At 40.3% G+C, this 72,089-nt stretch overlaps 1 protein-coding gene across 1 annotated transcript; it reads right to left on the bottom strand.

Moving 5' to 3' along the window:
- Positions 1 to 16,752: 16,752 nt before the first annotated feature.
- Positions 16,753 to 63,447, bottom strand: LOC309555628 (desmoglein-1-gamma-like; the record flags this gene model as incomplete). Its single annotated transcript, XM_082257671.1, has 15 exons — positions 16,753 to 18,731; positions 20,923 to 21,230; positions 21,890 to 21,932; positions 29,932 to 30,059; positions 32,977 to 33,108; positions 35,666 to 35,704; positions 44,644 to 44,789; positions 50,755 to 51,026; positions 51,131 to 51,316; positions 53,843 to 53,977; positions 56,214 to 56,380; positions 57,054 to 57,198; positions 58,394 to 58,555; positions 60,059 to 60,199; positions 63,403 to 63,447. The coding sequence occupies 15 exons, from the start codon at positions 63,445 to 63,447 to the stop codon at positions 17,685 to 17,687; spliced, it is 3,096 nt and encodes a 1,031-aa protein (XP_082113797.1). The 3' UTR covers positions 16,753 to 17,684.
- Between the last annotated feature and the right edge of the window lie 8,642 nt (positions 63,448 to 72,089).

Genomic DNA, 72,089 nt, shown 5'->3' with positions numbered 1-72,089 from the left:
CCGTGTTTACTCTAAATACCTGATAATTGCTTAAAAAAATCCTGTGCTTTTGAATTTCTCTAAGGCTCAGTTTACACTGCTGTGATGGCAAAGTTGTACACGTTTGCCTGCAACTTTGCCCTGCAACTTCCTTCCGACCTGATCTGACTTGGATGCTATTTAGGAGCTTGTACAAGAGCTAAAATTGCACCCAAGTCAGACCAAAGTAGTACAGAGACCTTTTCTAAAATCAAAGCAATTTGTGTAGCATCAGTTAGGATGGCTCTCATAGGGAAACATTGAATTTGACATGGTATCCACTTGCCTACTGGGCACTTATACCCCCTTCCTGACCAGGCCAATTTCATTGCTCTCACAATTTGAATGACAATAACCCAGTCATGCACCCATATTAAATTTTTGTCTTTTTTTCACACAAATAGAGCTTTCTTTTGGTGGTAGTAAATCACCACTGGGTTTTTTTTATTTGTTGTGCTATCAATAAAAAAAGATTGAACATTTTAGAAAAAAATGTATTTTTTCTTGTTTCTGTTATAACATTTTGAAAATTAGTAATTCTTCTTCATAAATGTTGGCTAAATGCTACATATCTTTATATTTTTCTGTATATATATATATTATATATATTATTATAAATATTATATATTTATATATTTTTTTATATCTTTATCTTTATATTTATAGTTATATTTTTTATATACAACTGCTACATATCTTTTGTAAAAATAACCCAAATCAGTGTATGATTTTTGGTGTTTGTGAATAGAGTCTACAAGCTATGGTGCCAATTGAAATATAGTGCCATTGAAAATTGATTACATCTGATGTATTGATGGCCTATCTCAATTCTTGAGGCCCTGAAATGTCAAGACAGTACAAATACCCCCCAAATGACCCCTTTTTGGAAAGTATTTTTTGAATTTGTAAATTTTTCTAACAATTCCTTGCAAAAGGAAGATTTTTTTTTTTTTTTTTAGAAATTGTCATATTAACAGGTTATTTCTCTCCCATGGCATATGCATACTTGCAACTACACCCCAAAACACATTCTGCTACTCCTCCTAAGTATGACGATAACACATGTGTGAGAATTTTTTACACCCTGGCCACATAGAGAGGCCCAACATGCAGGGAGCACCGTCAGGTGTTCTAGGAACATAAATAACACATCTAATTTCCTGAATACCCATTACACTTTTGAAGGCCCTGGAACCCCAGGACAATGGATACACCCACAAAATGACTTCATTTTGGAAAGAAAACTCCCCAACGTATATTCTGTGAGGCATAATGAGTCTTTTGAACATGTCATCTTTCCCCACACATTTTTGGAAAATGTGGAAAGAAAATTAAAACACATTTTTTTTTTTCACAATGTTGTCCATATATAAGATATTTCTAACACATAGCATGTACATAGAAAAATAACACCCCAAAATACATTCTGCTACTCCTCCTGAGTATGGCGATACCACAGGTGTGAGACTTTTACACAGCCTGGCCACATACAGAGGCCCAACATGCAGGGAGCACCGTCAGGTGTTCTAGGGACATAAATTACACATCTAATTTCTTGACTATCTATCAAACTTTTGAAGGCCCTGAAACACCAGTACAATGGAAACACCCACAAAATTACATTTTGGAAAGAAAACACTCTAATGTATATTTTGTGAGGCATAATGAGTCTTTTGAACAGGTACTTTTTCCACAACTTTTTTGAAAATGAGGAAAAAGATTAAAACGCATTTTTTACACATTTTATACACATTTTTACGGCACTGACGGGTGCTGATGAGGATCCACTGATGATGTGCACTATTGGGCACTGATGAGCACTAATAGGGCACTGTAGTGGCACTGATGAGCACTCATAGGGCATTGTAGTTGCACTTATGAGCTATGTAGTGGCACTGATGTGCACTTTAGTGGCACTGATGGGCACTCACTGATGGCTCTGTAGGTCACTATTGAGCACTGATAAGCACTCACTGGTGGCACTGATGTGCACGGATAGCAATGATATGCACTCACTGATGGGCACTGTAGAGCACTGATGAACACTGTAGTGCCCTGATAAGCACTATAGTGGCACCGTAGGACACTGATGAGCAGTGTAGCAGCACTGATGTGCACTGTAGTGGTAATGTAATGGCACTAATGGACACTGTAGTGGCACTGATGGACACTGTAGTGGTACTGTAATCACACTGATGGACACTGTAGTGGCACTGATGGCACTGTAATGGCACTAATGACAGATCAAAGATCACATTGTTCAGATTCAGCCCAACTCAATACAGCTGGCCCTATGTGATCTATGGTCTCCGCTAGTTTCTAAAATGTAGTTGCAAAGATGTAGAATTATATATTGTCTCAGAAATAAGTGTCCTCATTGCCCCCCTTCATCTTGCAGCCTATAAAACAGTGAACAGTGGTATTAAAACCAAAAATGTAATATATTTCAGCTTGCCAATCATTAAATGCAGTGTCTAAATTAGTTTTCTTAGTTTAGACTATTTTTTATTTATTTTTTGCTTTGGTGATACCACCAGTAACAGCAGCATTGTCAACCTGGGGAAGGGTGTTGTTAGATGCACTAGCAAATGTAAGTGGACTTGACTAAAAAATTAAAACCAAACTTCAAGTAACACTTTTTTATTTTTTTATTATTTTTAGGATCAAGGTTTTGTATAAATGAATAAAAAACCTGACCGTTGTAAGCACCCCTGTCAGTATTAAATGGTTTACCTCAACCCTCTAGCTTCCACTTTTACTGGTTAGCTTGGTCTGGTGAAAGATGTCGAAACATAACAGACTTCCTGGTCAGACCAACGGGTAAAAATAAAAAAACCTAATATAAGGAAACAAATGCAGCCATCACATCTAAGGCTTGGTAGGCTGCAATATATTACATTTTTGTTTTTGGGTTTAGTACTGCTTTAAACTAGCCAACGGCCTTTCAGAATTAAAGCGGAGCTCCACCCAAAAGGTGAAGTTCTCTTTAAGGCCTCCTCTTCACTAAATGGCACTTTTATTTGTGGGTTGAGGAGGGAGGAAGAGGGTTCCTGGTACCCGCTCCCATTTCTGCTCCGACCACCTAGGCGATCCAAGCAAAAGTTCTCTCCCCCCCTCCCTGCAGACTTTTGGCACATGTCACAAGTCCTAGAAGACTGTGGGACCATTCACAATGCACAGCGTGGCTCGTGCATGTGCAGTGGCCACCCGGCTGTAAAGCCGCAAGCTGTCACAGCTGGGTGCCCATAGTTAAATGCCAGAACTGGGGACAAAGCAGCAAGGGAAGGAATGGCTCGAGTGAGCACATCGCTGGATCCTGGGATAGGTAGGTGGCTGCCTATTGAAAGTCAGCAGCTACAGTTTTTGTAGCTGCTGACTTTTACTAAACACAAAATTGACTGGAGCTCCTCTTAAGTAGGTTTATCATAACTATGCTTATAGGCGTGTGCCTGGGCACACCCTAATCACCCTGTGCTGTGGAGATTCCCCTTGCTGCCTAGGGAAGTACCTTTCTCTGTCTCAAAAGTGATACATTAGATGTCTGTTTACATCTCTTATATTACACCAAAAGAAAAATTGTAAAAAAATAAATAAAATAATGAAAATAAACAAATGACACCAATCTCTGCCCTACTGACACTGTCCACTGCTCTACTAAAACTGTCCTCTGCCCTACTGCCATGCTATGTACACTGCTCAAAAAAGTAAAGGAAGACTTTGAAAACACATCAGATCTCAATGTGGAAAAATATTATGCTGGATATCTATACTGATATGGGCTGGGTAATGTGGTAGGAAAACAAAAGGATGCCACATCGTTTGATGGAAAGGAAAATGATCAACCTACAGAGGGCTGAGATCAAAGCCTCCCTAAAAATCAAGGTGAAAAAATGATGCAGCATGGTGATGGTCCATTTTGCTGAAATTCTATCTTTTTCTGACTGTTTTTGACTAGTTTTGCATTTGGCTAAGGTCAGTGTTACTACTGTAGCATGAGGCGATAAATGGACCCTACAGAGGTTGCACAGGCAGTCCAACTCCTCTAGGATGGCACATCAATATGTGCCATTGCCAGAAGGTTTGCTGTGTTTTCCAGCACAGTCTCAACAGCATGGTGGAGATTCAAGGGGACAGGCAGTTACTCTAGGAGAAAAACACATTACCAATCCCTGCGCAGATCCCGAAGATCAGTTCTCAAGCTGGGGAACCATATGGCCAGTGGTGAAACACACAAGATGAAGCGTGGCAGCTTTCCCAAATCTCCATGGGATGTGAGGCAGAAAAACTGAGCAGGAAACAAAAAGACAGAGCGCACACCGCTCTAGGAGAGGGGGAGAGCGCTCTACATACATGCGATCGGGGGACAAATTTCCATGCATGACATCATTATTGTTTGTGAGTACCTGTTTTTATGGCTTAAATGCAACCAGTTCCTGGAGAATGAAGGAATTGATACCATTGAATGGCCCCCACGCTCGCCTGACCTAAATCCAATAGAAAACCTCTGGGACAATTATGTTTCGAGCCATCCGATGCCACCAGGTTGCATCTCAGTCTGTTCAGGAGCTCAGTAAGGCCCTGTTCCAGATCTGGGAGGAAATACCCCAGGACACCATCTGTCGTCTCATTAAGAGCATGCCCCGACGTTGTCAGGCATGCATACAAGTGCGTGGGGGCCATATCCACTACTGAGTACCATTTTGAGTTGCTGCAATGAAATTTCAGCAAAATGGACTAGCCTGCTGCATAATTTTTTCGCTTTGATTTTTAGAGGTGTCTTTGAACTCAGCCCTCTGTAGGTTAATAATTTTCATTTCCATCAAACATGGCAATGTGGCATCATTTCATTCCTAACACATTACCCAGTCAAAAGCAGTATAGATATCCAGCATGAGATTTTTCCACATTGAGATCTGATGTGTTTTCAAAGTGTTCCTTTAATTTTTTTGAGCAGTGTATATGTATATATATATATATATATATATATATATATATATATATATATTCTGTACATACACACACTTTCACTTTCACACATATGTGTGTTTGAGCTTTGGGCTGCACACCCCAATGCAATAGGCTGCGTACTATGATTATGCTAAGTTGGAAATGGATTGAATTACTTTAGAACAAAAAATGTAAGTGAGCAAAAGGCTTTCCCTTTTTCTAAAAATGCTGGATTCAAACAACATACAAACCAAGTAGTGAACATTTTAATCACTGAACATTTTGTCTTCAGAAACATAGTTTTGCTGACAGTGTCCTATAGGATGTTCAGAAATTAGCAATTATCTATACATTTTTTAAACTTGGCTGGAGTCCAACATTTTGAATAGAAAATATGTCAACTGACAAACAAGAGCTTCAGGTATAGGGTGGGGTCTTAATCTGTGATGCTATGTTGCACGCATTTTAGAATTGAATATTGTTCTAAAATTGAATCCACACCTCTAAAAGTAAAACATATCTGTGTCTTAACATGTTATCCTAGAATGTACTTTTAGGATCTTATTCATCTTTTCTTCTTTTCAAAGAAGTGACTAGTACTACCACACACTTTAAATCAACAACCCAATCCTGGTTGGATCTCGGCTTCCTGATCTTAGTATTTCTGGTCTACAGTATATTGGAGCTATATAGAACCTTTTTTTTATGTATCCTAGCGTGCATTTGTTACCGCAACCTATAGCTTTACTAAAACATGCAATGTACTGGAGGTAATACTGTATGAAAACTGACTTACAAAGGTCAGAAGTGCTTCATCTACTTGAGAAAAACAAAAATGTTATTAGACTGATGCTTCAGTAGTCAAAACACTATGATGCATTTAAAGGGTATACAAATCAAAAACTTACGTGCTGCTCCATAGATGTGGTGGCCTCATTAGTTTTCTGTTTTTAATGTTTTTTGTTCTTTATTTTCACTGGTGATCCTGCCAGTAACACACTTCATGTTTTAGGGTGGCTCCTCTATTCATGGACAGGAACATCCTTAGACAGCAGCATTTTCTGCAGAGGTTAGTATTAGGGTAACTAGTAGATGTAGAGTAAATGTACATACTGTAAGTGACTAATAAATTAAAGTGGAATTCCACTCAAGTACGAACTAAGCCTAGATCTACTAAAAAAATCTAAGCCTATTCTACCTACCCTCTAACAGGAAAGATCCCTATACTCGCTTATTCTGAAGTCACACCGGCCGGTCACACGATTGGGTTGCAGTGCCGGCTTCAATGTCTTCAGCCCAGGCTCTGCAGCCATTGTCAGCGATCTCTCCTCTTCACTGAAGTCGGCCACTGAAAAGACTGGAGCACCCTCAGCATTGGTAACTATAGACTTCTTTCCTTTACGGGATAGTTAGAATAAGTTTAAAATGCAGATAAGAGCAGTCTAAAGGCGTACACACAATAAGAAAATCGGAAGTAAAATTTAGTCCGAAGAAGGATGTGCTGATTTTCGGATTGTTAGTATAGTGCTTTCGACAGCCGATTACGAATTTTCAGATGACAAAAATTGAATGTGAAGGCTATAAAATGTTATCGTATGTGAACACAACGTCCGATTTTCATTTAATTAGTACAGTTTTCATCCAAAAAAAAATCGTAAGACCAAGACTATGCATGCTCGGAAACAAAAGAATACATACAACACATCAGCACATGACATCACTTCTGAAGTTGAATTCTGTCGTACGAGAATTTTCGTATGAAAGTCACCTCTTCACTTTCCATATAAGACCAGCATACAACAAAAAACGGACAAAAATTTGTCCGATAATCTGATCGCATGTACAAGGCTTTAGGTTTAGTTTGTTTTTGACTCTACTCCACTTTAAAGCCTAGTTCCATGTAAAACTTTTTAGGCAGTTGCAGAAACAGTTATTTCCCTTTTGTGAATAAGGTTAAATGGTATGTCTCTACACTCTAACTTCCACGGCTTGGTCTATTACAGGAAGTTGAAAATTAACAGACTTCATATCAGGATGAACAGGTAATATAACTATGTTATGGGGGACTCAGAAAAACAAAGACTACCTTGTTATTGATACTGATATTCTGCATCACATATGTCATTTCAGCCTTAATACCACTTTAAGGATAATGGTATTTACATACCTTTATGCGGTGCTCACTTGTAGTGGTAGAAGCAAGGTACAAGCAGGTTTCTTTTGTAACGTAATAATGTAACAGTTTCATATATGGAGCTGTGGAAAACTGAAACACATGACATAGGTAAAATCAAGTACATTTCATACATTTTAAATGATGCCATGGGCTATTTGGCTGGGCCAAAACTTTCTTCTGAGCTTAAAGACTGATACTACTGTAGACTACTGTAGACTCATTTGAAAATGTCAAAAAATAAGAGTGATAGTACAGCATTTATTTTTAAGGCAATTAGAGGTATTTCATTGCAGCATTGTAGTAGTAACTTGTACTAAGTTCTAAAATAAAAATAACCATTTAGACTGTTGCCTATGCACTACATCATATCTCCTGCCTAAAGTGTTTATAACGTTTCATATTCCCGATATGTGCCTGGTGTACCTTGTTCTTGTATGAACAAGTATCCTGTTCTTTCTGCATTGCTTCCTTTATGTGAAATCCCCTGTGTTCTTGCCAGTCCTTCTGATTTCCTATTAAAACAGACTACATTAAGCAGAAGAGCACATCTTGGTCAGTTCTAGCTATGCTGGGAACTCAGCCTGCTCTCCTCCAATAATCAGACTTGTCCTGACACACATCCACTGCACAGCCATTCACTGGGAAGCTCTGTGTACTGTTGCTTCTCCTCCCCCCAGCTCTTATGTAGCTGAGAACAGAGAGAATGTGCTCACTTATAAAAAAAAAAGGGGGAAAAGGTATTTATAATGTTTTTTTATATATCTGTAGAAAAATATTTTGACTTTCATTTCTATTTTAAACTGAATGGGTTGTTTAAGGCTCCTTTCACACGGCCGCTCCGTGTGTCCACAAATCATCCCATCCGTTTGCGGATGATTTGCGGACATAATGTAAGTGAATGGCAGTGCGGATGTCAGCGGAATACCATCCGCTGACATCCGATTTTCTTCCTGTCAGTTCTGTTCCGTTTTTACGAATGGAACAGAACCCCATTTTTCCTTCCGTGTAAAAAACGGAAAGGAAGAAAATCGGATGTCAGCGGTGTCATCCGCTGACATCCGCAGTGCCATATACTTACATTATGTCCGCATATCATCCGCAAACGGATGGGATGATATGCGGGCACACGGAGCGGATGACAGAAATGTCATCCGCTCCATGGAAAAAAAAAAAAAAGTCCCGCAGCGGACCTTTCACACGGAGCGGCCGTGTGAAAGGAGCCTTACAATGTGATCATTTACATTCACTTTAAAGTAGATCAAAACCCAATCACTAAAATCTCATATCAACTTGACCATGTTTCAATCCTTTAAAATCTACAGCTTTTATTTAAAAATTACCCTGTCTTCCTGTCATGAAGGTCCTTGTTCAGGCTTTTATTGGTACTGCGTTACAGCTGTATCTCATTTGTGCTTCTGTGTTGTCACCCTGTCACACATGCTTCTGGTGGAGACTACAAGTGTCACCATTGTTACTATCGGGAAGCTGTTTCTGGAGCAATAACGTGCTGCTGATACTGGAGCAAGTGTGTGAAGTCAGGAAGTGGCTGAATAAGACTGCAGGAAATCAGATGTACCGAGATGCAAAAATAGTGCAAACAATATATCATTACCAATAAATACTCCTTACCCGTATCTGTCCGATTATCTCCTACTCTATTAGCCTTTAGACGACATCGGAAAACCCTCCTCTTCTGAGAAGCCTATCCTACCCACACCTGACAACTGTACCTCCATTTTCTCCATCAGCTCATCCCACACAGCTATTGCCTTTTGTTTTACTTGACCCCCCCCCCCCCTTCTAGATTGTAAGCTCTAACAAGCAGGGCCCTTTAAATCCTCCTGTATTGAATTGTATTGTAACTGTATTGTCTTCCCTCACTTTATAAAGCGCTGCGCAAACTGTCGGCACTATATAAATCCTGTATAGTAATAATAATAATAATAATACCAGATAGGAATTGGATCTAATTTAGGAGTTGTCATTACAGAAAAAAACTCTTCTAAAACACAAATAAACTAGGCAGTGTATGTCTATGTCTGTAAATCTGAGTGTGCATCCATGTATGTATGTATGTATGTGAATAGATAATCACAATATATTTTGGCATCTCTTTTTTTGGTGAATATTAAAGCTGGTCATGCACCCTTAGATTATGTTCATTCAATCTGTGGGCTGAACAAAAAAAAAAAAATCTAAAGCTGGCTATGCTCTATGTAGTTTGACTGTACAATCTTTATGCAATCTCCTTTAAGCTGGGTACACACTATACGTTTTTTTTCGTTCAACCCCAAAAAAAACATGTCAGCTCCTGCAATAGCTGAAAGCTCTGATTGGGAGTTGGTCGGATGCTGGTTTTCTAGCATGCATGTCCAACAGAAGTTGGCTGAACAGCTGGCTTCTGTCTGACAGACCAACATACACACGGGCCGAATATCAGCCATGTTTTTTTGAACCGCTCGTTGTCTTTCGACATTCTGGCCATGTGTACGGGGCTTTAGATTTACCAAGGGTCAGTTCACACCATAGAAACTTAGTCCGGATGCTTTTCTGCATGCGTGTTTTCGACTTGTTTTTGATGCGTTCCAGTGCATTTTTGATGCAGTCCAGTGCATTTTTTCCCCCTTCTTTCATCATAACCTTAAATAAGGACATGTGTGCTCTGGTGTGTTTATGGTGCATTTAGGTGTGTTCCAGTGCATTTTCCCCCTCTTTCTTCATAACCTTAAATAAGGAGATGTGTGCTGCGGTGCACTTTTGGTGCATTTAAGTGTGTTCCAGTGCATTTTTGATGCGTTTTACTGCGTTCCAGTACAGTCCAGTGCAGAAAAAATGCAGCAAGTTCTACTTTTTTTCTGGAACTGGAGTGCACTGGAATTGCAATTACTGGTGTGAACTAGGCCATTGAAAACCATGTAACCTACTATCCATGTGCTTTTGATGCAGAAAAAAAAAAAAACACTTAACTGCAACTGGTGTGAACTGGCCCTTAAACTAGGTAATATGGTGACAAACTTAAACAATCCACTCAACAGTATCATGGGAGACAGGCCCTTCAACAGAAGCAAGAAAAAAACAAAAGCCACACAGGCAATTGTAATAGTGAGGCTGTTGTCAAATGTAATTTATTTACCTGCAATATCTGCTTTTGGGCCAATGCACAGCTGAAGTTAGTGTTGGATAGATGCGTTCCGTTCATGTTTCCTGCACCGCATTCATAACACCCTGCCTTTGCAACCTGCTGCGAGCCCCAATACATTGTTTACGACACTTCAAAAGCAGTGCATTTGCAAGCAGTGCATTTACCGCAGTACCATGTGATTTGGTTTTTCACATTTTTATAAAGTAGTGTATGCACTACTTTTTTGTAGGGTCCGGTGTAATTTGTAGCCCATTCAGATGAACGGGCAGCCAAATCGCACTGCAAGGGAACGCACAGGAATCTAACAGGAACGCGGATCGCATTCCTGTGCGATTCTGGTGTGAACTGGCTTTTAGGCAGCAATAATAACAATTTTTAAATAAACCATATATTACAATAATATTACACAACAAAGGTTGATTTATTTAAAAGTGCTTTATTAAAATATTCTCGAAATACAAAAATATTGCATAAAGGTTTGTTCATAAAAATTCAGGGACATATATTTTGTAATGACAATAAATTTTATGGACAGACTGAAAAAACTTGCCAGTTGTGCTTTTTTGGTAAGGAATTAATGATTTGCCATAAAGTGCAAGTGTATTTTTAAATAATAGCATATTCTCTAAACTACAGAAAAAAAATAAAAAAATAAAACAACAATAGAAAGTAGCACATGCACTTACAGGGCAAGTCACTCATAGCACAAATGAATGGTATTTTGACATTGTTGGATTTAGATTAAATCAGCTTTTCTGTGAATAATGGGAGGTGCAGCTCAGCAACAACTTGAATGCCCAGAATTCACAGGTCCAAACCCTACCTATATATTAAAAGTTATGGGAAACAAAGGCGGCACACGCAAATTGCGTGCACTGAGCTTCTCAAAGGGTTTTTTCACATAGTATTTATTATGCTCACTTTGAATGCTTTTTTTTTTTTCAAATACAGTAGTATACTAAAGTAAAGTATGCTAGTATACAGTATTTGCTGGCATTTGCTAGTTTATCTTACCTCATTGTCTATTCAGACAATTACACATTAACATATAACAATTACATATTTAGTAACACTTCAGAAACTGTGCATTAAAGTGACTCTATTACAAAAATCACATTTTTCAATTCAGATATACCTCTAAAGAAGGAAAGTAAATACTTGTTTCTCCTGCTGTCCTCTTTGCTGAACAGCAATGTGATGAGGAAGAATCATCCTCTCACTTACTGCTGAGACTCAGCAGTCTCAGCAGTAAGTGACATGTAAAGCTGGATATATACATATCAAAATTTGTCTGGGTCAGCAGGAACCTGCTGAATTTTTAACTGTGTTTAGCTCTGTCTGTTCAAAAGAAGCCGATCGTTAGACCTGCTTCTGTCGAACAGTCCTGCTGGAAAACTAGAGTTTGATCAGCCACTGCAGCCATTGATTAGTGTCTTCTGACATAGGAAGCATCCCTGCTGCTAGAATACAATGGCGCTACTACAGTAGTAGGGGGTAGGCAGAAGGATCCACGAAGTACTGCGGGGAACACAAGACTTACACTCCTAAAAGTGTTGCTTTCTGTAGAGACTTTGGTGGCGATTTCTCTTCTTTACATGAGTGTGTGGCGACAGGGAAGCAGGAGAAGTAATTATTTAGTCATTTTTGGGTAAATCTGTGTTTTAGACGTTGATTTTTGGGATAGAGTAGTATGAAAAAAATACAAGCGTTATGGGAGAAAAATGGTGGCTGCCTGCTGCCTTTTGAAAATACTGTTTACCTGGCTGAAAGTTAGAGAAAACTCTATACCTGTCAGTGGGGTCAGCGGAGTAGAGGTTGTTTCCTTAAGACCCCGTTCAGACTGCGGCGACACGACTTGGTGGGGCGACCTGTGAAGTCGCGGTGCACAGCGTGCACCGCGACCTCGGCGCGACTTGCATGGACTTCATATAATTGAAGTCAATGCAAGTCACCTCCAGGTCGCCCCAAAGTAGTACAGGACCCTTTTTCTAAGTCGGAGCGACTTGTGTCGCTCCTATTAGAACGGGTCCTGTACTTTTCAATGGCGAGTGACCCACCGCGACTTGTCAGGCGACCAAGTCGCCTGACAAGTCGCGCTAGTGTGAATGGACCCTAAGCGCCGGTTCACATTACCGCGGCGCTACTTCGGGTGGCGACCTCCGAGGTCGCGGTGCGAGCAGCGCGCCGCGACCTCGGAGCTGCCGCCACGGACTTCATAACATTGAAGTCTATGGCGGTCGCCTCGTGGTCGCCCCAAAGAAGCTCCGGACCCTTTTTCTAGGTCGGAGCGACTTGTGTCGCTCCTATTAGAACGGGTCTGCAGCTTCCCTATGGGAGGCGACCTGCAGCGACCTGTGAGGCGACCAGGTCGCCTCACAGGTCGCCCTAGTGTGAACCGAGCCTGACAAAGCATGTGTTTATTTTGCAGAGGTAATGTTAGTAAATAAGGTGTTCACATGGCATACCCAATTATGTGCTAACAAAAATCCTCCTTTATGATTTGGTATTTAAAATAAACAGAGGTTCACGTGACTTATTAATGTTTATGTTGCACAGTGAACACTTGGCGCAGCTCCTACTTCTTGGGTAAATCAATGCCACTGACTGTGCTAATTCCTTGGATGTCAGTTTGACAGCCAGGCATCTAGCATTGCCATCTATCTATTTCTCTCATGACAGGTTCCCCAAAAAGCAATAGAAAAGCAAAGCATTACATCAAAATGTACAATAATTATTTTGTTAAATTAACAATATCAAAGTTTTCTTTCAAGTCTGTAATAAACAAAATATCCCTGGTCTGACAAACTCTTGAATAATTAATCCTTTCTGTCTAAACTGTAAACACAGAGAAATAAAATGTTTATTTCAATTTAAAAAACATACTTCAAAAGCTATAACATCCAATATGACAAGCCAATTGAATGTGTCAAGTTCTCTTTTAACATTAATTATCCAGAGCTTTGAGACAACCAACTAATTAAATTAATGAATTTGTGAATACAGAGGCATAAATAGTTTTCAAGTAAAATATACTTAAATTAAAAAAATTGTTTAGGTGTGATTCCATTGCAGTTCTGCACACAAAGATGTTCAAACAGCTTTAAAAAAAACTTTAAAATAAGATTTGGTGGTCTATCAAACATTCTGTTGCAACAAACCTCTAGAAAGTTAGATGTTGGTGGCATATAAGAGAAGTCAGCTTATAAAAATATGCCATTTATGTTTTTTTTTTTTTTTTTTTTTATGTTTTTGAAGAATTTGTCTACACTATTGTTCTTTCATACTTTAAAAGCGTTTCATTTTCTATATAAATCAGTTATCATAATTGTGGTGTAGAGAACTCTACTTTGCCACTTTACTTGGCAACTCTACTTTTTAGTAACAATAGCTAGAGCTTAACTTTCCTTTTATTTACAAAATAATTTTTTATCAAACAGTTTGCCATCTACAATGCCTGTATACCTACAAGATGATTATGTATTATTATTACAAATGTTTATATAGCGCCAACAATTTAGGAAGCGCTTTACTTATTGTACATTCACATCAGTTTTTGTCCTCAAGAAGCTTACAATCTAAGGTTCCTACCTCACATACATTCATACAAATACAAATTTAGACAGAAGCCAATTAACCAACCAGCATGTCTTTGGAGTTCAGGGTAACGTCAGTGGTACATCACCAAACATTGATAGTAATGAGTTAAGAGAGTTGCACTTGCTCTCTTTTCATCCTCAGCATCAGCCAGTCATGTTCCTTTAGAGCCTGTGGACGCTCTAGCCTCCCAGCCTGACTTACTCCCAACTTTGATTGGCCAGCGGCAAGGCCTCCACAGGCAGTGACTTGGTTGTTAGGCAGTGATTGGCTTGAGCAACCTTGCCTCCTTGTGCCTTGCCTTGCCCCATCTTTCTGTTACTGACAATCTGTTGGATACCATTTCTCTCTCTAAATCCTGCCTTCTCTGACCCTTGCTTTGGATATCAGTTCTCTCTCTGAATGCTACCAGGCCTGACCCTTGCTTGGATTTGGCTACTCTCTCTAAACACTGCAAGCCCTGATCCTTGCTTTGGATATGGACTTTTTTTTTTGGACGCTGCCCCGCCTGATCTTTTGCTTGGATTTGGACTACTCTCTCAGGATGCCTCCTGACCTGAACCTTGCATTGGATTATGGAGTTCACCCTCAGTATGTTAAAGACCCAGACTTCCTACCCAGATATAGATTGCCTATCTTCTCAGGATCATTCTTTCACAGGCACACTTAAAGTCTCCCTCTGGGATTCTTGGTAGGCACCCCAGTTCTTTAAATATAATGCCCAAGTCCTAGGGACATCTAAGTCCTGGTAGGCACACTAGCCTTAAAGGAAAGGTGGCTGCTAAGGGGGAAGCCATAACATCACCACACTATTTTTCCAAACCAAAACACAAAACAGCTCTCTTACAATAGTTTTTAAAACCAATATCTTTAGTACTTTAGATAGTAGGAGAACATCATGATACTTACATAAACCCCACTATCCAACTAAGGAACATTTTGAAAACACTGACATCTTAGTAGGTTTGGAACTTTAGTTAACTAATCAGATTTTGATGAAGCCTAGTAAAGAGAATACTGCTCATAAAACACCAAGCTGGGACACCTGAAGAATGCAATATGTGAAGGGTCTATTAACCATTAAGTACTAGGATGAACCACTGTCCCTGTGCTAGTAGGGGAAGAAGCAGGAACAATACAGAGCCTCTGCATAAACTAATTGGGAATCCCTCTAGATTTAGTTGAATCACAGTTCTCAGAATGCTTTCAGTTCAACTATTCATAGTGAGAAGTAACCTAGAAGTAACCTGATGAGCCTGAAGCAACTGTGGTTTACCTAAATACCCAGAATCGATAAAATGTGTTTTATTTTTTCCCAAAAGTCAAAAAGTACAAGAAATTTACAACACTACATATAATGAAACCCCCCAGTATTCTATCAACAAAAACACATTTTTGCCTTTGCACTGTACATTATTTATATGGGGAGAGAATTGTATTTCTTTATACCACTGTTTGCAACCAAATGTGCTAGTACTCATTAATGTGTATGTGCAGCCAAAATGTATTTTGGTTTAGTTTAGCATAGAATTGGGGAAGGACTTTGGGTCCCCACAACATTGGTTTTTGAAGGTAACATGCTGCTTCATGGGAACATTGATGTGCTGGTTATTTATCTACTTTTAAACCTTTTGTGGTACCACTGCTGGCTGAGCACCTTATAACATTAAAATGAACAGAATGAAGGATTTTATGCTTCGTTACTGTATCCAAAACTAAAGAAATTTTTTTTTTTTTTTCTGGAATTACACTTAAGTGTCTAAATATGTATTTTCTCACTGGCATTATGATAAAAAATGATAGGAAAGTCTATAAAATTTTTACTCCTGAAATGATGATATAATTTTCTTGAAAAATACATATTAAAAGTCTGATAGATTAATGTGCTGTAGTGATGTCAATACATAGCATATTTACAGTTATATTGACTTATGTAAATTGATCCACTTCTCTAGAATCTAAACTGAATGTAGATGATCAGAATTGTAAACCAAATGTTTTGGAGTTGATTGATAAAAATTTAGAGCGAAACTAAAAGAATTATTTTTTTCAGCTCCAAATTGTAATTCCTATATATATTTAGGCTACTTAAGAATAAATTATTGTTTTTATTTTTTTTTGTATTTCCCTTAAACAGACTAAGTTGATGAACCAAAAATCGTTAATACTTTTGTAAACTATACCACAACTGTAACCAGGTTTCTTTTTTGTCTAGTAAATGGCAAACATGTATGACATTTTTATATTTACAGCACAGCACAAATGTACATATTTTACATTATATAATTTCATACCACATACTTGCAGTACAGTACATACAGTATCAAATATAAAGTAACCTTGCATAAAAATTAATGTCGGGGGGGGGGGGGGGAAAGAATAAAAATCAGTTTTTCTATGCAATACGTGCACATGATGTTTGTCCTTTCAAAGGGGCTGCAAGTACAGAAAATTGCATGCAGAAATCCCAAGCAGTATGGTCAGCCTTGCCCTGTTCTTTTCTCCTGGACTACAGAACATTCCCCCATCCTCTTCTCCATAAAATGGGGGCAATGTTCTGTAGTCCAGGGGAAAGTGGAAAGCTGACACACACATTGGGATTTTGGCGCAGCCAAGTCAAGGTGCATAAAAAGTTAGGTGCCTATTGATTTCTGGCATATGAACAGATATTTTTCTATACTTGCAGAGTTTTTGTAGGTTATGATGTAGTTATCTTATTTTTTTTGTTTAGTGCGTATGGAAAATTTCTATACTATTATGAATCCGTTTTTTGACATAATATGCACGAAGACACTAAGTGATTGTAAAAAAATATTCCTATAGGTAAGAATGCAGTGCTGAAACTAAAGTTATGGCACTTTAATTTTGTTTTCCATTTGTATTTAATTTTTCTGCGGATATAGGGACTGAATGAAAGGTGTGTGTTTAAAGAGTAACTCTACTTTCATTGAACTTTTGATATATTTAATTGCTACATGGGCCATTTTGTAATTTATGTTTTTTCTAATACTGGGAAAACAATACTACCTAGCATCCTTGTAACCATGCCAATAATTAGGACAGTCCAAGCAACGTAATTTCTTCCTTATGCGATTGACTGACTCCTGCCTTTAGCAGGAAAACTATCCCAGTCAGTGCTTTGAAAGTAGGACGTGACAGGATTCTATATATCACTTTATACCAACTAGGAGAAGATGGTTTCATTTTTCAAAATAGAGAAAAATGGAGGTACACTTTAAGAATACCATTTAGCCTACACAACATGTCCTTTTTTGACCAGATGTATAAAGACAATTGTACTGACAAGCCAACAATATTCACAGCTCTTGGAAATATCCTCTATGAATACCCAAAGCTAAGTAACTACTCTGTCTTTTTACATGTATTATTATTAGCAAAGACCGCAAACAGCAGTAGGTTTTTTTGTCCATTCCAGTGTATAACAGACATTTAAAATTCAAATAAAATACAGTACAATCATTTTTGAGGGACCACATTATGTCTTTTGAGGGCTACACCTACCTAATTCCATAAAAACAATTATAGCACTTCAGTACTTTATATTTATATTTGCATTTAAATTTTATATTTAAAACATTTATTGAAGCATCAAGCTACAAAAATTACATAGGAAGTGGAGCCTTTCTTAACCGAAGAATGTCTGGGGCCATGTTAAATTTAAATTCATAAATCACTGCGGGCTGCAACAAAGAAGCCTGATGTAGACTGATTAAGGTTTGTTTCTAATCTGTGGTTGATGTTTGGAGAAATCATCTACATGGTATTTAAAGTATTGCTTACAGTAATTTACTTTTTAGTGTACTGAACTGTGCTGTACGTCCTAACAGAGCTGCGGGTTAAACTAGGTGATGTGGAACCTACTGATTGCATCAGCAAAGGTTCTGTACTCAACATATGGGTTGTTGTAGCTGGGCCAGACCGTACGGTTTTCTCTGTCACATATATATTTTGAGAGCTACCCATGTCAGGGCGAATGCTTAAACCTCCTTGTACATTGGAGATTGGCTGCATTAACCTCTCAGTGGAGATTGGTTGCATTACTGTCTCAGTGGTAATTGGCTGTATTACTCTCTCAGTGACTACAACATTTTGGTTATCACTTATCTCTGGATAGTTGAATGTGTTGGAATGCCTTGAGGTACTAGGGGCTACAACACGTTCCCTTACAACAACATTGGATGCATCAGGTCGATTTTGGTAATTTGGTAATTCTATAAATTCATGGACACCAGATGCTGGCCGAAGAACCCTCTCTGTTACAAGGACATTGGAACTATTAGGTACATTGGTAAATACCCCATGTGGGGTAGAAGTAGAGCCAACCACTCTTTCTGTCACCAGAATGCTAGCAGGCATACTTGGCTCCACAGTACGTACAACTGGTCTCATGGGGCTCCCAGTGGTTGTGTAGGTTTCAGTTACAAATACATTACCTGGAATGCCTGGTACAGGCATAGCTGGTTGCAGGCTAGTAGATGGAAATGAGCTTTCAGTGACAAAGGCAGAACTGTTAACTGCTACAGAGCGGTTACCAGGAACATTCAAGCTAGGCTCATCAAAGATAACATTTGTGTCAGTTTCTACAATTGGAACACTGGGAAATGCCCGTGACTGATTACCCCCAGGCATATCAATCTCTGAACCAATACATATTTCTGCTAATGTTTTAAATTTTGGTCCCAATGTATCCAAAAAGTCCTCATCCAAGTCATCTGCAATAAAACTGCAGCACCCCACAGATCCAGCGGGGCTTCCAGCTCCTTCATTGTCGTAGATCAGAAGACAATCATTTGATGGGCGGCCCTCATCCTCATTGGCAAATGCTTCTGCTTTCTAAAATAATAATATTTATACAATTTTCTAATGAATACCAGCAACCACATTATTGTTCTCTATGACTTATTCAATTAATTAAAAACACGTATTATGAATCATTTATTTTTTTCCTTCCAGATTTGGAGAGTATGTGGAGGCCTATTCACTAGGTTTCTAATGTTTAATATGGCTTGATTTTTTTATATAACAATTTTCATTTTATTGATTTCCTCTTACTACATATAAATGGCATGAACAATACGTTTCGATTACCTTTCTCCCAAAGGATACAAATAATGACTCAAGTGTCTATCTTTTTGCACTGAGCAAACCTCTAAATGCAGCCTAACCTGGCTCTGATCCTGGGTGAACAATGACAAGTGAAATTTTAAAATAGCCAATTAATTCCCCTCCCCTAGCTTGACTGCACGTACCCACTGAAATCTAAAGTTGCCCATAGACATGGCAGTCATTATCCAACAAAAAGGGTGAAGTGCATCTAACTCTGTGGGTACCTGAAGATCCAAAGGCAATGGGATCTATACAGTATAATAGTAATAATATATGCCATGCATAAGGTAATGAATTGCATGAATATAGATCAATAATATTATAAAAATATTAATACAAAAAAATAATATTAAAAAAACAAAAAATAAAAATGAGTTATACTTTAAAGAGCATATAGAAAAAAGGCAGATAGACAGAACTGCCTAAAGCACCATAACTATGAGCCTCCAGGATATGGTAACAAAACTCAAAAGCAACATCAATCTATAAAAATATATCAACCTTTATTGTACACAAAAATCCAATATTTAGTATAAAAAACAGGAACCACCCACCATCACCAGTATATAAAAAAGATAACGTTGGCTAGATTAAACCAAAGAAAGTGCGGCAGATGCCATACTCACATATACACAACTCAAACATCCCTCAAATAGCTAAACAGCTATAGATAGAATATAGGGGAATGGTATGTGCACAGAACTCTCACAGGACACATCAACAGACTGATGCAGCAGGTACAGGGCAATCATATACCTAGTATCACACTGTGTATGGAGTCCGTTTATAATAGATTCACAATCTGTTGTTACTGCTGCATAAAAGTGTGGGCTGACCAGGTAGGCTCCATGCGCAGTGTCATGATACTAGATATATGATTGCCCTGTACTTGCTGCATTCGTCTGTTGATGTGTCCTGTGAGATTTCTGTGCGCACACCATTCCTCTATAGTCTATCTATAATTGATTAGCTATTAGAGGGATGTTTGAGTTGTGTGTATGTGAGTATGGCGTCTGGCATACTTTTTTTGGTTTAATCTAGACAACGTTGTCTTTTTTATATACTGGTGATGGTGGGTGGTTCCTGTTTTTTATATTAAATATTGGATTTTTGTGTACAATAAAGGTTGATATATTTTTAAAGATTGAGGTTTCATTTAAGTTTTGTTACCATACACTGGAGCCTCATAGTTATGGTGCCTTAGGCAGTTCTGTTTATCTACCTTTTTTTTATATGCGATATGTTTTAGCCATAGAGCCCCACTTTATATAAGTGAGTGGGTAGGTACCAAGAGGTCTCTCTTTTTTTATACCTCCTAACACATAGGTTTCCCTGTTTGTTTTATTTTTCCAATATATTTTAAAGAAACCTGAATGGGTAAATCAACATGTAATTTTAAAAGAACAACACCTTCTGCTTCCTTGTGCTCACCTACTGCTCTGTCCCTCTGAAAGGCCCTGGGAGTCCAAGACCTGTGTAAGCTCAATGTTGGATAGTATACGAACATACCCAAGGTAAATGTCTTTCTACCCTCACTCACATGATAGTGTTTAGGCCTGGCAACTAGCCACTCTGACTTCACTTTGGGAAGAATCTTTTCCATGCAAGAAAGCAACGAATGAGCACAGAGAAGGTATCAGCAGGTGGGTGGTTTATTGTTCTAAGGGAACTATTCAGGGAAAAGTGATTGATTTTCTTTAGTTGTTTAGGAAAGTGACACTAAAGCCATTTAAACACTCCTTTCATGAAAATATATACAGTATGTACACTGGAAGCCAGATTAGGAGGACTAATGCTATCGGGCAGCAGGCAGCAAGCCCAGAATACTAAGCAGTAAGTCACAATTCTGTTTACCTTTCTTCAATGGTAAATTAAACATGTTTATATAGAAGCAGAGCAATATAGATCTAATACTTACATCAGCGAAGTAGTTTTCCACATAAGCCATATTCATGGTGCCACTCTCTTTGTATGATGGTGGCAGAGTTCCAACTAGGGAACCATTAAATTCTCTCTCCATGGTATATCTTCCTCCCCCATCTCCATAGGTTTCAAAGCCAGTAGTGGAAGTACCTCTTCCAGCACCACTTATACCGCCTACACCGATTCCACTGATTCCACCAATTCCACTGACTCCACCAATTCCACTGACTCCACCAATTCCACCACTTGCTGATCGGACCGCCACTGCTTCTTCTCTTAGTGCAAAATTGCCTTGCTGAATCTCTGCAAAACAGCCAACAGATATATATGGTAAACTTTCCACAATAATGCAAATAACAACAAAAGCCAACATTCATTAATCTCTCACAAATTCTCATGGTATAAAAGCATGCCACAATCTAAAGTTGATATTTATACAAAGATATACAATTTCATATTTATGTATCAATATGAGTCTGTTTCAATTTTTGAAAATTTGGAGCTAAATGATTTTTTTTGCAATAAATTGCTTGGACTCGAGTATAGAACTATCATGTTACACATTCATTGTCTGTTTGCATTTATTAATTTTGTACCCACTTCATTCTGTAGTTAGGGATGCTCTATGTAGTTAGCCCCACCATTCTTGTTCATGCTTTAGCCTCCATTCACCACATATACTGTATTCTGTTGGAGCTCGACAAACTATGCTTTTTTTACCTATCTGATGTTCATCTGCTATGATTTGCACAAGTTTTGGATTAAAGCTTTCTATAATCTGCAAGATGTCATTTGGATCGAGTCACTGTATGCCATGCTTCTGGGACTGTAAGTTAGGCTATCTCACCACAACTGGATCAGTTATAGAGATCACACTTTCAGTGTTTAGATTGTGGAAACAGAACAAGAGCTGATATTTTGCTGTACCTTCAAGACATTTAAAAATAATGTAGTAAACTTACCTGAGCCTGCGCTGGGTGACGTTATAAGCATACTTGTCATATCCTGCATAACAAAAAGAAACTGCTGTGAAGCTGGTATTTTTTCAATTCACAGTCTCAGCACAAATCAGACACTCAAAAATTGTTTAATTTTTAGTTTTGCTGTGATGTTTTTTTTTTCTTTTTTTCTGACCATATAAAGGCCTCTGTTGACAGGCTTTTGTTCACATAAAAAACTTGCTTCTCTCCCCAAACATGTCAATATAAATGCACAAAAGAAGGTCAAATGCAGGTTCAAAGGAGGTAAACTGTAGGCCCAATGCACCTGTTAATAGACTGTGCATGATCTCAGAAGTGCCTACTTGGATCTTGGCAAACTGCATTTGCCCATCAACAAAAGTCGAAAGCCTATTGACACAGGCCCTTAAACTAATTCTCAGCCACAATACATGCTGGCAGGCTAGATTACCGTATAGTTTTTTATATATGCTGGGGACACTGGCAGTGCCTGTAATGAGGGGTTTGACTCCCAGCATTCGTTTTCTCTTGTTTATGTTTATTGTTACCAATGCAGCAGGAGTACTGTGAAAGCCAAGCAGAACAAGACTTCTTCCTTTTGCACCATTGGCTGGTTGATTGACCATGTAAATACACAACTGTGATAGCTGTGCCACTTGCTTAATATATTGTTTTTGCTGATTGCCCTGCCTTTACCCACTTGTGTTAATTAAGATATTGAATGTGGCAAACCCAGGAAGGTAAAGAGACCATAAGAGTCCATTCACACTGATCCGACTTGGACCGCGACTTGTCAGCCTGACAAGTCATGGTCCGTCACGCTCCCATTGTGCGGTACAGGAGCCGTACTTAGAAAAAGGGTCCTGTACTACTTCGGGGCGACCTGGAGTGACTTGCATAGACATTCATTTTATGAAGTCTGCACGCGACTTCACAGGTCGCCCCAAAGTCGGATCCGCCGTAGTGTAAACGGGGTGGAAAAGTTAAAAAAAAGCATTATAAACACTAATGTTGAAGATGTTTGTCAACAAAAAGCAGTCATGATTTTTTTGTGGATCCTAGCTAGATACTCAGTTGAAATTGATGTACGTATATCTACTGTTTTACCTGCCAATAGGTTTGTAATTCTGTACAGCCAGTCTTGAACCTCTGTTACACTGCACAGCCAGGCAGATGACACAGTTATTTCTTGGGTCAGTAAATCAGCTTCCTATGTACTCTTGACACCTACCCGCTCACGGGACAATTACTCATTATTGTTATCTCTTTCCAATGGGCAGGAATCTGCCCTTTAAAACATTAATGCTAAAGTAGGAAGCAACAATGTTAGAATTGGAAAGTAGCAGAGTAACCTTTCTCACTAGAAGAAATGTATATTGAATGGCTAGACATTTTTGCAAATCATTTGGTAAAGTGGTAGTAAAGGCTTACTATAAATATTCTGAAAAACATTCTCTTTCTCCTCCTTCTACTTATGCTGCATATCCTGAAATAAAATGTCCCCTGTGTAAAGGAGGAATTGGCAATGCTGGCGCTCCTTCCTCCCCCAGCTGCACCCGTTCTCTGACACAGGGGAGCCTGAGCTGCTCTATCATGTGACCGAACATGAATAAATAAAGGTATTTAAATAGAGCTTTTTTATACAGGCTTTGCAGGATAGGTAGAAAGATGATGAAGACAGCATTTTAAAAAGTATTGAAACTTAACTTTATCTTCCACTTTAGGTAAACATATGTATTTGAACTGTGTATTTTGCTGTTTGACTGATGTTTCACTTTAATCATTACCAATCTGCCAAAAAACATTGTCTCTTCATTATTTTGAGGAACTCTCTCGGGTATTGGAGAAAATCATGGTGCCTTTGAGACTAAAAATTTCGCTTTTGCTATTAAAATCAAACTACCATTGCCAAGTGATTACCTATAGAAAATATGCATACTTTGCACCTTTATCTAAATTTCCAGTGCGACTCAGAAAGCACAATAGAAAAGGCGTAGAGTCAGAGTTCTTTATATGGGTTTGTTCTTGAAATCTGCAGTAAATTATTCAGCATTGTTACCCCATGAGTAGATTTTGTGTATATATATATATATATATATTGCAGTAATAGTAATCCAGACATCGGCAGACCGGTTACAAACTACAAGAAGTGCATTGTTAAAGCTGAAAATTTGCCTCTGCAAGAAGGGGGTGAAAGTATCCGGTACTGAAGTGGTTAAGTGCCTTTTTGTTTGTGACAGACTTCACTTAAATGGTAGCTGTACTTTTTAACTAAAGCCGTTCATAGATGGGTAGAATTTTGAATGAAATTTCTTAGGAATAGGATGTTCTATGAACATTAGTGTTTGTATTTATTAGTTGGTCAAATTGACGATTGTTTTCTACTGCAGTGACAAAAAAAATTGAAGGAGCGGGATAGAAAATTTTTCTTGAACGAACAACTTTCTAACGGTATATGTAGTTTTCTTTTGGTAAAGTACGTTCATTCCAAAATCAAATGTTAAAAACAAAATCATTTTTTAAATGGCATTTAAATGTTTTGAGAATGTTCATACAAATTTTCCTAAGACTTTTCCTATGAAGACTCTGGTCCGGCCACATCTGGAGTATTCCGTCCAGTTCTGGGCACCGGTCCTCAGGAAGGATGTGCTGGAACTGGAGAGAGTCCAGAGAAGGGCAACAAAAATAATTAGGGGAATGGTGGACATCAGCTATGAGGAAAGACTACAAGCACTGAACTTATTCTCTCTGGAGAAGAGACGATTGAGGGGGTTATGATATCATTGTGCAAATACTGTACTGGCGACCCTAGCATAAGGAACAAACTATTCAGAGAAAGGGAATACAATAAGACACGTGGCCACTCACTAAAACTAGAGGAAAGGCGGTTTAACCTTAAAATAAGTAGGGGGCTCTTCACTGTAAGAGCAGTAAGGGTGTGGAATTCTCTTCCACAAGCAGTCGTTTCAGCAGGGAGCATCGATAGTTTAAAAAAACTATTAGATGGGCACCTTAAAGACCACAACATACAGGGGTATACAATGTACGGTTAACAGCAAACACACACGCACATCATGGGTTGAACTGGATGGACGGATGTCTTTTTTCGACCTCACTAACTATGTAACTATGTAGTGTTAGTTTGAAATTCTATCCAGCTTAACTCTTCCTGAAATCCACCCTTTCAATTCTTTCTAAGTTGTACTTAACCATTTCTTTGCAGATACCTTGATTCAAGGCCTTCTTCAATATTTGCAGCCTTTCTGAAGAAAATCTGTTTAGCGCTAGCCACATCTATGCACTATGTTCCTACAGGCTTCAATGGGCTCTACATTTGGACATGGCATGTGGCTGCATTTACATCTCCTGGCTGGTGTTTCCAGCCTCCCAACAAAAATCTGTTCTGTGCTGGCTGTGTCTTTGAACTGTGCCTCCATAGGCTTCAGTGGGGTGTATACTGAGAGGCAGTATAAACCCTCTGTTTAAACCTTTGGGAAATATTGCCTGCTTCAAAGCATTTCTGTAGAGCAGTCTGTGGTATAATCCAAAGCCAAGAAATTGATAGATTAGTCTTGGCCCCTTAGCCTCTTACCTTGGCCTTCACTGACAGATGGTAGTTCCTGCACTGAATCCCCCAGAACCCTCAAGAGCCCCTGAGTCCTTTTGTTATTTTAAAACAGTATTGGGACAAATAGCAGCTGTCCCATTGCCGTTTAGAAAAGAAAGCTCCTCTGATTCAGGTGTTTAATAAAATTTTGCATTTTTTTTAATATGGTAAGGAATGGATAAATCCTCTGTTAATTTTATCTTGCTTAATGGAAATGAATGAAGCTTTCCCCATAATACTAACAAGTTCCAATACTCCCACATTCGACTAAAAAATTGTTCACAGGTGGCACTAGTCACCAGAATAGGAAGAGAAGAGAAATCTTCAGAAGGTGGTCACACACAGCATTAAATATGTGGCAAAGGTTATAACTCTTCTCTACTTAATCTAGAAATAAAAATAGTTTTGGCTTCATGTGGAACCCCTATAGAGAACAACCTCCAGTCATGGCTCCAACGATATCACACTCTCTAGCTCTTTGGGATCAGCTAAGGACTCATGCTTCCTTCATATTGGACATTACCCCCTTAGCTCATTTATTCAATAACTCCTTTTTCCCCCCAGGTGTGGATGAAAGAGCGTTTAAATGCTGGTTGGACAAAGGCCTTCATTGGATTGAACACTTCTCCACCCACATGGGACCCTTTACCACCCAACCTTGCCTTACAAATCTGGAGATGTCCCGAACTGAGATATTCTTTTTGTATCAGATTTTTTTTTTAATACCACACTACATACTTTGTAACCGCTCTTCGAATATGAAAAGTGAAGTACTAGAGATCAGGGCCTATGGTAGATGGCGGGGGGGGGGGGGGGGGGGAATGGGTGAAATATCTCTGACTCTGATATATGAGCTCCTACTCACCTTTTCCTAGAAGTTATATTATATGACAGAATGGGATATAGATCTATTCATGAACTTTGAGTTGAACTCCTGGTGCCCTCGCCTCCGAACTTCTTTCCAGGATATCCTAAATTTGTCTTTAATAGAAGCTAACTAGAAGGTAATAACTAGGTGGTATTTAGTCCTTCACGTCTTGTAAAATATACCCTAATTCTTCACCCTACTGTTTTAGAGGGTGTTCTATGTGGGGCACTATGTTACACATTTAGTGGGATTGTCCCAAATTGCGGGGTTTCAGGAACAAGGTTTTTTTCTGTGTGACTATCAATACAGCAGCAACCTCAATTTGCCTTATTAAATGAACCCATTCGGGGAATTATTCAACATTCTCAGCAACTGATCATCTTCATTCTCCGCGTTGCTAAAATCTCGATAGCAGGAGCATGGAAGAAGTCCTCAGTTTTATTAAGATGAGTTAAATTGTAAATCCTCCCAAAAGGGGAAGTTCTGCTTTAAGTCATCCTCCCTCCCTCCCTCCCTCCTCTGCCTAACTTGGCATGTAATTTTGGAGGGGGGGGCCTAAGCGATCAGAGTGGAAGTTCTCCTTTCCTCCTCCCACCCTGCAGTCTTCTGGGTCACATCACAGGTCCCAGAAGACTGCAGGACCATTCACAAAGTGCAGCGCTGCTCATGCATGCACAGTGGGCAGCCCTCACTTAGGATACCAGCGCCAGCAACCCAAAGACTAGTGAAAAACCTAGGGATAAATCTAACTCCATCTCTAAAGAGCCTATATCATGTCAATTATATCCCTATGCTAAATGAGATAAAAGCAGATGTTAAAAAAATATCTACGCGGCCACTATCATGTTGGGTCGAATAAACATGGTCGAGATGGTAATCCTTCCCAAATTTTTTTATAAATTTCAAATGTTACCAATAGCCATCCCACAGACATATTTTAAAATAATAAAAGCAATTATATTAAAGTTCATCTGTTAAGAAAAGAAGCCAAGAATACAGTATATGGTATTCAGTAAAGACAAATCACAGGGGGGATTAGCTGCACCAGATATTAAGATATATTATACTGCAATTATAATTTCATGAATGATAGAATGGACAAAAAAAAAAAAAAAACTGACAAAAGATGGGTCAAGACTGAAACCACATTAAGTGGAACACAGTTAAATAAGGACATTTGGATCCCACCAAAATATAGAGATACACATGAACAAACACATGAAATGACGAGAGTGGTATACAAGACATGGAATATGATGACTAGACAAGCTAAATGGGAATATAACTCACCACTGCTATCGTTAGAAGGCACAAAATATTTTGCATCCGGGAACGAGACACAATTTGGCAATTTGATTAAAAATACGCAGTTAAAAGATATCACACAAGGAGGGAATATAAGGACATATAAGAAACTCAAAACTAAGGGGGAAAACATGTTTGAATAAATGGAGATATTTTCAGTTAAAACACTTTGTGGGATGCCTGCCATAGCCCATTAGATCCGAGAAGGACTTGAATCTAGTAGAAAAACTATGTAACCCACAAACAAAATGAAAACATAGTATATCTCAGGTATATAAAATGCTTACTGAGATGGTGGGTCAGAGAAGGCCTCCATTCATAGAGACATGGGAAAAAGAGATAGGATCACAATTTAATGAGCATGAAGTAAATGTAATACTGAGAGCTGTCCATAACTTTGCGGCTGATGTAAACATTATTGAAATGAACTATAAATTTCTATCGAGATGGTATATAACACCGGTAAAAGTACAAAAATGTCAACCAATAAAATCCCCACTTTGTTGGAGGGGCTGTAACATGAAGGGCACAATGTCTCACACATTTGGTGGGACTGCCCTAAGATACGTGACTACTTGCAGAAGGTGCAACAATACATTGCGTAAATTACAGGAGTAAATATTACCAATGATCCATGGGTCAACATATTTCATAAAATTGACAAATCAAAAAAACATTACAAAAATACAATAGTACCAAATTTAATAAACGCAACAAAGGGTGCAATTCCAAAAAAATGGCTGGAACCAGAAAGCCCCACACTCAGAGACTGGTTTAAAAGAATTGAATATATATATATATATATATATATATATATATATATATATATATATATATAACATGGAGTATTTAGGTAGCAGAGAGGGAGATCAGACAGAAAGTTTCTCTAAAAAAATGGGAAAAATGGTCAGAATTTAAAAAGACCAGTACATATTCAGAAATTTGGGCGGACTAGGGGAGAAATAGGGGAAATAAAGGCTGGGGGAGAAGAAGGGGAGGATGCACAATGGAGGAACAGACATGTAATAGGTGTGGGGAAGGGGAGGGGGGAGGGAATACAAAGGGGAAATATGTATTATGGTGTCAACAACATATCTTTTAAATTACACTTTTGTATTCATAAATTGCTTTGATACTTAATCAAATCTAAATTGAAAAAAAAAAAAAAATTAGAAACTAGTCTGGGTGAGTAGTCTGGACCCCTGGACAGGTAAGTGTGCATGTATTATAAGTCTGCAGCTACAGATTTTGTAGCTGCTGACTTTTCATTTTTTTACAGACTGAAACTCCTCTTTAAGCATAAAATATCTTGGATCATAGTCCATGAAAAGATTGCCATCAAGATTAATGACAGGGTGTGACAATTTGAAAGGATATGGGACCCTTGGACCAAATTTATGTATATTCAGCTAACCCCTTCTCTGATAACATCCCCAATGCCACACCAAGCCACCTAGGTCTCATCTTTTCTCTATCCTGTGTCCTTATCTCATCTTCCTTTCTGAAAACTTTCCTTCAAGTTCCTTCTTGTTACCTTTTCAGTGTGCCTACTTCGATAAGGTTTAATAATGCTCCAGGAATGAAAGTGTTTGATTATTCTCCTCATGTCTACAGACTCTGCAGTCATTCTCTATACGTATTTTAACTCTGATGATCTGTCATAAGGATTAATTCTACCGAGTTTCTGTATGATGTATAATTTCTCCATATATTGTCTTATGCAATTCTACTCAGTAAAACCAACATTCCTGCTTGTTTTATGCTATCATCCAACTTTTTATTGATTGAGAAAATAGTTTTGGCTAGACTTCTACTTTAAGAAAATAACTTCACTCTAGTTTTCCCTTGCACTTCTGACAGCTTCTCTAGAAAGTGAAGCCTGTATTGAAAGAAATATGCAGTCTACCATTGTTGACATCTTATTCTAAACAATGCTAGTTTACACGACTTTTCGGAGTCAGTGGCTTTAACACTTTCTGAGTCACTGATCTGAAGCAAATAATCAGCAGTAATGTTATTTCCTTTCTGTATGCTTGCTCCAGGTTAGGGGCGTAAAGTACCTAAGCCCAATTCCGCTAGCCAGGCCACTAGCATTTTCAGAAGTTGCAGGTTTCAGAGCTGTAATCTCAAACCTGGTTTCAGTACCCAAAGAGTCATGGACCATTCAAGAATCTGCACATCTGTGAACCAAGTGAGCAATAACTGTGTCTATATTTCGGTCCTCACAGATTAACATTGATGATAATAATAAAAATAGTTACTTACCACATCTTCAGGTTTTGCACCTTCAGTTCCCCACTGATGACAAGCACCTTCATATCCAGCAGTAACAGGAACAAATTGTGTCCCAGGTCCGCCTCCACATACACAAAGTGGTAGTAAAAGAAGAGCCACTGGTAGAGAAGAGGAAAACAAGAAATCTGCTGTAAGTATGATTTTTGTGTGTAACACATCTGTGTTTGTGCATCTTAAAGCCCATATTGGGCTTTTTCTTTTAAAAAAAAGGCCCCCAGCAGTATGTAGGACAAAAGAAATTATCTGTCAATGCAACATCACCTCCTATCTGACACTGTTCCTTGCAGTGTTTTTGTGGGTCTACAAAGCCCTGCGCTAACATAAAGTTGCAGAGAATCATAGACTCACCCCTTGAGATGGCATCACCACTGTACCCTGCACTAACAAGGGGCTTTAATATAAACCACATATTTATAACATTCAACTGAACATATAAAATTCAGTGTGGCAAGTTGCCAGTTAAATAGAAAACCTACAATTTTTCATGTTAAATAAAACAATTTGGAAATTTATGGAACAATTTGAAAAGAAAATACATTTTTGTTACCTTTTTGATCAGCTAATGTCAACCTCTACTATCATTAATTTATTCCAGGGTATTTCTTTATTATTTCTTTTTTACAATAAAAATTTTATTTGGATTTTTTATTTTTGTTTCCAACAAACATACAAATAGTAGAGAAATATAGAAATAATATACTGGATATGAATATCCAAGCCAAGGATCCAAACAAAATGGAATTTTTGATTTACTGTAAAATCCATTTCTCTGATGTTCTATGACGGACACAGCTCCCGATCTTCTTGACAATTGGGTTATACTGCCCCCTACAGTAGTAGGACACTAGGCAGAAAAATAACTTGACTACACCTATTGACAGTCCCAGGAGTTATACTCCCCCTCTCTGTTATAGGTTTTGTGACAAGCAATGGCTGTGTTCGTGCAGCTGCTGTGTCCTAATTGACATCAATGAAACTGCCTGCACGAGGATGCATGGAACACCTGTGCATCGCTGTGTGGCTAAACTCTGCCCTCGATCAGCATATGCTTTAGGGGAATATGCTTTAGTATGTCCCGTGTCAACAAGGCCTTAGCGTTGTCAGCCTTCAACAGGATCTCCAGGTAAGAAACTTTGCAACAGACTTTGCAACTCCTACTTTAAGTGCATAGTTAGCATTAGGCATAACATTGAATCCTACATGTGATATTTTACAACTAAAGTCAGATGTGGTATTGAAGATAGCATTTAATTTAAGTAATTTAACTTCACCCTACCAATAAAATTGTCTTTTTTTTCCCACTTACATATGGTGTTCTTCTTATGCTGTAATAATACACTCTCAAGCCCAACAGATCTAGCTTTGTCCTCCAGGTCCTGCCCCATGCCACCATCTTTATTGTTTGAGATGTTTGTCTCTTCCTGATGTTCCCCCCCCCCCCCAATAAAATTGAGACAGATCTCTTTATGTGTGTGAGATCTGGCCTCTGATTACATGAATGGAAAGTAATGCCTCCTGGGATATCCTAGGATTCAGATGAATGAAATGTCAGTCCCACCTAAGCGAGACTGGTGGAGGTAGGCAGGGCCAGACAAAATAAAAAAATTAAAAAATATAGAAAAGTCAGAATTTTGAAAAAATTGGAAACGGAGGAATTAGATTGCAGCAAACTTTAATTTTGAATGAAGGTCTGCTTTACCATGCAAGTTGAAAGCTGAACTGCAAATACGTGAAATACATGAGAGCTGTCTAACCTAACAAAGAATTGATATTTCTTTCTATCCAGTGCTGACATTTACACAGCTCTACTAAGCCAGGAAACCCACATTTTCTCTGCTGCAGCTGAATGCTTACCATTTTACTATGCCCTAAGTGAATGAGGCCTAAGCAACTGCCTTGCAATTAGCAGCAATGTTGCCACCCTGCTGTGTGCACTCCTCTTGGGCATTGGGTTGCCTGGCAGACTTATCATATAGGAAGCACAATGGCAAACTGAAGGAGTTCATAAGGGAGGCTGACAACATTGCGGCTAATTTCAAGTTAGTGGCTTAACTTTGTCAGCCTGCAAGAGGATGTACTGGTAAGATCTTTAGGTTAGAAACCTTGCAACGGATTTGCGAAAGAGAGAATTATTTTGAGAAAACTGTGCCACATTTACAGAAAAATAGATTCTGGATTTACATACACTTTAAAATGTTGAAGCTTCTGTTGGCTTTTTACCAAAGCTACCTGCTACTTATAATTTGAATAATTTTACTATATCAATTAACCAAACAATTGCAAAACAGTTTTAAATACCATGAAAATTGCCAAAACCACTTCAGTGCCAGTCGAAAACCATGTTCAATCACATTTCTTTGCAGATACAAGCATTTATCCACCTAAAACTGTAAATATCCACCTACAACTGTAAATATCAGTTTGCTGTGGTTGCAATGCGTTGAAAACTCCAAATGCCAGTTCACACCAGAACACGGGAAATCTGATTTCCAAGCCTGTTTCCCACACCACGTTCAAAACGCATTGCAGTTGCGATCTGAAGCGAGTGTCAGTGCAGTGCTGACGACAACCCAAATGCTGGTCACAAACGCATGCAGATCACATGGTACAGTATCCAGTTGCATTAATCTTGCTTCGGCCCGGCACAATTTTAGCCCATTCAAATAAATAGGCTGAAATCTTACTGCACCCGGATCACATTTGAATTGCAAAGGAATGCACAGCATGTTTCTGTGCCATTCATGGCGTGAACTGGCCCTAAAACTGGCAAATGTATGGCCACCATAACTAATACAATCAATATACTAAGAGAAAAAAATATTTTCATTATAGTCTATATAGTTTTAGAAATTCAAACTAAAATATATATCCAATGAAGTCTCCAAGGGAAATGAAAAGAAACTTTTTAACCCAATGGTGTCTACTTAAAATAGGTATATATTGTTTTCAGGTGGAGCAGGCATTTCATTTGAGTTTTACTGTAAAATAAATGAAAAGTAATGTTTTGTTACTTACACAAAAGTGCTAAAAATCCTAAAACCATGAGACCAATTGCAGCTGGGCCAAGAGAGACACTTTTGCTTGTCAATTTTGAGAGATCACAAGTTCCAGTAGAAGTGCATTGACAGACTTCTATATTAATGTTGACTGGATTTGGACAGGATAAATTGTTTTTGTCCGAAACTTGGACTCTCAAAGTGTAATTACCAGTACCCACTCCTGGTGCCGCAACGAAGTTCACAGCCGTATCTAAAATATAAAAGCATGAATAAATAAAGAGACAAAAAAGAAATATTGTAGGTGGTTTACATTTTTAAATTGATGTATAAATATGTTATTGGGTTAAAGCTGAACTCCAAGTATGATCCGAACTTAATACTTACATTGATCCAGCTTGGATTAAAGTAAGTATACATATTTCATACCTGAGGGATCGCTGGGGAAGCTGACAGTCACTATAGTAGTTGGCTATACTCAAGGCCGCTGATAGTCCTCCTGTAGGGGGCCCGGGCACACAGGGGGGACTCCAACAGTATGGGGAATTGGTGCGGTCGGGCAGAGGGGCAATTACAGAAGGAAACCCTCTGTGGCTCTCTGCAGCAGCTGAAAGCCACTTTCTCCACCTCCTGTCAGATTTCAGCTGCTGTGGGAAGAGACAAAGACACACACAGGGCATCGTTCCTGTAATTGCTTCTCCGACAACGATCCCCTTCTGTTCTGCCTGCTTCTGATCCCCCTCCCAGTCCCTCCCCATGTGCCCCCTTTTCACTGTGACGCGCTACCACCCCCCCCCCTCCTGCAGCACTGCAGTCTTCCCTGTCCTGTAAAAAATAACAAATTGTAAAAAAAATAATAATTTTTAAATATTGTAATACATAATTGAAAAAAATTGTAAAATAAAATAATTGTAAACATTTTAAACATTTAAAAAAATAATTTTTTTTTAAAGTTTAAAAAACAAATAAAAATGGCTAATTCACATGTTATTTTGGGTCCTCTAATAATGATTTTAGTGTATTTTTAGTGAAATTATTGTCTTGATATATTCGGGGGGGGGGGGGGGGGGTGGCTGCCAGGTAGGCTGTACGGGGCCACGTGATTTTTAACAGCAGCCCTGGCTCTACTACACTAACTTTTGGATCATGTGACGGGCAGCAGCTTTTCGGTATAGTGAACACAGGGGGCTTTACTACACTAACTTTTGGATCATGTGACAGGCAGCAGCTTTTCGGCATTGTGAACACAGGGGGGTTGCTTGCTCGTTCACAGAACATCTTGCATTTTTTCAATGAATACAAGGCATTCCTGCTTAGATGAGGTAGAGATTGTGGTATCACCGCCCCACTCCACCTCATCGAGAATCATTGAAAAAATGTAAAAGCATTTTAGCCTTTGGGATTTATGTCTAAAAAGTGATATGCTCGTTGTTTTCTTGGATTACTGGACTCCATGTTATAGGATGACAACTCTCTGTCCTTATCTCCCAGTTTCGTACCCTTGTTACCCTGGAACATGGACTTTCCATGGAGACCACATGTGGCTATTTCAGTACACATTAGGCGGGCATGGTACACTGTTGTCACTTGTCGCCATCAAGAAACCTGCCCCAAGAAATTATGTGAAACCTTCATTAGAGTGCATGTGTGTAAACAGAAGTGGCTGCAGGAGATCTGCAGCTCTGAGGTACACAAAGGATACATTTAAAACAGTATTTTATTTGAAAAAAATGTAGTTTGTAATACACTGTATTTTAGCGAAGCAAGTGCCATTCAAGTAGAATTCAAGCCTAAGCCTAGGTCTTAAAAATGTCCTCTCCCCCTTCTAACTCCTATGCTGACTCACGTGGAAAAAAAATGTACATACTTACGTATTTTCAGTCTCTTCTGGTCTGGCCACATAATCCCCTCTATCAGCCAGCAGTGGCTGCAGGGGAGAGGAGAGAGCGCTCAAAAACAGCTGGGAACTCTGGGAGCAGTGATATCACCAAAAGGTTCTCATGTCCCAGAGGTTGTTAGGTCTCCCTCCTCTCCATTGCAGTGTCATTGGCTGACAGGGGAGCGTTATCACATGACCAGTCCGCAGCGGGCTGAAAAGAGGTAAGGGCCCTTTCACACTGATGCCTTTTTGCTGCATTTTTACCTTGCTAAAAATGCAAGAAAAATGCAATAAAATATTTCCCTTTAAATCCTGTGGTACTCTTCACACCACTGCTGTGTGGGTGCAGTGCGCTTTGAAAAGTCCTGCATGCAGCATGGTTGGTGCGCTTTTCAAAACTGCACCAAAAATGGAGTTTGTACCTACCTTAAAGATATGACACCATATTACATGTGTTTCTTTATGCTAAATTTTATGCATTGTGATTTCATACCTTAACCTTACCAGTTTGTATGGCACAGGCCACATCAAACAGTTGGATCATACAAATGGACAAGACAATCATTTAAATGATGTCCATGTACATTTGAAGATTAAGTCATCATACAACCCAGATATAAGGTGAGCACATACTGTAATTAGGACTTACCATTAAAAGGTTCCGTGGACCATCCAGGGTTAGGTAACAAAGTTATCGTAAAGGGAGGATTACTTGGGTTTTGATATGCATTAACAATCACTTTTCGGTTCTCCTGACATACGAAACGACGGTCTGCAGTAATCGTTGGGCAGGTTGGAGCTGGAGTTGGAACTGTGGTTGTTCCAGAACCCAAGTCCACTGTAAATGTGGCATTTCGAGTAGGCAAATCTAAAAAATTGTATCAAAAAACATATTAGTGATAAAACATACTAATAAATAATAGCAATATTAGTGGTGATCATTCTGTACTAGTTTTACTGCCTCTGATCCTAATCAAAAGTAAAACCAGCTAAGTAGGTAAGCCAGGATATTCCACTGCTCAGCCATGACATTAAACAGCTAAATACAGAGTTGAAGTGGATATATTTGACTCTAACGCAGGGGTCCTCTAACTATGGCCCTCCAGTTGTTCAGGAACTACAATTCCCATCATGCCTAGTCATTTCTGTAAATGTCCGAGTTTTACAATGCCTCATGAGATGTGGTGTAGTTCCACAAAAGTTGGAGGGCCGTAGTTTGAGGATCCCCGCTCTAACGCCTTGCCAGACAGCGCAGTCAGGACAGGGACCTCTCTTTTCCCTAGACTCCTAGGAGGTTCACCTAATTCAAATCAAGACAGACCTGCTCACACAAAGAGGGATGCTGGCCCGTAACCACATAACAATAGCAAAAACCTTAATAGACATAGATGTGGTCACAAGATAGGTACATATGGGCCAATATGCAGTATATCAAAATGAATCCTTTTATAATACCAAATTTAAAAATATCCAAATTAATAAATCCCTGGAGCCCAACCTTTGATACTTTCTGTGCGGCCTTTGCAGGCCCCAGCAGTCAGTAATAGAAGCATTCAATTGTAAAAAGGCTATAATGACAGTGATCTACCAGGTTTATATAACATCATCACAGATGCATGTAGTGCTCTATTCATACACATCATGTAGATTCCGGTCACCACCTCCGCTTATCAACATTCACAATTTATCTCCAATGCTGTATCATTATTGCACACTAGAGCCTCATAACATAAATATACTATATTGTCAAAAGTATTGGGATGCATACCTTTACACACACACATGAATTTTAATGGCATCCCAGTCTTAGTTCATAGGGTTCAGTATTGAGTTGGGCCAACATTTGCAGCTATAGCAGCTTCAACTTTTCTGGGAAGGCTGTCCAGAAGGTTTAGAAATGTTTCTATGGGAATGTTTGACCATTCTTCCAGAAGCTCATTTGTGAGGTCAGGCACTGATGTTGGATGAGAAGGCCTGGCTCGAAGTCTCTGAAGAACCCCAAAGGTGTTCTATCGGGTTGAGGTCAGAACTCTGTGCAGGCCAGTCAAGTTCCTTCACACCAAACTCGCTCATCCATGTCTTTATGGACCTTGCTTTGTGCACTGGTGCACAGTCATGTAGGAACAGGAAGGGGCCATCCCCAAACTGTTCACATAAAGATGGGAGCATGGAATTGTCCAAAATGTCTTGGTATGCTGACGCCTTAAGAGTTCCCTTCACTGGCACTAAGAGGCCAAGCCCAACCCCTGAAAAACAACCCCACCCCATAATCCCCCCTCCACCAACTGATTTGGACCAGTGCACAAAGCAAGGTCCATAGCAAGGTCCATAAAGACATGGATGAGCAAGTTTGGGGGTGGAGGAACTTGACTGGCCTGCACAGAGGCCTGACCTCAACCCGATAGAAAACCTTTAGGATGAATTAGAGCAGAGACCAACATCATCCAACATCAGTGCCTGACCTCACAAATGCGCTTCAGGAAGAATGATCAAAAATTCCCATAGACACACTCCTAGACCTTGTGGACAGCCTTCCCAGAAGAGTTGAAGCTGTTATAGCTGCAAAGGGTGCGTCATCTCAATATTGAACCATATGGAATATGTCTGGGATGTCATTAAAGTTCATGTGCGTGTAAAGGCAGGCGTCCCAATAACTTTTACAATATAGTGTATATTAGTAGGCACCGCAGGGAGTAATATGGCAAGCTGACAAAGCTAAAGCTTCCTTATGTAGTATGCAGCATATGTAGCATAATTTATCTCTCTTGGAAGCAGTGACGGCTGGCCGATAGGGGGTGCAGGGGTGCCGCCCCCCCCCCAAAGAAGAGAAGAAAAAAAAAGATTAGATAAAAAAAAAAAAATGTGTCTATTTTTCGCCCACTAGGGGCGCCGGACTTAGTGCTGGGTATGGGGGAGGGGGTTTTCTACCCCACCCCCAGCTGGCAGAGGCGCCGGTTGGCGCTTTTCTGGGGGTCATCGGGGTACAGAGCAATGCGCCCCGACACTCCCCACTTTTCCAATTTCCGGGCTGTGATTGGTCCAGACTCCAGCCTGGACCAATCACAGGAGGACATGGACCTGGTGATGTGACGCGTGGGGGCGGTTCACCGCCCCAGCATCACGATCACCTTCCAGCTTCCGCCCGGCGCAGAGAGGAGTCAGGAGTGTCGGACAGGTCACAGGAGAGGAGACGGAGCTGAGCGAGACAGTCCAGGAGTCGGATCGGAGGTTCGGAACTTCAATCAGGCACAAGACCAGCAGCGCAGCAGCCGGTAACGGTAAGTGAAGTGATTGTGAATGTGTGAGTGTATGTGAATGATGCCTCGGGGGGGGGTGGTGATCCGGTGTAGCATGAAAATCGATCGATCTCCCAGGCATGCGCAGGATTACCACCAAACAGGCTGAGCACCGAGCCCGATATACCTTGATATGATTAACCCATGAGGGCTGCAGAGGGTGGAGGCAGAGATGATGGCTACAGCGGAGATTCATGCTACGGATGTAGGAGATGATGGCTACAGCTGCGGACAGCGGGCAGAGGCAGATCGTTTTTCATGTTACGGAGCAGGTAAGTTGTGGGATCTCTTTGAATAGATGATGAAGACTTTTTATTGGTGCTTTACATAGATATTTACCAGGCAATAAAGGTAGTATATATATATATATATATATATATATATATATATATATCCGCAGCTGTAGCCATCATCTCCTACAAAAATAATATATATATATACTACCTTTATTGCCTGGTAAATATCTAAGTAAAGCACCAATAAAAAGTCTTCATCATCTATTCAAAGAGATCCCACAACTTACTTGTCAGTAGTTCAGGATCTTCTGGTCCTAGCATATCAGCAACCCCCAACTCCTGACGTTTGAAGGACCCTCCATGGATATGTAGCCAGGCAGGTTCTGCCAGAGCAGGGCATCTCCCCGTACTCCACACCGCAGCTCCGTAGCATGAAAAACGGTCTGCCTCCGCCCGCTGTCCGCAGCTGTAGCCATCATCTCCTACATCCGTAGCATGAATCTCCGCTGTAGCCATCATCTCTGCCTCCACCCTCTGCAGCCCTCATGGGTTAATCATATCAAGGTATATCGGGTTCGGCGCTCGGCTTGTTTGGTGGTAATCCTGCGCATTTGCGGCAGGCAGACCGCCTCTCTCTGGGAGATCGATTTTCACGCTACACCGGCCAGCAAACTGTCCTGTGTCAGTTGTTCTGGTGGGGGACTGTAGTGCTCTCTGAGTCTGATGACTACACACACAGCGGTCGTTCACCGGGCTGGTCTATTGTCCATAGAGAGGCTGGGCGGTGACCTCACAGGCGGGTTCACCGGCAGCGGAGGGGTTAAATCGCCACATAGCCGAAGCGCAGTACGGTGCAGACTGACACATGGAGGGGGAGGGGAGGATCGCTAGTCAGATATACAGCCGATAATTGGATTTGTAGTGGTTTCAGCTGAGGTCATTAATGATCTGGTCTGAGGTCTCTCTCTGTTAGGGGCATGTATGCTGGTCACTACATTGGGGGCACGCATGCTGATCTCTGCATTGGGGGCATGTATGCTGGTCACTGCATTTGGGGCATGTACGCTGGTCACTGCATTGGGGGCATGTACGCTGGTCACTGCATTGGGGGCATGTATACTGGTCACTACATTGAAAGGGGGCATTTATACCAGTCACTACATTGAAAGGGGGCATGTATGCTGGTCACTGCATTGGGGGCATGTACGCTGGTCACTGCATTGGGTGCATTTATACTGGTCACTACATTGAAAGGGGGCATGTATACTGGTCACTACATTGAAAGGGGGCATTTATACTGGTAACTACATTGAAAGGGGTCATGTATGCTGGTCACTACATTGAAAGGGGGCATGTACGCTGGTCACTACATTGAAAGGGGGCATGTATGCTGGTCACTACATTGAAAGGGGGCATGTACGCTGGTCACTACATTGAAAGGGGGCATGTATACTGGTCACTGCATTGAAAGGGGACATGTATACTGGTCACTGCATTGAAAGGGGGCATGTATACTGGTCACTACATTGAAAGGGGGCATGTATGCTGGTCGCTACATTGAAAGGGGGCATGTATGCTGGTCACTACATTGAAAGGGGGCATGTATACTGGTCACTACATTGAAAGGGGGCATGTACGCTGGTCACTGCATTGAAAGGGGGCATGTATGCTGGTCACTGCATTGAAAGGGGGCATGTACGCTGGTCACTGCATTGAAAGGGGGCCTGTACTGTGGGGTTTGTGCTAGGGGGCCTGTACTGTGGGTTTAGTGCTAGGGGGTCTTTACTGTGGGGTTTGTGCTAGGGGGCCTGTACTGTGGGATTAGTGCTAGGGGGTCTGTACTGAGGGGTTTGTGCTAGGGGGTTTGTACTGTGGGGTTTGTGCTAGGGGGCCTGTACTGTGGGATTAGTGCTAAGGGGCCTGTACTGTGGGGTTTGTGCTAGGGGGCCTGTACTGTGGGATTAGTGCTAGGGGGTCTGTACTGTGGGATTAGTGCTAAGGGGCCTGTACTGTGGGATTAGTGCTAAGGGGCCTGTACTGTGGGGTTTGTGCTAGGGGGCCTGTACTGTGGGATTAGTGCTAGGGGGTCTGTACTGTGGGATTAGTGCTAAGGGGCCTGTACTGTGGGATTAGTGCTAGGGGGCCTGTACTGTGGGGTTTGTGCTAGGGGGCCTGTACTGTGGGGTTTGTGCTAGGGGGCCTGTACTGTGGGGTTTGTGCTAGGGAGCCTGTACTGTGGGGTTTGTGCTAGGGGGTCTGTACTGTGGGGTTTGTGCTAGGGGGTCTGTACTGTGGGGTTTGTGCTAGGGGGTCTGTACTGTGGGATTAGTGCTAAGGGGCCTGTACTGTGGGGTTTGTGCTAGGGGGTCTGTACTGTGGGATTAGTGCTAGGGGGTCTGTACTGTGGGGTTTGTGCTAGGGGGTCTGTACTGTGGGGTTTGTGCTAGGGGGTCTGTAATGTGGGGTTTGTGCTAGGGGGCCTGTACTGTGGGGTTTGTGCTAGGGGGCCTGTACTGTGGGGTTTGTGCTAGGGGGCCTGTACTGTGGGGTTTGTGCTAGGGGGCCTGTACTGTGGGGTTTGTGCTAGGGCGCCTGTACTGTGGGATTAGTGCTAAGGGGCCTGTACTGTGGGATTAGTGCTAGGGGGCCTGTACTGTGGGGTTTGTGCTAGGGGGCCTGTACTGTGGGGTTTGTGCTGGGGAGCCTGTACTGTGGGGTTTGTGCTAGGGGGTCTGTACTGTGGGGTTTGTGCTAGGGGGTCTGTACTGTGGGGTTTGTGCTAGGGGGTCTGTACTGTGGGATTAGTGCTAAGGGGCCTGTACTGTGGGGTTTGTGCTAGGGGGTCTGTACTGTGGGATTAGTGCTAGGGGGTCTGTACTGTGGGGTTTGTGCTAGGGGGTCTGTACTGTGGGGTTTGTGTTAGGGCGCCTGTACTGTGGGGTTTGTGCTAGGGGGCCTGTACTGTGGGGTTTGTGCTAGGGCGCCTGTACTGTGGGGTTTGTGCTAGGGGGCCTGTACTGTGGGGTTTGTGCTAGGGGGCCTGTACTGTGGGGTTTGTGCTAGGGGGCCTGTACTGTGGGGTTAGTGCTAGGGGGTCTGTACTGTGGGGTTTGTGCTAGGGGGCCTGTACTGTGGGGTTTGTGCTAGGGGGCCTGTACTGTGGGGTTTGTGCTTGAGGGGTTTGTGTGGGGTTTGTGCTTGAGGGGTTTGTGCTGGGGGGGGGGGGGAGGGGGTCTGTACTGTGGGGTTTGTGCCACTCTCAGTCAGTGTATCTCATAATTGGGTGTCTCTCCCAGTATATCCCATAATAGGGCCCCTGCTCCCTATTATGGGATATACTAGTACTGAAGGATCCCTTAATATGTGATATATTGGGAGAATTTTTTCATGCAAGCAAAATACAGGGGACAAAATGGGTGGAGTCTATAAGGGATAGGGCTTCTGAGAAATGGGAGGGGTCAAAATGGAAGGTCGGGGTCTTGCGCCCCACCATCTTAAAACTTCACCAGCCGCCACTGCTTGGAAGATAATACCAGGTCAGCTTCAGCACATTTTCACATCGGTACTTCTGCAAAAATGCAACAGTTCCTCCTCAAGAGCTATTAAAATGCAAGATCAATTTATGACATCCATCTGCTGTCACATTTAATTTCCTGGGGATAAATTCATATGTACCATGTTTGTGCCCCTAAAGCATATTGAGGTTTCACAGCAAGTGTTTTATAGGTAAAAGCACCAGCACAGAACTGGTTAATGTGGTTGGTTCAGTGATCTACTGCATTTTCTTACTATGCTTTCACTAAGTGCTTGCTTATCATCCCTCTTCTATCCAAGGAAGAAGCCCAAATGGCATTAGCAGCAGCTGAGACTATGTGCAATCTCTTAGGATAAATGTAACTGTTCCCATAGCTTGGTCAGTCATTCTAGCAGTAGTGGTTAGAAGTAGGCATGTGCAGTTCATTTTGTTCCGAATCGAAATTCGGATGAATTTTCAGTTTTCGGAAATTCGGATGGCTCCAAATTTTCGAATTACAATAGTGCCAAATTTAAACGAATCCGAAAAATAATGGAAAAAAAAAATCAGACAAAATTTGAATTAGAATCGATTCAAATAGTTTTCGAATCCCCTTCGAATAGTTTTTGAATCACCTTCGAATAGTTTTCGAATTCAAATAGTTTTCGAATTTGAATAATTTGATTTGTTTTCCAGTTTCCAAAGATAATGAAATAGAATGCAAAGTAAAGGAATAGAATAGGAAAAAATAGAATAGAATAAAAAGAAAAGAATTGAATAAAATATAAAAAATATAACCATCTTATAAAATTTGAATTTTTAACTAGAATAAATTCATATTCAATACATAAGAAAAGTATAGAATAGAAAAGAATAGAATAGAAAAAAAAAAAACAATAGAATAGACTATAATAAAATAGAAAAGAATATAATTGAAAAAGCAATAGAACAGAATAGAATAAATATAACCATGTTATTTGAACATTTTCACAATAAAAGATATAAAAGTCACATTTGCAAGTGCTTCCAGTAGCACTAACTTTAAAATCCTGTGTGCGTAAGGTTCAGAACGCCGCTTCCCATAGCGTGCGTTCCACCTGCATTCCACCTTGCCCCGAAATGACTTAAATCGGAAATGATGCCACTGTGATTACGAGGTTAAATCAAGTGCTACTGGAAGCACTTGCAAATTTGACTTTTATATCTTTTATTGCAAAAATGTCAAATAAATGATATCTGTGCAATGATCATTTTTAATCTATTTATTTCATGGGATTCTGAGTATTAACCCACGATTTGGCCAGCCAGATAAAACAAGCTTACTCACTGCATTCAAGGTGAAATATCTCCATACCAGAGAAGGCATACTACAGCTGTTTAGGTCCTGGGGGCTTGATTTGTTCTGGTAAGTGGGTATTACTTACCAAGGTGGTGGAGCATGAAGCACTCATTTATCAGCACTTTATTGGTTCTAAGCACTGATCACTTTTGGGGATACGCAGGAGAACCCCTTTTCTTTATCACATCACAAGAGACTTATGACCTATATACTTTTATGTGAAGTTTCAAAGAATACATTATAAGCATTTATTCATTAAATTATTATATTGTGATGCACAGTTATATGTATTTTTCACATGATATTTTGAATGCACTTTTAGAGATTTGAAAACAAATCAAAAATTCAACAAATTTGAAACTTTCTGAATTTGAAAACTTTTCGAATTTGAAAACTGTTCGAATTAGAAAACTGTTTGAATTAGAAAACTGTTTGAATTAGAAAACTATACGAAATTAATTTGAAAACAGTTCGAATTTGAATTCCGAAAATTTGAATCCATAAGAATGCAAAAAAAACAAAATTTCCGAAAACAAATTAAACGGATTAAACAAATTTAACTAAACAAATTTATGCAAAAAACAATTTAAAACGAAATGAAATTAAACAATTTTTTTTTGTTTGCACATGTCTAGTTAGAATTTCCCTCCCCACTTGGAGACATGGGGAGATCAGCTGCAGCATTTGGCACACAGGGTAAATAGGCAGGCCTCTTAGGTTGCCGCGTCAACGCGTTTCACCCATGTGATTGGTGGGTCTCTATTAGGACTTCTTATTTCCCTATTGCACTTAAGCCTTACAACATGGTCAGGGCTGCATTCTCAGCCTGCTAATTGAACAAATAAAGATTGCCACCAAAGTGATGAATTCATCATTCTGCTTTCCTATCCTCTACCATGTTTTCAGCCTTCGCTGAATTGCACCATGCTGTCAGTCTAACACTGAAAGCAGGCAGGAGAGAAGAGTCATGACTAATCCGTATCTTCATTGTCTAATACACAGTCTGGGTAACCAATAAATTTTTTGGTCAGATTTATTTATATTTTAATACCAAATGGCCCCATCTGAACAGAACAGGCAGGGAGGAGAACATGGAGAAATTTTACTGCTTGGACCTATTTGACTATGTTTGTAACTTTCAGCTATTGTGCTCTATAAGCAACAGACTTTTTTCCAGGAAAGCAGGAAAGGCTAGCCTGTCAAACATTTCAAAATGTGCCTAGAGCTCCACTGGCTGAAAGTATTCATATAACATACTTTATATTTGCAGACTAAAACCAAATTTTCAGAGTGTAGATTGATAAATCTTCTAACAACAATCATAATAATAATTATGTCAAATGCAATCTAAAATTAGAAACTATCAGACGGATTTTCTTTACAACAAAAAAGCATAATACAAGGAGCAGCTTCTCTTATTACCATCCCCTGTAGCAAAGATTGTTCCAGTAAAAGGTCCGTTGATTGTGTCTGGACCATTCCCTCGTGCCATCTCAAAAGTCATTTTGATTTCTCCAGTGGTAGAATCAATTATAAAATATTTACTTGAAGTACTGTCCAATGAATACCTATTAGCAGCACAGAAAACAAACAAAAAAAACAGTACAATAAGGTCCTGAAAAGATCACTTTATGAGTTTATACACTCAGTTTTAAATGCACAATTGAGCATAGTACATGCAGACTGTGTACCAAGCTCCTATAGGTCTTCAAACACCACTTCTTATTGCTGTACATTCTGTACAAAGAGAACTCAGAGAAGGTAAAGCAACTTTATGGGAGGTAAGTTCTGTGTGAATTACACTTCCCTTACTGATGCCTTTCTTGATATATGGCTCCCTAAAGAGTCCATGTCCCTGGGAGAAATGGGTAAACGGATGGAGTTGTGAATTACAGGTTGCATATTTGCAGCAGCCTCCCAAACCTTCCTGTCAAGGCCTAATTTCTGTACCCCATTTCACATCTCTGCACCTCCCACACACATCCCTGCACCTCCTACACACATCTCTGCACCTCCTACACACATCTCTGCACCTCCTACACACATATCTGCACCTCCTACACACATCTCTGCACCTCCTACACACATCTCTGCACCTCCTACACACATCCCTGCACCTCCTACACACTTCTCTGCACCTCCTACACACATCTCTGCACCTCCTACACACATCTCTGCACCTCCTACACACATCCCTGCACCTCCTACACACTTCTCTGCACCTCCTACACACATCTCTGCACCTCCTACACACATCTCTGCACCTCCTACACACATCTCTGCACCTCCTACACACATCCCTGCACCTCCTACACACATCTCTGCACCTCCTACACACATCTCTGCACCTCCCACATACATCCCTGCACCTCCTACACACATCTCTGCACCTCCTACACACATCTCTGCACCTCCTACACACATCTCTGCACCTCCTACACACATCTCTGCACCTCCCAGCATCCTCCATGCTGTGAAGCAAATATTTTTTTCTGATATTTGCTTGCAGATTGCTTCTTCTTGCCCATTATGGTGATGGGCCAGTAAGAATGTGTTTTTCAGCATTTTTTAGCTGCACTTATGGGTAGTGTTGGAGATTTTTTTGTCAGAACAATCAGGCATGACTTAGCCATGACAGGAAGGTTTGGAAGGTGTCTGCACCTTTAGGTGACTGCATTTTCTTTTTGCAGCAGTTTGCCTTTCTTTAGGATCTCTCCCCTTGCACTTCTGCTGCCTACGTCACTTTGCAGTATTCTGGACAGTCCATAAATCACCATAAGTTTCTTATGGCTGAATAATTCAAATCTAACATTGTTAAATGGCGCAGGGACCAGAAGCATGAAAATAGCAACAGTGCACAGCAGAGGCATAACTAGAACCTTAAGGGCCCCGGTGCAAGAAACCATGAAGGGCCCCCATGACCCCATCCTGAGGCCCCTTGCATTGGTCCCAGGACCCTTGCCACTGCTCCCAGGGCCCTTCACTACAGTCCAGCAGTGGGACCCTTTCACATGCTCTACAGTGACCCCCCCTTCCTACATAGTTACCAACCTTTCCAAAAAAATTTCAGGGACACTTTTTTTGTGTTCAGCCAGCCATTGTAGGCACAGAATGTATCTTAATTAGGGGCGGGCATTTAAAATGGATGTTGTTTCACAAGAGGCACCTAATGCCATGCGCCCTTTTACATCTCTACACCCCCAAAAATGCCTCCGTTCCCTTTAGCTTTCCTCCATACCCCTCCGTACATCTCTGTACCTCCCAGATAACCCCTGTACTCCTAGCACACCTTCATACCCCACAGCACACTTATGTACCCCCTTTCACATCACTGCACCTTCTACAAATGTCTGCACCTTCCAGCATCCTCCATATCCCCAGCACCCCTCTGCACCCCACACACCTTTGCACCTCCTAGAACCTTCTGTATCCCCCAGTATGCCTCCATAAACCCAGCAAGCCTTTGGACCCCCTGGTATACCTCTGTTACCCCCAGCACACCTTGGCAACTCCCAGCATGTCTCTGCACCCCCAGCACATCTATGTACTTCGCTGCACATCTTTGCACCCCCTCACACACTCCTCTGCACCTCCTAACATTCTCTATATCCCTCCAGCACACCTTTGTACAATTCAGCAAGCCTTCGTAACAACAAGCACGCTTCTGTACCCCCTAGCACATCTATGAACTCCACTGTACATCTTTGCACCCCATACCCCTAACAATCTTCTGTACCCAGTGGCACATCTCTGCACCCCCAACCCCCCCCCCCCAGCACACCTCTGCACTCCTAGCACATCTCTGTACCTCCTCCCCCAACATACACAACTCTGTACTTTCATTATGCTCTGTACTCCTCATCCCACCAGCACATCTCTGCAACATATTTAAAGAGGAGCTTCGATCACCCCATGGACACCCACCACTGCATATTGATTGATATCTCCCTCTGCCCCTCCAGCCTGCAATTCATGCTATACAGTGGGCAGGGGCCTCAGATCTGTGCAGGCTTCAGCTTCAGTACACAAGTGAGTTGCTCTGGTTATGCACTGAGGCAGGTACCTGCTCGGGTCAGTGGCCCCTTCCCTCTCCACTGTATAGCATGAACTGCTGGCTGGGGGGGGGGGGGGGCAGAAGGAGATGCCAGGCACTACAGAGCTGCCGATCAGATGCTTCCTCCCCACTCCATTGTATAGCGGCAGCACAGAGAGAGTTGACTGGCATGTATGCTTCCTGTCATCTTGGAGGCAGAACGCTGGGACCAGGTTGCAGGTGCAACCTTTGCGACCCTGGTAGTTCCACCACTGGTGCACAGGGAGAGCAGAGATTTGAGAGGTTTGAATCTCCTTTTAAAGAAAACATTCTGGAAAAAAATTCTATACATATAGTACACATGGCACTAACAGAGATGCTTAATTATTCTTCCCAGGATTCTTCTTTAAAGCTGAACTCCGGGATCATCAAATACTGTCTAAATACAAGTGGCATGTGCAATCTTAGGCCTCCTGTACTCTGGGTATTTATAAACGCCACTTTTAGAGGTGTCTTGCATTTTTTTTTCTGCCTCTAAACGCCCCTCATTGTTAGTCTATGTGTTCATGCACACATAGATGTTTGGTGTTTGTTTGCTTTTTTTTCTGCCTGTAGGAGCATATGCCTGTAAACTCCTGAAAAAGCCATCATGTGCATGGACACATTGGGAGGGGTAGATTTACTAAACTTTGTGCACTCAGAATCTGGTGCAGCTGTGCATGGTAGCCAATCAGATTCTAACCTTAGCTTGTTCAATTAAGCGTTGGCAATAAAACCTGGGAAGCTAATTGGCTTCTATGCAGAAATGAGCCTGATTTTGCACTCTCCAGCTTTAGTAAATCCACCCCATGGAGGGGAGTTTCCAGGCAGAAAATAAATTAGAGCTCAAAAAAGCTCAAAAGTCTGTAGGAGCAGCTTCTTTGAGATGCAGTATGCACGCACCCTTAAAGTTTACTAATAGAAGTTGTGTTTTGTGGTCCATGAGAGTTTGATACCTGGCACACATGTCTGAAGGAACAACATTTATATTTTTAGATATGGCACAAAAGCTATTTGCCTATGCTTCCAAAATAGTTTAATATTATTTGCAGAGTACTGCAACAATCTTCCACTTTGTCGAGGAAAAATCCCCAAGGTACATCTAAGGGCTCTTTCACACGGTCCGCCTCCGCAGGCGGATCCGTGTTGCTCAGCGGGGATAGATCCGCGATCCCCGCTGAGCCGGGCGGATGACAGCTCCGTCTCCGCTTGCAGAGCGGAGAGGGAGGTGTCTCATCACCCGCTGCCCTCTATGGGGGATCGGAGGAGAGCGGACCGCTTGTCCGCTCTCATCAGATCCGCTCCGCTCCGATTACTGAACGGATGGAAAAATAGGGTTTCCATCCGTCCAGATTTCAGCACAGGATCGGATGCGGATGGCAGCGGGTGTCAGCGGAGCCCTAAAGTGAATGAGTCCTAAAGTGAATGAGTAAAGTAATTAATTATGCTTACCATACGTGGTAAAGTCTGACCATGCAATCTTCATACAGTCTCCTTTAGATATACCAAAACTATGTAATGTATCCAATAACTTTAAATGCCCTTGCATTTCATAGTTGTTGGTAGATATAAAAGAGATTGTACAGTTAGATTGCAACATGTGGTGAGCTTTAAACTGAGACCATCAAAATAATTGATGTCTTTAATTTAGCAGGAAAAAGGCAAAACATGGTAAAAATAGGCAAAGTACGAATAAGGCCTGGTTCACATTGATGCAATTTTAGATGCAACTTGGATTGCACTGAATCGCCTGACAATGGAAATAACAGTACATCAATGCAACACAGCTGCAATGTGTTTTTTTTTTTTTTTTTGGAAAGGGTCCTTCGCTACTTTGGTATGATTTACAGTACAATTTGGCCCTATGAAATATGTAAACAACATCCAAAATGAAAACAAAGTCGCATCAAAGTCACACTTAATCACACTGAAAATTGGGTCAAAATTGCATCACAGTAGTGTGAACCAAGTGTAGCAGGTTTTCCAGGCATTGAGCCTGATGTGGGTCTGCCATTGTTACCGGTGACACTCTCAGCACATTTGAGCTGTAACCCCAGGTGTGAGAACTGAGACAATGACTATTCCGGCATCTTTGCTTTGTTTTGTTTTATTATATTTAGGGGATGGGAGAAGGGAATGAGTGGGATACTCCTCTGGCTCAACTAGGTACAATTTTGGGACTCTTCTAGAACAATGCCTGTTAGACGCCAGCCGACACTAGTCAACGCTTCCTGATGCTTCAATATACTGTATCACTTAAAACTGTGCTGGAACTTCGACTTTAATTCAGAAGATCCAGGACTGTAGGATACTTGACTTCTTACACTGCTTTGCTCAAAGTCACTGAATAGCTCCCTCCAGCCCTACGCTGGCTTGAGGTAGCTCTTTGTAAATTCCTGTGCTGCTGCAACTCTCAACCTGCGCAGTCCACGCTGTACACTGACTCTTCAGGGCCCAAATTTCAGGCGCCCCTTTAACACTTCAGGGTCCTCAACCTAGGTACCCCCTCTAACACTTCAGGGTCCTCCGACCAGGCACCCCCTTAACAGCTAGCTGACTCTTGGATCCCATAACCTTCTCCGTAATGGTCCCCTCTGACACTAGGTAGAACCCCAGGGGCAATCTACAGTACTCACAACCTTTGTAGGCTTTCCTGGGACTGGACCCCTCTCTCTCTCTGCTGGTTCTCGGCACACCGGATCCCCTTCAGCTCAACTCAGCACCCTCTGGATTCTCAGGCAGCACCCAGAGACATCCGCTTCCTCTGACAGGAGGAGAGACAGCCGTCCTCTAACTCCTGGGACTCTGCTTCCCGCTAAAGATGCTGAGTCATGCACTCCCTTCAAACTTATACCCACTCCTAGAATCCTCTGTGGCAGAATCTGCCTTCTGGGGTAGTTACAAGCCTGAATGTGTCCCTGAATGGCTTTCCTCCACTGCCCTATGAAAAACCTCTCACAGAGCCAGTGGGGAGACTCCCCCCTCAGCAGGCACACCTGAAAGCCATGACACCCTGACCAAAAAGAAATCAGGGCCCTGCTGTTAGGCAGACAAGGCCCACTATGCATTTACCTAGCACCTACCTGTAGGGTGCTACACAAGCATAAGAGTTATCAAGGTGTGGATCTAGTCATGTATATGGGCAGAAGTCACCCTACATGGAGATTTTTTTTAATAAAAGCTCCTGGTAGACATTATTTAATAGCTTGATTACCCTACAATAATAGACCTATAATGACATTACACTGCATTCAGGTCTCTACTTGGTATGTACCTTATGATTAGTAATTTAGAAAAATAGAATATTACAAAAATGAAATCATGGCATGAAGAGGTATAAAAAATGTTTTGGAATATTAGATAAAACAAGCTTATTTAAATCGTTTTGTCATAGATTCAATATCCTTTACATGCTCAGAATCATAGTGAACATATTCAATGCCTAAATCTTTACAGCTTACACAACATTTGTGGCGGCCTGGCCCGTTTCTTGGTTTATAGCTGTAACTTTTGCAAGCACATATTGCAGTAATGCTTCTTGGCTTAAACCCTGAGGGATGTTCAGATTATAATGATTTGGAACAAAAACTGGTCCTTCAATCTCATTTTGTACTTGAACATTAATGCTTGTCATTCTTGCTTGATATTCAGACATCACGGAATAATGAAAAGCTGCTCTGTTGGTCACTAGAAAAGCAAGGTTGGCCATTTGCATTGATTCATAATCAAGTGGCTATTAAAAAAAAAAGAGATAATGTGAAGTTAGAAAGGAAGACAGAACATCAACCACAGTGTTACCTTAAAAAGCCAACTTCAGTATTATGTAGAAATACATACCTTAACAATTCTCAAAATGCCTTCATTTGTCTGAGAATCTGTATCAATCACAAACCACCCGCCATCATTGCCAGACACGATCTCAAACACTGCAATCCAGTTATCAGTGTACATTTCATCGGCATCAAACACTTTCATCCTCAAGTCAGTTAAACCAATCATGTTCTCCGCAAAGCTGACTGAGTACTGAAGAGAAAGACATGCACACTGTTAAAGCAGAACTACACTGCATTTGAGCGCCACAAACCAAAAATACAGTTTCTTTAAAGTAAAACTATAGGCAAAACATTTTTCTTCATTTTTGATAGAGTAATGAAGGGTTATGATCTCTGTCAGATTTATTTGTCTCCATCTGTGTCCCATTGCAGAGAATTCCTTTCACTTCCTGTCCCAAATCCCAAACAGGAAGTGAGAGGAAATCCCTGCAAATTAAGGGAATCCCTTGGGGACCACCAGATCACCAGAACTAGTGTCCCCATTGGAAGTTTTCACCTCTATTAATTTTCTGGGGACAACCCAAAATTTGGGATTTTCTTTTACTTTCACTTCAATGATAATGGTAAACAGTACAAATAGAGAGGAGAAATCTCCCTAACGGGGGCACAAACAGCAATAAAAAATGACAGGGGTTCTAATCCTCTCCACTCTACCCAAAAATAAAAAATAAAAAAAAGCTTTGCCCTATACTTTAAGTTTTATTATTCAAAGCCAATTCATCCATCTGTGTCTCTATGCTTTATTTTGCTGAGAAATCCCTTTGAAAACACCCCCTAGCTTTTTTTCTGTCCATGGCCATCTCGAGTATGGACAGAAGATTCATGTAGCATTTACTTTCTGGAATCCACCTGCCTTTAGTTCAGGCATGCATACAGAAGGGTGTACTTAGCTGAGAAAACCCCCTCTTGAAGACTCCTGGGGTGTATAACATTATTGGCCCAGGCCTGAAAATCAGGAAGAAATGTAGGAATGTAAAAAAAAAAAAAAAACCTCATAAAACAAGTAAATATGATATACTTTCATATCTATTTACAGAAACTAGTAGCATAAGGATTAAAATAGTCAATGTTGATTGAGAGAGTGAAATTCCATCTTAAATGTCTCAGTTCTTGGTTTTTTAGCGTAGTATTAAAAAAATGTGTTTTCTGGAAAAAGAGGCTTATAAATACTTTTTGAAGAAATACTTAACTATGACAAATGTCAGTACAGGGCAAGCTATACAAGAAAACATATCTTCACACTTTGATAAAAGGTTCATTATAATTTGTGAGCCAAACCAGGAGGTGAGTGGCCAGCATTACCATTTATGCACCAAGGCACTTTTTTAAAGCACCAGCACCTGGTTTTCTGATAATAACACAGCTTAGAACATATCACCTATTTGTTATGAACTTCTGTGCACCTATTTCTATTTCACACTAGTGGATGCATATGTGTGACTTTTTATTTGCACAAGCACTCATTGGGACAATAGTCATTTATTATAACCATTGTTTTATCCACTGATATAGTTTTTATCACCTGGAATATATTTGTTATCACATTAATTAAGAGCACTTGCACTTTGATTGTGATACAATTTTATATGTATTTATTCATTCACAGACATATATATTTTTGTTTATTGACACATTTTGTGATTATTTATCCTTTGGCTCTACATAATTTATATATTTTTATATCTTCACACTTGCTTGGTGTTCGCATTACACATGCCAGGTATCACCACGAACGTTAGAGCTAAAGCAATAATTGCAGTGCTAGACCTCTTCTTTAACTTTAAACAGGTGACCTGTAAACATTTTTAAAGCATCGCATATGGAGATTTTTATGTTCCGTAGTTTGTCTCTATTCCACGAGCGTGCGCAGTTTTAAAGTGTGACATGTTAGGTATCTATTTACTTGGCATAACATCATCTTTCAAAATTTACAAAAAAAAATTCAGGAATATTTTGCGTTTTGTTTTTCTTCTAAATTCATTAAAGTGTATTCTTTCCCAATTCTTTGCGTTTGAAAAACGGCTGCGCAAATACCATGTAACATAAGAAATTGCAATGTTTGCCATTTTATTCCCTAGGGTCTCTGCTAAAAAAAAATATATAATGTTTGGGGGTTATAAGTAATTTTCTAGAAAAAAATACTGATTTAAACATGTAAACAAAAAGCTTCAGAAAAGGCCAGGTCTTCGAGTGGTTATACAATGTATAATGTCTTATGTAGGCTCCTCTTATGGGACAGGGGTGTAACTACAGGGGTTGCAGGGGTTGCAATTGCTACCGGGCCCCATGGTCAAGGGGGCCTGTGTGGCTCCCCTGTACACCTAGATAGGAGGGGTGGCGGGGGGAGCATGTAGAGAAATCACTGTCCTCCTTTTTCCTCCTGTAGCTGCAGGAGGAAAATTGAGGAAATTGGTTCCTCTGTATGCTGCCTCCACCACTCCTCCTATCCAGTTCACTTGTGTTCTGCTATCTTTGGGCCCCTGTGTGCTCCCCTGGTCCCCCCCCCCACTGTGCTCCCCCCAGGCTTGAAGGGAAGGGCCCTGGCCAGGGGTCCGGGGGGCCCTTCATGGTTTCTTGCACTGGGGCCCTGAAGGTTCTAGTTACGCCTCTGTTATGGGAAGTAATATGACTAGCAACTTGATCAGTTTAATTGATGGAAATATGATCTAACTTTCTTTATGCATTCCTGGGAAATATAGCTTTCAAAACTACTTACCGACTCAAATTCAAGTACAGGAAAGTTGTCGTTCACATCTAGAATTTGGATGTCGGCACCACACTGCCCAGAAAGTCCACCAGCTCCTCCGTTCAAGTCTGAGCCACTAACCATAAGGCTGTAACTACTATATGTCTAGAACATAGAAGAAAAGTGAAATAACATGTGCTCTTCTAAACTAAAGAAAATTACAGTCTTTTTTTCTAAGTATAAGGAAGCTTTTCTCTGTATATCCATTGGCCATATACAGTATTGCCCTTTTTAAATATTAATGCAGACATCTCATAAAAGTGCATTCACATGTATGTTGTCACAATACTTTAAGCCTGAATTGTATCAGTAAAACAAGAAAACGTTCTGTGTAACAGGGATAGTGTTAGAACAAGGGTATTCATTTGGGAGCCAAAGTTTTTGTGCCTACAGGTTTCATCGATGAACTGACTATCATAAATGTATGTGGTTTATATATGGTATGGCAATACCTAGATTATTCATTTATCTTTATTATTTCACATTTTTTCTTTTATTTTTGTGTTCACATTTACTAACAAACCAAGCTGTCCAGGAAAAGTGACAGGGAATAGGACAAACTAAAACCCTGCCAGGGGGTACCTGAGCAATTACAGAAACTGCTTCATTTTAAAATGAGTTTGAAAGAATTAAACAATGTCACTAAAAGATACCTATTGTAAGAGCACCTAACAGTGCTACTGTCATGTTTGTCAGACAACTTAAGCTGGCCATACATTATACATACATTACATACATTATACATACATTACATACATTACATACATTATACAATTTTCTTACAATTTTCTGTACAATTTTCTGTACAATTTTCTTGAAATGTACCTTCAACTATGTAGTACAAAGGCCTGCCTAATTGGATACAAGTGAAATTGTTGTTTAGCTTTGACCTCATATTATGTGGTTTGTGGTAAATCTAACAGAAAATTGTACAAGAAATTTGAACATGTATGGCCAGCCTAAGTCTGTATGTAAATGTAGAGAAAAAAAATGTATATAAGCATGTAAAATAAAAAGTGATATGATATAAATAACTATAATACCATAATTACATGTATTAAAGGGTATCTATCTATCTATCTATCTATATATATATATATATATATATATATATATATATATATATATATATATATATAAAATATATATATATATCAGCTTACAAGTTCTTAGATGTACCGTTAGTTTTCTTTTTTCAGTCCAATGTGCCCCTATGTTTTTACCTGGTGATCCCACCAGTAACGCACGTCCTATCCTCATTCCACCGTATTTATGAAGGAGCAGTGTTATCACCATATTTATGAAGGAGCAGTGTTATCACCCTAGGCTGCTCTACTAATTTGGACTACGAAGTCCTCCTCTCTTGATCTCTCATACATGTGGGCAGGGGGGGTTATCCTTTACAGAACATAGCTTGAATAACAGTTTATGATGTTTATATTTTTCAGTTTAATTCACTGAAAGTTACAACAGAAATGGAAGATCCATGGGTATTCTCAATACTTCCTAAATATCTACTTATCTTGAAACAAGGAAACTAATGCAGCCACTACATTTAGGTCTGGTGAGCTGCAAAGCTTTGTTTTTAGTTTTGAAAAGAATAGGGAAGGGTTAGCATTTTTTTTTTACAGACAAAAATGCAGAGCCACAACCAAAGTGAGAGTTCAAATGCAAGTTTGATCCCATTAAAACAGGTTGATATGATCCTTTGGAAATGTCAATACATTTCAGGGGGCACTAAACATATAGAGCTCTGTGAGCACTTTTATTTTATTAAGTCCAACTCCTACTTTTATCATTATATGCTAACTCCTGATGAACCTTTTAAACTTTTTCAATTAATTAAAACACTTATTTGGACTCTCACTTTAGTTGTGGTGATCTATATCTTAATCAATAAAACAAAACAAGGCTTCTAACCCTCTCACAATACAAACATTTAGGTTAGTCATACAATTTAGGCCTTTTTACGCCTAGCTGTTATTAATTTAAATTTTTTTTTCACAAAATAATGTTTGTATTAGCTTTACCAGCTGAAGTCTGATTACATTTTTGACAGTGGCCACAGCCCTATGATGATAATATAAGTTTTTCACAAGGCCAAGACATAGGACTAGACTTTAGGCACTGCCTCTAGAATCCTTTTCAATAAACATTACTGCTAAGATGGAACACAGATCAAGTGTCTGAATGTGCATTCCGATACCTGAATAGCATCTGCTGCATGCATTGCATCATATGATACATTGGAAGTCCAAACTTCTCAGCTGCACCCTAGTGTAAGAGATGCCATAGACAAGTATAAAACTGGCAAAAAAAATACTGTATATAGGGAATATACCTCTCTGTCGAGAAAATTAGATATTGTGAAGACTTCACCAGTGTACTGATTTATAATAAACATTGGGGGATCCGAAGGACTCTGAGAGAGAATTTTATAAGCGATTTGAGAATTTACAGTATTTTGTTCATCGGCATCAAAAGCACTGAGTTGCATCACCATCGTGCCTAAATTGGACAGACAAAATAATAACAAGTCAGAAAACATGTATATATTTTTGGCTGTAAGGTATGGAAAGGCAGCATAATATATAGTGTTTGCTTTTCAATTGATTATTATAATCAGGATTTTTTTTTTTCACATAGGTGACATGCTAAATGATTATCTCCCCTGATTTTCTTTTTTTTTTTGTTTTGTAGTCTTGATATTTGAATAGTCATTTACTTTTATCCTTAAGAAAATGCGGTTCTCTTGAAAGGCCAAATCCCACTGATACCTTCACCACACTACCCCACAGCTCCACCGATCTGTTGGAGCCCTTGAAAATACCCAATATTTTCAGGAATGGTGGAGCATGTGACCTTATCTTTTGCATGCAGTGCAATGGCATGTTAATGGTCAATCTCAGGGACTGAAAGGAAGGACATGGGGCAGGGAGGAATGTCATAATCCCTGTGTAAGCTCCGACATGGAGCTCATAGGGATTAGACTTGAAAAAAGGAACAGAGCAACAGGGGAGCACAGGGAAGGTAACTATCAGCTATCAAGCTTTTAAACTAAATCTAAACATTGAACAGCAGCAACAAGACTAAGTGTAATGTATGGTGTGGTCCACCAAACACATTTTAATCCAACATGGCCTAAAATGCTAATTTGTAAATAAAAAAATGTGACTCTTACTTGCTTGGCATCTCTCTTCCACTGAACCAGCAAATATAGCTTCACCGAATATTGGTGGATTGTCATTAATATCTTGAATTTTGACAGTCATCTTTAGAGGCTTTTCTACTTCTTGGCCACTTGCGGTCACAGCATGGACTGTTATCTGGGTAAACATTGGTATACAAATTTAGCCATAGCTCTGTTCACTTAGTCTAGCAGTTAAACCAAACAGAACATTATCATTTTAAAACATACTCTTCAACTATTACTTTATTATTGCAAGCCATTCCCTTTAACCCCATTTGATAGCATGGACATTGATAGAACAGTACTGAGATGTTGATTTTGCATCTTTGAACTAAATTACAAATGGTAAAGCAAAGTTATAGAGAAAGAATATGGAGGGCACCATTGCAGACATCTACTTCTGAAAATAAGTTACCTGATTGTCAAGGTAATCCTATGGCTTCAGAGCTTTAAGGCACTGAATTAGGATAAGTATGGTGACATTTTTTTGACAACCAGAGGACTATTTTTCTTAGAAGGAGGTACAGGTTTCTACTAGTATTAACAAAAAACACACAAGGACCATGGGGCAAGGTTGGAACCAAATTCCATGTTGCCCCTAGAAGGCAGCTCCTGAGCTAATTCTAACGTTTCCTTCTAATAGGAAGCTTCCCTGCAGCTTTTCCGATGCTTGGCAGGCAGTTCTGACGGTAGAGGTTAATGGAGAAACTCTCATCAATCATATTTTGTATTTTGCCCTTTCCAACACCATAAAAAACCAAGAAGAAACGGAGGGTCTATATGTTATAGATAGATATGGTAACCACCAATTGTCATCTAGTAAACTTGATAAATTAATTCGCTTTTTATACTTTTTTCTTGTATCCTCTCCCTGACAGAGCAGAAGTGCCAGAATGAATGTTAGGATGTAAAGCCATCATATTCCCTGCCTAATCCTGTGTTGATAGCAGATGCTCAAAATTGTCATATAACAAAGCATTATTTTTTATGTTGACTATCTTTCAGCTGCAGTAAGAATATGACAATTTAACCTCCTTCATTAGCACAGACAAAATACTGACAATCAGCTCTGAGCTCAGACAGCAGAAATGTCAGCATCCAAAGTGGCTTTACAGCTTGACACTCCCATGTTTCTGCTTTGACAGGGAGATAATACAACTGCAAAGCAGCATATGCAGCTACCCCTGGAAAATAGGCCTGAACTGCTAAAACAACTTAGGAGTAGAGATTCAGACTACATTCCTGACCAATTCTCACATAAATACAGTTGTAAGGTTATCTGTTATTATTTTAAATACAGTTAAAATGTGAAACATAGTAGTTTAACTTACATATAAAAAAGGCATTTGTTCACGGTCAATACGGGCATCAGTCACATTCAAGTATCCTGTTTTAGCGTCCATAATAAACACATTGAAAGGTGGTTGATCCACTCCTTGTCCAGTAATTCTATAAAGTATAACACCCTTCTTTACCTCCAAATCAGAATGAACCTTTTAAGACAATAGAAAAGAAAACAATGTTATATTTTACAGTAATATTTACAATGGTGCACTAGTGCTGTTAGACAAACATAGATTCAATTACTACCTCTCTTCTCCAATTCAGAGAAGAGGAGGATCTGTATGCTCTTTATTTCTAAAATTGCAAGACATTGTGAGGAACTGCATAATGAATAAACAAGGGGTGCAAATTATAGGCTCCATATAATAATAAGTACAAATATGTGACACAGGAGACTTCATTAAATTGGGAGTGAAACTCCTTTGTAAGTTTTTTACCTATAGGTAAGCCTATATTAAGGTTTACCTTAGGTACAGTAAATATCTTCTAAACATGCACTGTTTAGGAGATATTTACTTTAGATGCAGCCGGTGATGTCACCAGTGCATGTGCATTGAAAGAACGGCATACCCATGACCTTCAGAGCTGCGCCTTAAACAGTGACTCCTGTGCGCATGTGTGGGAGTGAGGTCATCGCCAGCTTGGCCATACATTTAGCCGAAGTGAACCCAGAAGGGTGACCGGGTGAAGATGGAAGCACCTTCAGCTGTGACAGCGAGCCACTGGACGGCTTTGTTTTTAGACAAGCATGTCATAATGAGCTAGTATTCGATGCATACTAGCACATTATGACTTAGGCCCCTTTCACACGGACGCACCACCCGATGGAGTCTGTTCTGCTCAGCAGGGGATCGATCCGTTGATCCCCACTGAGCAGGCGGATGACAGCTCCATCTCCGCTCTGTGTGCAGAGACGGAGCTGTCAGATCCCCGCTGTCCTCTATGGGAAATCGGATGAGAACGGACCGCCTGTCCGTTCTTATCCGATCCCATCCGATCCGATCCTCCAGACGGATGGAAAATAGGGTTTCCATCCATCTAGATTTCATGGACAGGATCTGAATCGGATAGCAGTGGGTGTCAGCGGAGATGTCTTTCAACTGCTGCAGAGAGCCGCACAGGGCTTCCTTCTGTAATTGCTCCTCTGCATGACCGCACCGATTCCCTGTGCTGTTGGGGCCCCCCTGTGTGCCTTGGCCCCCTACAGGAGGACTGGTGGGCACCCCCTATCAGCAGCCCTGGGTGCAGCACACTGGGATCAATGTGCTGATAATGAGACGACTGCTAACAGGTAGTGAGATCTCTCAGTAAAAAGGTTTTAGGCAGGGTTCACACTTTTGCGAATTGGATGCGGGTTTCCCCCCATCCAATTCACATGACAGGAGACTGTGCCTGGCTCTCAATGGAGCCGGTGCACACAGCTCCGTGTCGGCTGCGGAGTGCTTTGCAGAAAAGTTCTGTATGTCTTCTAGTCCGTTTTCATTCGGTCAAAAATTCAGACCTAATTCGGACCTTAAACGGTGCACAGGGACACACTGGACCCCCTGCTGCAAGCCACTCTAAATTCAATATGAACCTAGCTTTAATCTCTATTGTATCCACAGCCCAAGTGTGAAAAAAGTTGCATTTGTTGATCCCAATGTACTCCATACCTTTGCTATAGGATTCCTGTATCTGTTATCTTCTTCTTCTCTCATACCCAATGGAGGTACGACCCATGTACGCTTTGGGCGTGTGCTATATTGGACTTCCTGCCATGTGATGTTTCCATGTTTGTCTTTTCCTTTATTTACCTGCAAAAAAATGGGACATGGCAGAAGAATAAACACGTGATCCTTTTCTTATCCACCCAAAATCAGTAATATTCATTTTATCTATATAAGAACCTTAAAACATGTATTCCAATGATTAGCCTTACTCTAGGTAAACACTAAGTACACACTAGGCACAAAGTTACCTATAAATTAGTTTGTCATTTTATTTTATATGTTCCTGGTTTTTCGACAATATGAATACCGTATATACTCGAGTATAAGCCGAGTTGTTCAGCACATTTTTTTGTGCAGAAAACGTCCCCCTCGGCTTATACTCGAGTCAAGAAAAAAAAAAAAAGTCCCTGGCCGCTCCGACGTGCTTAAGCTTTAAAAATGGCGCCGCCCGGCGCATACATACTCATACGCTCGGGAGAGGCCGGGAATAGCCGCAAGTATACCAGCGGTGGCGGCGCGTGCGCAATGAAGTGTCGGCGCCGGGCGGCGCCATTTTTAAAATGGAGGCGCCTCTGGAACAGGTAAGTGAAACAGCTGCACTACCTGCCATTATGCAGGGCTGCGGGCATACTACAAGGGATGCAGTGCTGCGGGCAAGGTCCACCTGTACCATGCCCACAGCACTGCATCTCCTGTAGTATGCCCACAACCCCGGATCCTCTTGTACCATGCCAGTCACCCTGCATTCTCCTGTACAATGCCAGTACCCTGCATTCTCCTGCACCATGCCAGTACCCTGCATTCTCCTGTACCATGCCAGTACCCTGCATTCTCCTGTACCATGCCAGTACCCTGCATTCTCCTGTACCATGCCAGTACCCTGCATTCTCCCGTACCATGCCAGTACCCTGCATTCTCCTGCACCATGCCAGTACCCTGCATTCTCCTGTACAATGCCAGTACCCTGCATTCTCCTGCACCATGCCAGTACCCTGTATTCTCCTGCACCATGCCAGTACCCTGCATTCTCCTGTACCATGCCAGTACCCTGCATTCTCCTGTACCATGCCAGTACCCTGCATTCTCCTGTACCATGCCAGTATCCTGCATTCTCCTGCACCATGCCAGTCACCCTGCATTCTCCTGTACCATGCTCGCCGCCCTGCATTCTCCCCCTAGGCTTATACTCGAGTCAATCATTTTTCCCATCTTTTTGTGGTAAAAGTAGGGGCCTCGGCTTATACTCGGGTCGGCTTATACTCGAGTATATAATGGCCTGCTAAAAGTATGCTTTTTAGGTGCAGTACAAAGACCAAAAATGAAACGTGGATAAACTTTCCTTACCTGCACATTCCAGTTACAACTGCACTGCAAACATATCTAAAAAGAAAAAATAAACATTGGTTAGTATTTAGGTGGTGCACTCATATAAAGATTTTTAAGCTGCAGTACTTTCTGTGTCTCTGATCAGGAACAGGCATACCGATCAGAAAAGTCAAAAGAAATTTCATCAGTTCTAAAACACATACTTATTCTTGGTATATGAATTAAATCAGTGATTAAAAAGGATCAACACGCCTATGTAGATCTCATTACAAGTTTTTTTTTTTTAAAAGTATGTAAGGTCAAAACTTTTTGTTTCGTTTTGGATAGAGTAAGAAATGTTTATGGGACAGTAGTCAGGATCTTGATATACCCTCTAAAATTAGAATAAAAAACTTATGTACATGCTTCTATTTTTAAAAAAGACAAAGACTCAGAAGACTTGGCTTAAAATTGGCCGCGGCCCTTTATTACTGGCTAAACTTCAATAAATAACGAATCAATAAATTTTATTAAAAACTCCAGACAACCCAGCCATTACAGCTCAGGCTGCATCAATAAATAAAATAATTATTTTTCAAAAGACAAACTCCCATGCTCAATAACATACTAGTCCCCCCTTGCATAGTTGCAAGAGTGACCTTCCACATAACAAACAGCCGCGACATAAGGGGAGGGAGGGTTGGGAAACTCCAATGTTGAGTGCTGTGAGGTGAATGAGCCCCTCAGGTAATGCAAGCTCCTTATATAACCTATTGGCATGCTCTCGAAATTCCTGAGATACCTTCCCACTTTTCTGACTAACTGACCTATCACCTGACAGACTGCCTAAACTCCACCCTTAACCACAATATCTCCAGGCAGGTTCCCTGAGGTAAATTCTACCTGCTATCTTCCTGCCTAAACCTGACTGGAAATAATCTGACCTGCCACTTATCCCATGAGAAAAAGGGGGGCATATAAAATGCCCCTTTTTCTTTCATTCTCCCTGTTTGTTGTTTGTTTGTCTATGTCTTGTTGAGAAGCTTTTTCTTAAGTTCCTGTCCCAGAAAAAGAACAGGAAGTAAAAGGAAATCTCCCCAGAGCAAAGTGATGTCTCCTCTTAGACAGTTTTCACCATAACTGGTATTATCATTGGAAGATTTCCCCTCACCTTGCCGTCCTATGAAAACTCAAACATTTTGGACTTAACATTATTTTCTGTACTGGGGCAATGGTCACCACAAAACAAACAACAATACAAAAAACTTTCATGGGTTCTAACCTTTTCACCTTATATCTAAAAATGTTATTACACACACTTAAAGGGGCATATTTATAAAGAAGTGAATGTGGCAGTTACTAAACATTCACTGTAAGTGAATCAATCACTGTAACATCATACGTTTATTAGAGATTCTTTTGCAGCGAGTGTTGGGTGAATGCCACATTCACTGCTTTATATATATATATATATATATATATATATATATATATATACATATACAGTATCTCAAAAAAGTGAGTACACCCCTCACATGTTTGTAAATATGTTTTTATATCTTTTCATGTGACGACACTGAAGAAGTGACACTTTGCTACAATGTAAAGTAGTGAGTTTACAGCTTGTATACCAGTATAAAATGTTTCTGTCCCCTCAAAATAACTCACAGCCATTAATGTCCAAACTGCTGGCAACAAAAGTGAGTACACCCCTAAGAGAAAATGTCCAACTTCGGCCCAAAGTGTCAATATTTTGTGTGGCCACCATTATTTTCCAGCACTGCCTTAACCCTTTTGGGCATGGAGTTAGCCAGAGCTTCACAGGTTGCCACTGGAGTCCTCTTCCTCTCCTGCATGACGACATCATGGAGCTGGTGGATGTTAGAGACCTTGCGCTCCTCCCCCTTCCATTTGAGGATGCCCCACAGATGCTCAATAGGGTTTTGGTCTGGAGACATGCTTGGCCAGTCCATCACCTTTACCTTTAGCATCTTTAGCAGGGCAATGGTCAGTATGTCACAGTACATGTTGACATTCATGGTTCCCTCAATGAACTGTAGCTCCCCAGTGCCGGCAGCACTCATGCAGCCCCAGACCATGACACTCCCACCACCATGCTTAAATGTAGGCAAGACAAACTTGTCTTTGTACTCCTCACCTGGTTGCTCCAACTCAAGCTTGACACCATCTGAACCAAATAAGTTTATTTTGGTATCATCAGACCACAGGGCATGGTTCCAGTAATCCATGTCCTTAGTCTGCTTGTCTTCAGCAAACTGTTTGCGGGCTTTCTTGTGCATCATCTTTAGAAGAGGCTTCCTTCTGGGACAACAGCCATGCAGACCAATTTGATGCAATGTGCGGCGTATGGTCTGAGCACTGACAGGCTGACCCCCCACCTCTTCAACCTCTGTAGCAATGCTGGCAGCACTCATACGTCTATTTCCCAATGACAACCTCTGGATATGATGCTGAGCACGTGCACTAAACTTCCTTGGTCGACCATGGCGAAGCCTGTTCTGAGTGGAACCTGTTCTGTTAAACTGCTGTATGGTCTTGACCACTGTGCTGCAGCTCAGTTTCAGGGTCTTGGCAATCTTCTTATAGCCTAGGCCATCTTTATGTAGAGCAACAATTCTTTTTTCAAATCCTCAGAGGGTTCTTTGCCATGAGGTGCCACATTGAACTTCCAGTGACCAGTATGAGAGAGTGAGAGTGATAACACCAAATTTAACACACCTGCTCCTCATTCCCACCTGAGACATTGTAACACTAACGAGTCACATGACACCGGAGAGGGGAAAATAGCTAATTGGATATAAATTGGACATTTTCACTTAGTGTACTCCCTTTTGTTTCCAGCAGTTTAGACATTAATGGCTGTGTAATGAGTTATTTTGAGGGGACAGCACATTTACACTGTTATACAGGCTGTACACTTGCTACTTTACATTGTAGCAAAGTGTAATTTCTTCAGTAAGATATAATAAAATATTTACAAAAATGTGAGGGGTGTACTCAATTTTGTGAGATACTGTATATGCCTCTCATATCCATTTATTTTAGAAATCACAAATGACTTATTATTGAAGGCTGATCTTTGTGAAAGCAAGTCTTCTAGACACAGGTTTTAAAATTCTTACTGAAAAAATCATTTTCTATGTTCTTCAAACAATGAAAATTTGAACTCTGCCGTATACTATAAAGCTGGCCATACATGGATGGAAATTTGGCTGGTTCAATGGGGATACATTTCTATCCATTTGTGGTCACTCTACCAATTGACTTTGTTTCAACCTCCCTATTGGAAACAAACTATACGATCAGCATTAAAGGCTCTAAGTTGTGTATTCTGACAGCAGGAGAGTCTACCTGCTATTAGAATAGAGTAGGGCAATGGGGAGGATTCCCCCATCCACCTGAATTGTGTGGATGGGGGAATCGTGTCATTTTTTTTCTCCTTCAGCCAGCTATTTATCGCCAGCTTTATAAGTCACATTTCCATAAGTAAAGTTACAGTTATAACTATTCAGAAGGAGGTAGAAAATGGTCGGACATGGCAGTTGTTGTTGATGGGGATGGGTGTCCCTGTTTGTTAACCCATTGGCAATCTTGAAAAACTTCAGAAATGGATCTCCGGATTGGAACCATATTAAAAACAATGCTTTATCTTGCTTGAAAATGTCTTTTTTTTTTTGTCTGCACTGTATTCATCTGATTGGTTGAAGATGCTTTTTAATAGGCATTTACCGTTACTGTATCTTAAGAGGTTTTTCAACTTTTTTTATAGAAAAAAAATAGAACAGTTGCTTTTTTAATCATCAAACTTTTCAGCTGAATTCAAGGTAAGAATAAAAAGCACCTTTGACATATTGTAACACAAACAATAAACAGACATTTGCATGTAACAAAATGCTGCCAACCTTGAAGATGCTGTAATGTTTATATGAGCTGCCACCAGCTCCAACTCAATTCGGTATAGAACACATACATATTAGCATGCTGGAATGCATATAGAAAAACAATTACCCTTATAGTTAGAACAATATAGGATTGTTGCTAAGGGTGGCATAGATTATTTACCCAATTTTTATGATGTTATGTTTTTAACCACTTCCCGCAAACCGACGTACCTGTACGCCTGACGCGCCTAAACGTATACAGCATTAAAGCGGTAGTATCCCGCTTTTTGACACTTTTATAATAATAAGGCTTACCTGTAGGTACAATTAATATCTCCTAAACTGGCACGGTTTAGGAGATATTTGCAGTGCATGCAGCCGCTCACGCAAGCGGCGCATGCGCTCTGAAGGTCCGGGGGGACCTTCAGTTTTCCTTGCCGGGAGCTTTCCGGAAAATCACTCCCACGCGCATGCGCGGGAGTGACGTCATCGCGGCTCCGGCCAATCACAGCGCCGGAAGCCGCCAAACCCGGAAGAGACGCAGAGGGATCATGGCAGCGCCCGCAGCGGTGTCCGGGGGTCCGTGTCGGGGCTTCGTTCTAAGGTAAGTAATACATAATGAGCTAGTATGCGATGCATACTAGCTCATTATGCCTTTGTCTTGCAGGTTTTATTATTTTTTTTTTTCCGGGTTTACAACTGCTTTAAGCCACCTCAAACATTTTTAAGCTGTAGTAGTTGGATTTGAGAGTGGAAAATATAAGAGGGCAGAGAAAGGCTGCTAAACCCTAACGCTGCTAAACGTGGATAAAAGCCAATGCAAAACGCTTCTAAAAGCGCGTTTTTACAGCTGCTTTTCCCTGGCGTTAGAACTGGCTTTGCAGCTTGTTTTTTTAAATGCCCTGTGTGCATGAGACCTTATGTTTAAGGTCATCTGTTATATCTTGTGCCATCAGTATGAATAGTTTGAACAAAGTAACAGGTTTGTTTTAAAGGGTAGAAATTACATATGGTCCCTGTGCTCCCTTGCTGCTGTGATCTATTAACACTCTTATTGTTTTCCAATATTGCAGTGTTGGATTGCCTGAGTTACCAATGGTTAGGCCACAGCCTTCTGAAATAGAAGTAAGGAGTAGCTTGGTCAGTCTCGGGCGAGGAGATTTCTGGGCGCTGTGAAACATTGGATTGTGGAGAATGTTTATCCATGCTGTTTCCCTAAAGCAAATTTGCAACTATGTCTAGTATAAGCATGTGTTTGCTTTAAGATTTCTTTAGCACTGTAAATCACAATGAAGGGAAAAAAACCCCAACAAATTAAAAAACACGGTTTAAAAAGTTTATACATAAAAAAATAGAGAGAGCACTGGTGAAAATGTAGAGAAATTGCCAATAGCCGTAAGTCAGGCAAATATTCTGTTTGATTGCTTGGGATAGCTTGTCATGTTTTTGTAAACCATCCCATGTTCTATATAGATGATCTTGCTTAGGTATAAGCAGAGAAAACTCCGGGATGTGTACTAGCTGGGCATAGGCAGACCTGACATGATAAAAGCAATACACACCCTGTACCATGAATCATAGATGAGATGAGCCAGACAGCCAGAGGCACGTATCGCACACCACCCATTATTACCAGTGGAGCTTTAAGTGGCATCCTGGCTGTGTAGGGGAGGGTGTGATGGAGGCAGAAACATAAAAAAAAGTAGGACTAATACTTTAATCACATTTTATCCACAACGAAGGAGCACACATGGTGTAACACTACAATGCTTGTTGTATTGACATATGTATTTAAATGGAACATATGTGAATTCACAATAATTTGTCAATAATTTGCCAGTAGTACAAATAGGCAAATAACGCTGATGTCATAATGACTGAATAACAATCACACTGAACTCACTGTTCCCATAGTGCTTATTTTGGAAGGAGGAAGAATTTGTACAATGGGATTTGATCAGTCTCATTATCTTTGGGTATACAGTACAGAATTTAAAAATCAGAAGCCATCCCACAAGGGATTTTCCATGATACCTTCTAATTTATCTACACTTTGAAGCTAATCCTAAAGCTAGTCATTTATAGGCAAACCAAGCCATCTATTCTTTATAGATCCTGGAGACCTGATTTGCAACAGATTTGGGTTCTCAAATAATATAGGTTAACTATATATGACCTATAAAGGTATTTTATGCATGGACTGTATAGCCCTGGTACAAATACATCCTCTGTATTGGTTGTTTGATTTCTGGGTGGTATTTGCTAGGCTAAGGTGTTCAGCATCGCCTATGCATGTGCCAGTTATCTGCACAATAGGTAAAAATAAATATAATAAATACTCAATGTGGATTACGGAATGTTTCATGTTTTTAGGGTAATGAAACCCCACAAACTCTTTTAATGAATTTGTAATTAAGGCACATTTTTTTTAGAATGGAAATGTATTGGTGAATTATTCTGATAGACGGGATTTTACACCACCTTTTTTTTCTTTTTTATACAAAAGATGAAAAAGGCTGAACTGCAGGTTCACTTTAGGCTATCTGTGTGTTTGTTTCTGTATGTACAAAATATGTATTTTTTTATTACTGTATTTTTTTTTTTTTATTGTTCATATGCAGCCAGACTGACCTGGTCATGATGACATGGGTTCTTATCTCAATGGCAGACATATTAGGCTCTTGTTTTTTTTTTTTTTTTTTTTGTATCTCCTTCTTATTTCTCCCTTGCAACCCTCCTTGGCCATTTGAAGAGTTTTAATTGACTGATGTCCATATGTGTTCTAGAGTTCCTTATGAGGAATCTTGCAGGTTATAAAAATAAAGGCTCCACGCTTGCCAGCTTACCATACGTATCCTTGTCTCATTACTTGGTAAGTCACTAAACCTACATATTACATAGTTACATAGTTACATAGTAGGTGAGGTTGAATAAAGACAATAGTCCATCCAGTTCAACCTGTGTAGGTGTGTGTGGCCGTAATCATCTCACATACCCCTGTATGTTCTGATCCTTGAAATGTACATCTAAGAGTCTTTTGAAAGCCACCACACTTCCCGCAGAAACCACCTCTTGTGGTAGAGAATTCCACAATCTTGTAGCCCTAACAGTAAAGAACCCCCCACGTTGCCTGAGGTTAAAACGCTTCTCCTCTAATCGCAATGTATGCCCTCGAGTCCTCATGCACTCTCTACGACTGAATAGCTTTTTTTCTATGTCAAGATCACCATTGATATATTTATAAATTGCTATCATGTCCCCTCTCAGGCGTCTCTTCTCCAGGGAGAATAAATCAAGCGATTGCAGACGCTCTTCATAATTAAGGTCCTCCAATCCCCTAATTAGTTTAGTTGCCCTTCTCTGGATCCCCTCCAGCTCCAAAACATCCCTCCTGAGGACTGGCGACCAGAACTGGACAGAATACTCCAGATGTGGTCGGACCAGAGTTTATAAGCAAGCATGTGCTTATAAAATGCTGGAGCAATGATATGCAAATGCTTGTTCAGGGTCAGTAACAAGTCAGTAATGACAGCACTCATATGTCTATACTGACAGATTCTCTGTAAAGCAAGGCTCTGGCTTCCCTTTATTATTTTTCCCTTATGTGGTTCATAAAATATTATTATTGTATCTTCATTATTGTTAAATGGTTACAATTAACCAATGCAGTATTAATTAGGTTGATTAAACATATCATTTTAAAAGCTGCTGACGTGCTGTTGCTATGTCAGATTTTCATTGTCACTGGCAATTTGAATCACAGGCTGCTTTCATGCATCTCTCAGGGGTTCTGGTGATGGTAGACACTCCTCCCCAGAACCTGCACATGTAATTATGCATATAATATATATATATATATATGTATATATATATATATATATATATTACAAATCACATATGTAAGCCATTAAAAAAAACATTAACAGATACTGATAACATTATTATTATTTTACTGTACTGTATATCTAAAAAGATCATTAACCAATAATACCAAATTTTTCTTTTTCTTGTTAAATAAAGTACTTGTTTTCAACTTTTTTTTTTTAACTTCTGCTGCAACGTAGGGCTGCTGCTATCCTGCAGTCTCTTTGCAGCCCCCTCTTGTCTACATGGACTCCATTGATGGCTACATAACATTTCTTACCCAATACTGACAACAGTGGACTATGCCTGCATAATTTGTGTTGAAATGGCCTCTAGTAGTCTCCATTGAAAACTTGTGTGACAGGGAGACAGCACAGAAGTACTAATTGCAGTCCGATAGCATTGTCGCCATAAATGGGAATTTCCCGCACAACGGCCATGGCAGGTTCACCTATTAGTATTATTTGATAAAAGAGGCACGTGTAAATACTGATGATTACTTTTGAAATTAAATTAACATGTTTAGGCTTATGTGAGACTGTGTGTACTGTGTTGTCACCTTGACTTGTGCACCACAGCCTAACTTATCAATATACAAGTGTATTTTTGCACTCTAAAAAGCATATATGGGAGCCCTACATATAAGCGAAGTCAAAACCGGCATTTCTTCTTTAATAGGAGAGGCAGAGCACATTTAGTCACATTTATAGGACATGCCATATATAATTAATACCTAAGTAGGTTTACTGACTCTATGTTATGCTTATGTTTATTGGCTTTGTGCTTTCATCAGCAATCAATTACATGGGAGTCTAATGAATAATGAGTAAGCTGTGAGTTCCACCCACCACTCCTGTCATTGCAATGAAAAATGGTTTGTCTGCAAACAGTGTAAAATAAAATAATGTGTACTGTTTTATGAAAATTGGAAAGACATTGCCGGAATGGCATTAAAATCAAATGGGTACAGAAGTAATATAATGCCGAGAATTTACCGTATTTAGCAGAAGGTCATTTTTTTTCCGTGTTTCACACTTTTTCTTTTTTATACTTCTTAACATTCCTTTGTCAAACTTTCTGTTTGTGTTTAAACCTAAGGCATGTGGCCTAGCACTGCACATGTTAATGCATTGCTTTTGTAGTCTAAGAACTGACAGCTTCTGTGAAGAAACTATATATCCCACAATCTGTGGGTCTCTCTGCAGATGAGAGCTACACAGTAATTAGATCTGACACAGACATGCAGTCTTTCAACATATTAGTACTCCCACATTTGTGATGCAACACAGAAAATGGTAAGGAATGGATTGGATGCTGAGTACCCTGGACCAAGCAGTTGCCTGTCTCTCCCAGATAACAAAGATAACTTGCCACAAATTTGTGGCAGTGTTAAATTGTAAGTCTTGTGAACTTGCTGCACATTTTCTAGTTCTAGTTGACACTTTTCTAATTTGTAGCAAATTTGTGTGGCAAGTTTCTAGCAAGAGCAAAGTTGCAGTGGTGAGTCTACAGCAAGAGCTCTTCAAGTCACAGCGACCCCTGTGGTGGGATGACTATTGTACAACACAACTGATATGAAAAAGGGAGTACAAATAACTCAGGTAGTTGCGCCAAAGATTTACTTGATAAATGATATATAGATTGGGAAAATAAATACTGGGGAAAATAAGTATGTAAACAAAAACAAAAATGCTTGTGAGCTGCTAATCCAAACAACATAAATCTGAAAACATGTGAAGCAAAAAGGTAGACAGCGCTCATAAGCAAAATAAAAACCCCAAAAATTAAATACAAATATATATATATACAACAGTAGTTTTAAAACAGCAATTAGTGCTTAAATAAAGTGACACAGCATATATACACATATATACACTTATTTGTGCTAAAAAATTGTGCTAAAGAATGTTATAAAGTGACTGTGCACAAGGTGATATGAAGTGTGCAAAAAATACACTTTATATGCAATATATAACAGTCCAAAAACGAGTGTTTTAAAGTGCAATTATTTTAAGGTAAAGTGCCAGTAGTGCTCAAATAGGGCTGGTGAGAACCCAGTGGGACTCATGGTGTAGAGTATCCTTCACCTATAATGCAGCCCACTTACCAGATGACCCCTTGGGGTCTAGCGTAGGTAAGTGGTTCTTGTGGGTGAATTCTGGGGTCCCTCTAGTTGATAGGGGTCATCAAAGATCCTCCTCTGGAATGGGGGTATATTCCTTGTGGGGGCTCTGCTGTATATTCTGTACAGAGCACGGTATGGGCTGTATTCCACTCCTCCTATATCCCACTCATAAGGATCATTGGTGGTATGGGTCACAGCATATAAATGATAAAGGATGCGGGGAGACTCATAGTGTAGTATTCAGATGTAACATTTATTACAAAAAGTAGTCACTTACATTTGGATAAGCAAATGCCGGCTCACTGTGCAAAAAAACGCTGTTCCGTTCCGGCTTCCGGTTTCTGGCTTCCGGTTTGCGTTCCACAGACCGGATGTGAAGGGACGTACCTCAGGACCGACGCTTTTCATCAGCAAACGTCTAACGTCATCAGGGATCCCTGATGACGTCAGACGTTTTTTGATGAAAGGCATCGGGTCCTGTGGTATACATATATATATAAATATAATATATTATATATATATCCATATATACATATATATATATATATACATATATATATATAAATATAATATAATATTTTTAGTTAAAACTTTTCTAAGCGATCCCTTATCACACGCTCAAGTATCTTCTAGAAGGTAAACCTGTTGTTATTTGGTAAAGACTTTGATTCCTTTTTATTGAGATGCAGCACACTGGCCTTGTGCCAATCTATTGGCACCAAGCCAGTCACTAGAGAGTCTCTAAAAATTAAAAACAATGGGACTAGATTATGAACGC

This window comes from Pelophylax lessonae (genome assembly GCF_965119305.1).
Source record: "Pelophylax lessonae genome assembly, chromosome: 5".
In the NCBI taxonomy this organism is placed as follows: Eukaryota; Metazoa; Chordata; class Amphibia; order Anura; family Ranidae; genus Pelophylax; species Pelophylax lessonae.
This window is presented reverse-complemented; position numbering and strand designations above follow the sequence as displayed.